General features: G+C 46.1%; 1 long non-coding RNA gene across 3 annotated transcripts; it reads left to right on the top strand.

Annotated features, from left to right (window-relative positions):
* The first annotated feature begins 27,388 nt into the window (after window positions 1-27,388).
* Window positions 27,389-54,765, top strand: LOC121823959 (uncharacterized). Of its 3 annotated transcripts, none has more exons than XR_013045963.1 (6): window positions 27,389-27,892; window positions 43,871-44,261; window positions 46,638-46,849; window positions 47,050-50,077; window positions 51,209-52,167; window positions 52,229-54,765. It is a non-coding gene; the product is annotated as an uncharacterized LOC121823959 (long non-coding RNA). The 3 variants fall into 3 exon arrangements; XR_013045961.1 differs by lacking the exon at window positions 43,871-44,261 and adding an exon at window positions 32,761-33,029; XR_013045962.1 differs by lacking the exon at window positions 43,871-44,261.
* The last annotated feature ends 17,324 nt before the right edge of the window (window positions 54,766-72,089 follow it).

Below are 72,089 nucleotides of genomic sequence, written 5' to 3'. Positions count from 1 at the left end.
AGGCCACAGACTTGGAACTGGAGTCACAGACAGTTGTGGACTACATGTGGATTCAGTGACTCAAACCCGGGTCCTCTGGAACAGCAGTCGGTGCTCTTAACCTGAGCCATCTCTCCAGCCCTCTTTTCATGTCTTTTTTGTAAACCTAAATTCCACAAATGGGAGCAATCATGAGATTTTTGTCTGTCTTTCTGACTTATTCATCCTCATGTTTCCCTGAAAACAACATGACCCCCTTCTTTATACAGAGTAATTCCATTGTATAATATGCCGCTTCTCTTTTTCTGAGAAATGCTCGCCCGTGGTAGTCCAGCTGTCTTCAACTCAAGACCTTCCCACTTCAGCGCTCTGAGGGCCGGACCTACAGTGTGTGCTGCCCTGGCCAGTCCGCCTACATGGCCCCTCGCTGGGCTACTGGGGATAGTGTTGAGGGCCGAATTCCCTGGCCACCAATGGACAAAGCCCCTGACAGCCTCGTTGAAGAGATTCCCATCCCAGGGCTCAAGGTGCGGCCTGAGAATCGTGGTTTCCCAAGGGCACACACTTATTATCTCAGCATGTCTTTCAAGGAAGTCTCTCTCTCTCTCTCTCTCTCTCTCTCTCTCTCTCTCTCTCTCTCTCTCTCTCTCTCTCTCTTTTCCCCTTTGGTTTTTCGAGACAGGGTTTCTTTGTGTAGCCTTGGCTGTCCTGGAACTAGGTCTGTAGACCAGGATGACCTCGAACTCACAGAGATCCACCTGCCTCTGCCTCCTGAGTTCTAGAATTAAAGGTGTACACCACCACTGCCCAGTTTCTTTTCTTTTCTTTTTTGTTGTTTGTTTGTTTTATTTTTGTGGAGTTTTTTTTCTTTTCTTTCTTTCTTTCTTTCTTTCTTTCTTTCTTTCTTTCTTTCTTTCTTTCTTTCTTTCTTTCTTTCTTTCTTTCTTTCTTTTTTTTTAGACAAAATTTCTCTGTGTAGCCCAGGCTATCCTGGAGCTAGCTCAGGAGATCAGGCTGGCCTTGAACTCTGAAATCTGCTTGCCTCTGCCTTCCGAGTACTGGGATTAAAGGCATGTGTCACCATTGACTACCAGAAATCTTTTAGTATTGGAGAAATATTAAGAGATCAAGGTCCCACTGCCAATGAGTGACAAGCTGGGATGTGAGCCTTGCTATATCCTTCCAACTCTATTCGGAAAGTGGAAAGAAAGAGGAAGTAAAAGGAATCAGACACACGTGCACACACATGCACACACATCAACATACACAGGTATCCATGCATGTATCCAATATCAAAGAGATTTCATTTTTCATCTCTTTTCAACAGTGTGTGTGGTCCTGTTTGTCGTTAGCACATCATCACCCTGAACTCTATCCACATGTATCGGAACATTTAAGAGGTTTGTGTATGGCCAGTTTGTTCATAACCAGAGACCTCTCCTTAGGCTCACCCAGGGACATGTTCCTCAACTCTGTGGTGATTGGAACATTGACATTACACTGGTTTCCATCCATCAATCCACCCCCAAGAGGACCTCACAGAAAAGCATTTTGTAATTAATTTGAAGGGAGGATCGTTCACGGTGACTCACTGCCACCTCACATAGAGAAACAGGATGTCAAGTCAATGAGAAAGGGGTGTGGCCTTGGCTCCTCCAAGGAGGTAGAAATCTACAGCAGCCTATAGGGCCTGTTTGGAAGACGTGTGGAATGTGAGAGGGAGCAACAGAAAGACACAAACAGAAAACATACGCACCTCAGTGGCAGCTAATGTGGATGGTGTTTGGGATCCTAGGGTTAGAACTTGAGTTTTAGACATGCTAAGCACACACTGCCCATCCTCCCTTGTACCCCTCTACAGATAATTACTAATGAGGGGTGGCCCTGTGAGAGGATAGTGGAAGCCACAGAACCAGAAGGAGGGGATCCTAGGAGCTGGTACACAAGTTAGGAGAGGAGGCATTTGAAGGAAAAGTGAGATTTGGAGATAACAATGGTCCAGGTAGAAAGCAGAGAACAGCCAGTCTTGGGGACGGGAAGTGAGCCAGGGTATTCTTGGAATGCATTAAGCTGGCTACACACAAGGCAGGACACCTGCAGAGTAGGAGGCCCGAGAACCCATGGTTCCTTGACAAGTCATGCCAAAAAGAGTAACAAAGTGTCATGGGCGAGGTGACAAGACAGAAACAGTACATGGGCTATGCAGGGTTGGAGAAAGAGGCTTAGGACCTTGCCTTCCCTGAGACATAGGTACAAGATAGGATAGGTCACACCTGTCTATACGTTCAGCAGTTGTTTGAGCATGCCTAGGACTTCTCACCGAATTTCCCCACAGGCCCTAATTGAAATTAATGTGTATATATGTATACAAACACGCACACAACTTTTATTTATTTATTTTGAGACAGGGTTTCTCTATGTAGCTCTGACTGACCTGGAACTCGTTCTTTAGACCAGGCTAGCTTCCAACTCACAGAGATCTGCCTGCCTCTGCCTCCCGAGTGCTGATATTAGAGGCGTGCGCCACCACACCCTATGGCACACACACTATTTTTAAAGAACTTGATGAGGGGGTGCTTGTGGCACTGAGGGGGAGAGAAGTGTTGAGCAGACAGCACCCACTCAGCAGTGACCCCCTAGTCACAATGTGGTGATTCAGATCCTGACCTGAGAGCCAGCCAAAGGGACTCAGGATCAGTTGCTCTCATTCAGCATCTCCCTGAAGGGAGCTAGTGGAAGAAGGTAAGCTGGTCTGGGCTTCTATTATTGCTGCTGTTTTTAATTCTGTCAGGCTCACTTAGAACTCACTCTGTTGCCTTGGTTGACCCCAAACACATGAAAATCCTCTTGCCAGCCTCCCAAGTGTCTCCTTCTGTCATGCCAGCCTCTAAGATCTTTTACAGGAGGAGGAACTCTCATCACAGCTGGGTCCTGGGTTTTTTCCGGAGGTCTTCTTAACATCGGGGACCAAGACATGAGGCCAAACAAGCCTGAGGGGGTGGACCCCAGGCTGACTCTCGAGGGTTTACTGCATTTTCCAGGCCACTGCTGTCCAGAAAGGAAGTCGGGGACGCGAGCAGCCACCAGGGACGCCAGCGAAGACTAGTCAGTTTGCCCTTCTGCTAACAGATTAGATGAACAAATAGACTTTGAGAACAATGAGCCCTGGAGAGTGCTGGCCGGGAGGACGTGAGTTCAGGTCCCTGATTCCTCAAGTATGAGGACCAGAGGCCACCCGGGTAAGAGGCTTGAGGCTGCTCCTGCCAGGACTCTTTCGAAGGTGGCTCCTGGCCTTCAGGCTCAGGGGACTTTGTCCTTCAAAGAGTCAGAAAGAAGCCAGACTCTGCTTGGAGAGCTAACTGTGCTATGTTGCCATCCAAACAGGGCAGTCTGCATAATTGCCCTATGTGTCATTGCAACAGTTCTGCCCTTTAGGTATTTTTCATTCCAATTCTACAGATGAATCCATTAAGGCTCAGAAAATTGACTCCAAGTCTCTGAGCCAGGATTCAGTCCTCAGTCTTGTTCATTCTCAGGCCCGTGTGTGTCTAAGGAGAAACAGTACAGCCTTCACCACCAGAGCCAATAAAAACAGCGTCCTCCTACTGAGCATCTGCGGTGTATAAGGCCATACAGGTGGTGTCCTCTCTCCCTCCCTCCCCCTCCCTCCCCCCTCCCTTCTTTCTTTGTGTTTGTTTGTTTGTTTGTTTGTTTGTTTGTTTGTTTGTTTGAGACACCATCTCTCCCATGTAGCCCAGGCTGGCCTCAAACTCATTTTGTAGCCAAGGTGACCTTGAACTAGTGACTGTCCTGCCTTCCCTTCCCAAGTGCAGGGTTTGCAAACATGCACCAGCACACACAGCTGAGTGATTGTCATAATCCTATAAGGTTTGTCTTCTTTTCAGAAAACTGAAATACAGGAGGAGCACATGTGCCCAGGACCACAGAGGATGGGTGCTAGAACCCATGAACCCATGAGCCTGACTCCAGAGCATGCGCTTGTGTTGGCTTTGTTTGCTTGTTTGTTGGCCGCAGGGTTTCACTATGTAGCCCTGGCTGGCCTGACACTCGCTGGCTTTAAACTCACAGAGCTCCATGTGCTGGGATTAAAGGTGTGAGCCACCACACTTGGCTTGTTTAAATTTTTAAGTTATCACACAAAGTAACGTGTTTCACTTCAGCAGCTTCATCTTCGTGAGTCATTTGTACTTGATTCTAATGTGTCGTCACCCCCCGCCCGCCCCACTACCCCCCATCCTGTGCCCTCTGCTGTCCAAACTCAATAAACCCAAGTTGTTTTCCCTCTTTTCTGTCTTGATCATCTTGGAAAATGAGACAAGTCAACCTGTCCTAGGGTCTGTCCATGGAGCATTAGCAACCAAATAAACCCAGTAATTCTCACCAAATAGCTTTGAGTCATTTTAGTTAAGACGTTTTCACACATTGGTAATCAAAGAGGAGGCAGCCTTACTTAAACTAAATTGACCTGTAATTATTGGTTTATTTTGTGTTATGGCTTGCTTGCTTGCTTTCTTGCTTGCTTGCTTGTTTTTTAGATGAGTCTCACTATATAGTCCCAGCTAGCCTAGAACTCAGTATATAGATCAGGCTGGTCTGGAACTCACAGATATCCAACTGCCTCTGTCTCTGGAGTGCTGGGATTAAAGGTGTGCGCCGCTCACTACACCTGACTACCAGTGATTATTCTATTCAAAATAACTTCAATTCATTAACAGAGTAATCATTTTTGAGAGCTTAAGACCCAGGTCTCCAGTGGGTCACGCTAAGACTAACTTTCTGCTCACATGCAGTTCCTCCTCTCAGAACATGGGAGCCACCCAGCCTAAAATCAGAAACTTTTGTGACTAGCCACAAACCTTCAGGAAAAGAAACTCATTACCAATGTATTTGTTAATTGTAAATCACCCTCATGAAAACCAATGACATTTAAATCTTTCAAGTGCTTAGAGCGTAAGGTTTGGAGTAGGGAACAGAAGAGGAGGTAGCATTCTTCAGGAGTGTGAGAGGGACTTTCATCTAATGGGAACATAAAACCTTAACTCTTAACAATCCATGGATACAATAGTAAAAACAGGTGCCAATTAATTATTATTATTATTATTATTAAAATGACCACTATGAACTTCTCATGAAAGGAAAGGAAAATAAACAGATTCACCCATCATTGGCTCAGACTCCCCGTACGGCCAATGGGAAATGCATTTCACAGTCCACATGACCCTGGCGGCATGATGAAGGCCCATGTTCGCCCCACAGCAGTTCTACAGCGTGGAAGTCCCTCTGATGACCCCAGCACTCACCCTCTGCACCTGCTACAAAGGATAAGAAGCCCCTGTCTGCCTCTCCAAGCTGCACCAGCAGCCTGGCTGTGTACACTCTCAGGCAGAGACCTTTCATCTAGAAGTGCTCAGCAGCCTTCCAGTGTCTCCCATCTCCCGCCAGAACTCAATGGCCTGATCCTGAAAAGGCCTTTGGCTGTTGCCTTAAGAAGTCCTTAGCACCTGGGAATTGCCAAGTGACACAAAAAGCCGCTGTTCTCTGTTGCCTGTGATACCACTGTTTACTCTGTGGTTCTCTGTGTCTATGAAATAAGACCCACCAGCCCAGAGCCACCACACTCAGTTTGCACAAAACCACACTGGCCAGGAAGGCTAGGAAACATTCCTAACCCTTCTCCTCCTCTCCCCTCCCCTCCCTTCCCCTTCTGTCCCCTCCCCTCCCCCCTTCCCCTCCCCTCTCTCCCTCCCCTCCCCCCCCACTCTCCTCTCTCTCTCTCTCTCTCTCTCTCTCTCTCTCTCTCTCTCTCTCTCTGCTCTCCAAAAGCAATGTTTTACAGAGTTCATCAACACATTGCTATGAGAGCTGGGATGTGGCTCAGTGGGCAGGGTGCTTGCCTGGCACAGGAGATGCCCACCGTTCAACACCCACACAGAATAGACTGGGAGCGAGGCCGCACTCCTGTAATTATGGCACTCGGAAAGTGGAAGCAAGAGACTCAGAAATGCAAAGTTATGCTCATATATACAGCAAGTTCAAAGTCGGCCTGGGCTACAGAAGACCCTGCTTCAACAAACTAACAACAAAAGATTGAAAGAGCAAATGCACCCTGTTAGGTGTCGCTCTGCTAAAACTATTACAAGGTGCTTGACGGCCAGTTTTATGCACATGTATGTGTGGGGCGGGGGGTATACACACATGTGGGTGGGCACATACATGGGTTTGAGTGGAAGGCAGAGATTGACCTTGGATGTCTTTCTCAATGTTTTTGAGACACAGTCTCTCTCTAAACCTGGAGCTTGCTGATTTACCTAGACCAACTGACCAGCAAAAGCCACACCTCCACATCCCCTAACCCACCCCAGAGGACCTCCTGTCTCTGCCTCTCTAGTACTAGAATTATAGACTTGTGCTACCTCGCCTGGCTGTCAAGTGGATGCTGGGATCCGACTCCAAACCTCTGCCAACACAATAAGCACTTTTCTAACCGGGCCATCCCAGCCCCTGCCTACTGACCTCACGTGCTATCCTCAGGGTGACAAGGGGAAAGCCAGGCACGGAAGAATATAATCCCAAAACTCAGGCAGCAGAATCACAAGTTCAAGACCAACCTGAGTTATATAATGAGTCTAAAGCTAGCCTGAGCTACACAGCAAGACTCTGTGTCAGAAAGAAAGTGTCGAAGTGAAAAGCCCTGAAGTATCTGTACCCGACCCAGGGCTGCAGACCCTTACCGGTCCTAAGGCAGGCCCTCACCGGTCCTGACATGCCTCTTCTGAAATGACTTGTTATCTTGCTGGGCTGAGGGCCTCTGTGCGATGTTACCGTCAGAGCAAAAGCCACAGTTTGTTCTTTACACTGCTTAGTCATTATTTTGCCTTTTCTTTCTTGTTTTTTTTTTCCCCCTTTTCTTTCTTTTCTCCTTTCTAGGGAGGGATTCAGTGTTTCATTCTTGGAGGCCTGATAACATTCATGTCACTACTGAACTAGCATATTTTCCTTCAAGGAGGAACCTTGTATTTTTTCGAATCCTTTCTCAAGTGATATGAATCCCTGGTAAATAATCACACCTCTTTGAGGAGTGGCCTTGGTTTTCTTGGGGCCTGATCACAAAGGGTGGAGCTGGCCAGGCTTGTCCAGCATTACCAAGATTCCTTCTATTCTTCCCAAATTCTCCCCCCCCTTTTTTTTTCTTTTTTACCCTCCATCCTTTTCCCCAGGTCAAATAAAACTGTATGCTCTCTAAAATAAAGCAGAAACCTGCTTTTTCTGTAGGTCTGTGAATACTTTCTGGTAGTCCCGTTAGGTCTCCGGGAGTGATATAAGCCTTTTGAAACATTCTTGCTCAGCATTCTTACTTTTCCTCGCCAAAGCTTGGCTTACTTTTTTAGCAGCTATTTTCTTGTGAAGTTTTACTAAAAAAAAACTGGTCTGAAAAGCAAAAACAAACAAACAAACAAAAAAGTATTTATGTGTTTATACTATCTCTGGAATGACATAATTACAAAGGTAACGTGTGTGTGTGTGTCTGTGTGTCTGTGTATCTGTGTGTGCTGAGGATTAAGGTAGAGTCTAACTACACAGTCTAGGCTGGCCTAGACTGCAGATCCCACGGTGTCTCCAACTCACGGTCTTCCAGCCTCTGCCTCCAGAGAACTGGGCCTGCAGCTGTGCACCGCTGTGCCCGGATGGGACCATAGGTTCTAGGTTAAATATTCACAGCTGGATGCACCCTTCAAGAGCTAGCTTTAATATTTTGTAGGTTCTATCACCGACCTATTGACCCAGATCTTGACGTGCCCACCACCCACCTGGCAAGACCAGCCTTCCCGCTGACAACTACCCAGCCAGCTGCCCCAACTCTGTCCCACATCAAGCAGCCTCCCTTCCCCCACTTTCCCAAACATCTCGGGCATCTCAAACAATCCAATTACACCCAGGTTGTTTAAACAAACAGCAGCACAGTTCCCCAGCCCAGATCCCCAGCTGAGGGATTCCCTGTGGGCAGCTCTCACCACCTCCCCCTCCCCCTCCTCTTCCCCCCACTGCCAGCCACTTCCAGAGAAGAGTGGCCCCAGCACAGACAATGGGGCTGTGAGTTAACAGTGGGCAGTTTTCCGTGTCTAAATGTTTGCAGACACTTGGTAAAGTGTCTCAGGCCAACTTTCCAAAGGACAACACCTCCACACCACAGAGCTTGTTTAAGTAGGCAATCCCAGATAAGAAGGGGCTGCCTTCTCTCCAAAAGCCAAGAATGCAACATGGGGGGTGGAAGTGATGGTGAACAATGTTTCAGCAAATTCCCCGGCAGAAGGACTCTCTAACGTTCTCTCAGCTGCCACCCTTCCTTAAAAGACTAGATCTGCCCTAAAGAGAAGGTGGAATCATCAGATTGCTGGGGAGTTCAGTATGTCCCAAAGACACAAGTGTGATGTTGAAGGGTGTGGCTTTTAATCTTATGGTTGAGCTGGATCAGTGACAAGCGCTCTTTCCCCACCTCCCTGGTGGGCGCCTCACCTCATTAATACACCCTACGTTATGAGGTGGCCATGGCCACCTCAGACCTCTCCAGACATTTCTCTGCAAGAGCAGTTGCCAAACCTATGAGAAACCCCCACTGTGTGATCCAGTACCATGACTCACCCAACAAATACTTGCAGATTACTTAGGTAAATTCCATTACAGTTCAGGAGCTGAGCATGGACGAAGTATAGACTCACACATACGAAAGAAAGTGGCAAGCATCTTAAGAGGGGACAAAGATACTGGGAGCTCAGAGACAAGATGGCTTCTCCACGTCAACCCTCTCAGCGCCGAAATCCGAGGAGGCAGAAGGACTTCAGTACTGGGCTTTGGATGCTTTGTGTTTCTTATTTCTTGCCTTTTCCTTCCTTTTTTTCCCTTTATTTATTTGTTTGTAACATCACTTGTGTAGCCCAGGCTGGCCTCTGATTTACAATGTAGCCAAGGATGACTGACTTTCCGAGCCTCCTGCCTCCACTCCCTAAGTGTTGGATTCAGGCAGAGACCACCATGCCTGTCTGTATACAGTGTTGGGGATCTAAGCCAAGGCTTCATGCATGTTAGGCAAGCATCCTGCCAACTGAGCTACATATCCCTGCCTCTGGATCCTTTAACCCTTAAACAGATATTCTCACGAGCTGTGCATCACAGTCTAAAGAGATGCTTTGTAGCCCAGGCTAGCCTCAAATTCACTATCGTCCTGCTTCAGCCTCCCAGGATTATAGGCATGTACCATCACATCGGGCCTCATTCCTATCCTTTAAAAAAAAGTTTTCTGCTGTGGGATGGTCTGTATGTCAAATTGCTCTGATTGGTCAATAAATAAAACATTGATTAGCCAGTGGCCAGGCAGGAAGTAGGTGGGACAAGGAGAGAAGAGAATTCTGGGAAGCGGAAGGCTGAGGCAGAGAGAAACTGCTAGCTGCCAGCATGACAAGCCCCATGGTAAAGACGCTGGTAAGCCACCAGCCACGTGGCAAGGTATAGATTTATAGAAATGGATTAATTTAAGATATAAGAACAGTTAGCAAGAAGCCTGCCATGGCCATACAGTTTGTAAGCAATAGAAGTCTCTGTGTTTACTTGGTTGGGTCTGAGCGGCTGTGGGACTGGTGGGTGACAAAGATTTGTCCTGACTGTGGGCCAGGCAGGAAAACTCTAGCTACAGTTTTCTTTCTTTTTATTTTACATATGTGAGTATTTGTCTCCATGTGTGTTTGTGCACCACATTCATGTCCTCATGCCCTCAGCAGACGAGGGCATCAGATTCTTTGGAACTGAAGATGCAGATGGCTGTGAGCTGCCCTGTAGGGTCTGGGTACTGAACGGGAACCTGGGTCCCCTGCAAGAGTAGCCAGGGCTCTTAACCACTGTGCCATCTCTCTGGCCCCTAGAGGGTTCCCTATATATTCTGGATACTACTCCTTCCTCATGTACAGTTTGCAAATCTGTTGTCTCAGTATACAGCTTGCTTTCTACCTTCTTTACTAGTCTTTCACAAAGTAAAAGTTTTTACTTAATTTAGTAAGTTATCAATTTATTTATGTGTTTTCTTGTTTCGTTTTGTTTTTGAGACAGGGTCTCACTATGTAGCTCTGGCTGGCTTGGAACTCACTATGTTGACCACACTAGCCTCAAACTACTGAGAATGCCTGCCTCTGCCTCCCAAGTGCTGGGATTTAAAAAGTGTAAATAATGGGCTGGAGAGATGGCTCAGCCGTTAAAGGCTAGGCTCACAACCAAAAATATAAAAGTGTGAATAAAATGCTAGCTGCTTCTTCTTCTTCTTCTTCTTCTTCTTCTTCTTCTTCTTCTTCTTCTTCTTCTTCTTCTTCTTCTTCTTCTTCTTCTTCTTCTTCTTCTTCTTCTTCTCCTAATACAAGGATTCACATAGCTTGAACTCACTATGTAGTGCAACCTGGTCTTGAATCCCTCAATAGTCTACCCTCTCAAGTGCCAGGACTCCAGGCATGCACCACCATGCCCAACCATTTTTTTTCCTCAGCTTCCTCCTCAGTGCTAGGATTCTGGATGCATCATCATGCCTGCCTTCAAACTTTTAGTTTTTTCTTCAACAGATCCTGCTTTTGGTGTCAAAATTGAGAAATCCTTGTCTACCTCAAGGTCTCAAAGGTTTTTCTCTTCATTTTTCCTAAAAATATTTATAATTTGAGTCTATGTTAAATTTTGGGTTAATTTTTAGGTAAGATATAAGACCTGACTCGAGTATTTGTTGGCTGTTTGGCTAGGGGGTCCTGACTGCTCACGCCCCCATTTTTTTTTTTTTTTTTTTTTCGAGACAGGGTTTCTCTGTGTAGCTTTGCGCCTCTCCTGGGACTCACTTGGTAGCTCAGGCTGGCCTCGAACTCACAGAGATCTGCCTGGCTCTGCCTCCCGAGTGCTGGGATTAAAGGCGTGCGCCACCACTGCCTGGCTAAAGTTTTTTTTTTTTTTTTTGATTAAAATGTGTAGCCCAGGCTGGCCTCGAACTCGTGATCCTCCTGCCTCCGCCTCCTTCAAATCCTACCGGCGTGCGCCACCATTTTAAGACATTTCCTCCACTGTGTTGTTTCTGCGCATGTCTAAAACTCAGTGGGACGCACCTGAGCCTGTTCCCAGATGTCCGCGGCCGTGAATCTACCCACCTACATCTCGCATGTCTAAAACTCAGTGGGACTCACCTGAGCTTGTTCCCAGATGTCCACGGCCGTGGATCTACCCACCTACATCTCGCATGTCTAAAACTCAGTGGGACTCACCTGAGCTTGTTCCCAGATGTCCACGGCCGTGGATCTACCCACCTACATCTCTGCCAACATCACAGGCAAAGGCCTGTCATGCTCTAGTCTTGCTTTTCAAATGGCTTCAATCATTTTAGTCCCTCACCTTTATAAAGTTTTTAATAACAAAATTTGTATTGGACTTTCCTACTTTACTTATCTTTCTTTTTTAATTTTTGTGCTTATTTGTGTGTGTGTGTGTGTGTGTGTGTGTGTGTGTGTGTGTGTGTGTGTGTGTTAATTTAATTGCAGGTGCCCAAGGAGACCAGAAGCATCAGCTCCCCCTAGAGCAGGAATTACAGCAGTTGTGAGCTACCTGATGTAAGTGCGTGGGTCCTTTGCAATAGTAGCACATGCTTTTAGCTGCTGAGCCATATCTCCAGCCCCTTTCTTCTTTGTGTGGTTTTGGAGATCAAAGTCTGTTTGCAAGCACCTTTCCTGAACCGTCTTGCTGGCCTCAGTCTTCCTCATTACACTTAGTTTCTGAGTGGTCAGAAATCACCGTTACCCTTCCCATACTGACTCCTAGTTTGATTCCATGGCAGCTATGCACACTGGTATGGTTTCAGTTCTTTTAATCATATTGTTACCTGCATCTCTATGAATGTTGTTAGATGCATATTTTTAAGACAGAGGCTTGCACAGGAACATAGTCTCAAACTTTAAACTCTCTGCTCAGCCTGGTGAGCTCTGACATCACAGGGATTTGTTACAGCTTCCATCTCATTAAATACAAATTTGCACGTATCTTTAAATGCATCAGTAATGTTGCATATATTTTGTAAATTGAGTTTACTTCAAAGTGATCTACACAATGAGGCAGGAGAGATAGCTCCGCAGTTAAGATCGCACACTGTTCTTCCAGAGGACCTGGGTTTGGTTCCCAGCACCCCTGTTGGACAGCTCACCACAACTTGTAACTCCAGCTTCAGGGAACCAATGCTACCTTCTGGTTTTCGTGGCTGCCCATGTGCATCACACACACACACACACACACACACACACACACACACACACACACACCATAAAAAATATTTAAACATATTTAGAAAGATAATCTACACTATTTCTGGGCCCCAGGTCTGGTTGATGGGTAGAGGCTATCCCCTTGGACCCTGTATTGATGCCCCAGGTCTGGTTGATGGGTAGAGGCTATCCCCTTGGATCCTGTATTAACGCCCCAGGTCTGGTTGATGGGTAGAGGCTACCCTCTTTGGACCCCATTTGTAAGAGGCCGCAGCTGAGCATTGGATGGAAAACCCCTTTTCATCTGCAAACCTGAATGAAGAACAACAAATGCCACTGAGTCTTCCCTTTTGGAGGGAAGGATGGGCTAGTTCTCATTACATAGCCCAGGCTGGCCTCCAACTCAACAGAGATACCTGCTCTGCCTCTGAGCGCTGGGATTAAAGGCGTGTGCCACCAAGCTCCACAGCTCTTCCTCTGATGGCCCTAAACTCCCCAAACGAGAAAGATGGGAGACGGCTGAGAGAGGCATCCTCTGGAGGGGATGACAGCCCTTACTGTGCTAAAGGTCAACAATGCAGGGTCACAACACAAAACCCCACATTCACCTCTCTGACATCTTAAACCAAGCAGAGGGGGATTAGTGTCAGTCTCCAAAGGCCCCCAGTTAGTAATCCCGAGGGAACTCTGGAAACCGATGGTTAAAGGAGAAAGAGACGGGGAGGGTTCCCATTCTGTTCACTGTCCTCGCCAGTGCTGACCACGGCAAGTTCCTACTGCTCATCGAGTAATTCACCCTAAGCCTTGGAGGTCCAGGTTCTGCAGCCCACATGTGCTGCTCCATACATCCCATAATCTGTATTTCCAAAGTAACTGGTTCATCAACTCTTGCAAAAAGCACAAGCTGCACCCATACCCTTGACTGGAGTACTCAGAGTACAGTTGGTGCCCGTCTGATCCCAAAGGCTCTGGTAAGCAGGCCAAGGCTGCTTTCCCATTGAGGACCCAATCCTCTTTATGAGGCCCTGCTGCTTTTCTCTCCAGAATAAACACAAAGCAGAGACCGAGCTCCCAGCAGGATGACCTGTAAGTGACCCTAGGGCTGACCTAACACTCTGGTCACTCTCACCGACAGGTTTGTTTATCTTGGAACCTCGGAGCCTCTGTATCCAAAAGCTCCAGCCCTGGACCCTAAGTCCTCCGGAGTGAGCTGTCAGTCTCCGCTTAAGTGCGTGTTGGATGGCTACATGATAGCCTGGGTTTATTTACCAAAACCTGATGTTTATGCTGTCCAGCAGTGAGCTGGGGCCATCGGTGCTGAATTTAGTAAGTGGGGAGCCAAGCAGACGTCTTCAGCAGGCGCTAGCTGTCACCCCACAGGATTATCAGCGGACCCCATAGAGCACCTCTCTGCCTGGGTCCTCAGAGATGAAAGGTCCTCTGTCAAATTGAAATTGACATCACCATCTTCAGACAAATGAGGAGTCTGTGGCCAAGCCACTTACCAAGAGCTCATTTTAATGCAAACAACACAGCTAAACCTGAGACAGAAGGAAGTTCTAACCAAAGGGTAAGTTACATTGCAAAGTGGTTCGTCCAACGGCACCACAGGCGAGGTTTGCAAACCACAGCAGTGTCATGTAAGTGACACAGAAGAAACACATATGCTGGGTGAAGTAATGACCAGCAAATCCCAAAAACGAAATAAGATTCATGAAGCTATGGTATGATTCAGTGGCAGAGCACATCCCTAGCATGTGTGAGGTCATGGGTTCAATCCCCAGCACCAACAAAGTTTAAGTCTGTATAATTAGCATATCCACCACCTCAAATATTTATTATTTTCTTGTGATAAGAATATTGGAAGTCCTGTGACCATAAGTGTTGTGAAATGTGCATGATTGCTATTGGGCTAACGTGGCTGGAACTTCAGGAGAGTGCGTTAAATGACGTGAGCCTTGCACAGAATGACAAGCACTTTTTTTTTTTTTAAGTTGATCTTACTTTTTCAGATGTAATCTCTTAAGGAAGCAACTTGTACTTCTGGTCAGTCTCAGAGGCAATCATAAAGAGACCAGGCCTATTCAGGAGCTTGAGTTCATCCTCCAGACCCACCCCAATGCATTTTCTTTAAAGATGCTTTTTTCAAATGCCTGAGGAAGGCAAACATGAACTTATAAATAAACCAGGCCAAATCAAGAAGAAGACAAAGTTGGTTACCAGCTTCGGCTCTTCTCTGCCTCCAAACAGATTTGAAGTAGCTCCCAATCGTCAAGGAATGCTTTTATTTGGTAGACAAGAGGAGTGTGAGAGGGGGCCCCTGCAGAGGGCCATACCGAAAGAGGACTCTCCTCCTCGATCCTATTAAGGTTCCGCTTGTCAGTGACTCCCAAGGCCCCCCATTATCAGCCTTGGCTTAAATAAACCTTCTGCTGATGCACCCACTGCCTGCCTCCAAGCTGCGGGCCCATCCATCAATGTCACCTTTGCAGAGTGGCTGCCATGACAGTTCATGATCATTAACCAGCTCTGGTGTGCTTTGTGTTAAAGTTAAGACACATCAAACACAGCGACTCCGTGGTGCCTTGAAGTTACAGGGGATGGGGATGCAGTAGGGTGAGCAGGCCAAACTCAAACAGCTTTGACAAAAGGTGAAAAGTGAACTCTGGCGGGGACAGGCTGGAGCCTCAGTTTCCCTCCCTGCTCAATCCACTCCACCCTTAGAGGCAGAAAGCAGGGAGAATGGGAATGCTGTGGGAATCTGAGCTAAAATGGAGCATCGAAAGACCCAGGACCAGGACTCCTTCCCGCCACCCTCCAACCGCTCCCCTGAAGTGGCTCCCCCAAGGCTGGCACACTCCACCCCAGCCTCGCCCGCCCGGGAAGGCTGCATCCACGGACTGGCTGGAATCTAGTCAACCGTCTCTCCGTGCTCTGCTGACTCGGCATTTCCAGATGCGCTCCTCCACCTTCCTCAGCTCAGATCCCTCAGAGCAGCGGAGCCTGAGCAGCTTCCCTTTGCATCTCTCCAGAGTTTATATGAAACAACGTGGAAAAGAGGCCGTGAATGGCGAGAGAGCGCAGGGCGGGAGCTGTGTGGACGGTTTGGAGGAAGGAAAGGGGAGAGATGATATCACTGTGTTATAATTTCAAAAAAATTGAAAAATACTACAATTTTTTAATTTAAATAACAAAAAGAAAGCTTAAGGTATCGGAACAAGAAGAATCGTGTACCTGGGCACTCACGTCCACACTCCAGGTTTCTCCCAGGCCACTGTTTAATAAAGACACGCGCTTTCCTTATCATGGCTCCCGCATAGGCTGACCCAGTTCAGGGAAACGGCCTTGAGAGGCTGGGGGGGGGGTGCTGGCTCCCTGTCACTATCAACAATTAAATAACAACAATAAAGAGAAGGAGCCTTGTTCTCACTGCCCTCGTCATCGAAAGAACTAGCCTGCATGCCGTTCTGGCCCTCTCTCCCTCAGATGGCAGGGACTGAGCAGTGCCGAGGCTGGGAAGGATGCACGAAATACCTACAGTAACCATAGACTTTGGGGATGCAAAGAATGGATGTGGGAGCCACAGAGGCTCCCCAGGGAAGGGTCCAATTGTCCCCATCTTGGAGGCTGAGCTAGAAGAAGGGTGGTAATTCCTGCAAAAGGGTAAAATTGAACCGCTAGCATTTATCAGGCGCGTGCTACAATCCAAGCAGGTACTGAGTGTGTCACACGAACGCGTGGGAGCCACCAGCCATGAAGTACTTGAAATGAGACCGGTGTGGTACGGGATGTGCCCCCAAAGAGTTAAGACAAGGAGTTTTGAGACTCCCTATGAAGGAAAGAATGTGAGCTAGTGCTGTAACAAATGTTTACACGGATTAAGTGTTGAATGATAATAGATTAGATGGAAGAGGTTAAATAAAACACAACATTTTATTAGCTTCACCTGCTCCTCTTCTCATCCAGCCTCTACTAGAAGGCTACGAGTTTGGCTCTGGCTGCTTTTCTCTTTTTTTTTAAATGACTTTTTTTTTTTTTTTTTTTTGGATCATGTGGGATGCAGTACCAATGGTGGCCAGAAGGTGGCGTTGAGTCCCCTGGAGCTGGAGCTACAGTGGCTATCAGCCACCATGTGGGTGCTGGGGACTGAACCCAGATCCTCGGGAAGAGCAGTCAGTGCTCTAACGGCTGAGGTGCTTCTTCAGCTCATTTTTCTCTTTTTATAACCAGATTCCCTTTAATCTTCTCAATAGCCGTACAAGTATTAGATCTTCGTTTTCATCAGCTAAGAGGGTGACCTGCTGCACATGGCAGGTCAGTTTCAGGGAGAGGCAGTTCTGGGGGGTTCTAAACATCACTAGAGCACCCATGTGGAGCATTGTGGTAGTTCAGCAATCAAGAGTTTGCTGCAACAAAGCAAGTTGGTTCAATATCTTTTTGTGTGGTGTTGCTTAAAATGCAAACCATCTCATCGTTTTTCCCTCGACTTCTGTTCTGTGGAGACAGTCTCCTGTGGCTCAGACTGGCCTTCAGCTTCAAGCAGTTCTCCTCCCACTGCCCCTGGCCACAGTCGTCCAGTAATCCTTCATCGAGGTTCACATCACTTTGGATTTCAGAGAGCTGTTCAAGCCATCATGATGCAGATATGGACCAGCTCCCCCTTACTGATGCCGTGCCTCCTTTTGTTTTTAATTTTTAAATTACATTTATTTATTTTCAGGGGCGGGGTGCACGTTCCACGGCACTGTGTGTGGAGGTCAAAGGACAACCTGTGGGAGTCAGTTTTCCAGAGACCTGACTCCTGATTGGCCTCAGGCACCCTACCTGCTGAGCCATCTTGAACTTCACCTCTCATTCGGTATTACCCAGGTATCGACATAGCTGGGCTGAGCACAGAAATGCACCTTGGTGTCCTTGCCCACAGGCAGGGGAGGAGGATCTTCCCTTCTTGGCCTGCCGTCTGACTGAAGATGTCATATGATTACGACATGGAAGGCTGTCAGCTGGAAACCAAACCTTGGAAGACCTGAATCCAGAAGGACAGTGTCTGTGTTCTGAACGAGAGATGGCCAGGCTCTTGTTGACCCTGGGACATTAGATTTTGGCTCCAGTGCATTACTACGCCATGCTTTCGAGTTTGAATTTATGGCTGTTTGCACCTTTTTCATAAATCCTAAATTAATGTCTCACTACTTGCCAGCAATCATGGCATGGTGGGACAGGCCCACCAGTTCACTGGCCTGGGGTGGTAGTGGCGGGGAGGAGACAAGGGCCCCTGCTAGCGTCCAAGCAAAAGCAGTGACCTCTGCCACTTAGCAAGCAGAGAAGACAAGGTAAGGGCCAGGAGGTGAGTGTTGCCTCCCTGCTGGCCCCTGGTCCAGGAACCACTCCCCACACTCTGACAACCTGGGGAAAGCAAAGGACACAAAGATGGTTTCCTGGTGTCCCCGATGCGACACCCTTTGAAACGCTGATGGTGAGCCTACCAACAGGTGTTTTTTAGGCAATCTGGCGATAACTGCCAAGTCATAAATACATTTCTGGTTTGTTTTTCTGTTCTGAGTCAGGGTTTTATATATCTCAGGCTGGTCTCAAACTCACAACCAACCTTGAACTTCTGTTCTTGCCTCCATGTCCTGAATCCTGGGGTTAGGGGTGTGAGCCACCGTGCTTGGCTGCAGATATGGGGCGCTTGTGATCAGCAAGCTTTCTGAAATGTACTGTACCAACATACTTTCTCCATAGAAAATATTCCCAGGAGCAGTCTAGGGTACCGTAACAGCTTTTTTTTTTTTTTTTTTAAATAAAAGAAGAACAATCTAAATGCTTATCACTAAAAGAGTTGTCAAATAAATAATGGCACAGATACCCCTGTACAGCCATCAAAGGGAGCAGAATAATTCTATGGGAAAAGACATGGAAAATTCAGCCCATTCTGAAAATACACATTCAAGAGGAATAAACCCTACACCAGTGTACTCCTGGGATAACACTGTAAGCATGCTAACAGCAGGTGAGGTAAGAGAAAATACATCTGGAGAAGCGGGTGTAGATGTCCTCAGGCCGACAAGAGAGGCTCCACTCAGGTGCACTGAAGGGAGCCCCATTCTGCAGACTCCTAAGCCAGGCTTGCTGAGTTGGTTTTGGGGAGTGACGGTAAGATGAGGTGATCCTGTAATTATGAATGAATCATGACTCTGTTCATACCACACCTTCCTCATCCCTAGCTGACCTGAGTTCACGATGTAGACCAGGTCTGCCCCAAACTCAGAGACCTGCCTGCTTCTGCCTGCTTCTGCCTGCTTCTGCCTGCCAGATTTGGGAATTAAAGGTGTGTACCACTACACTGAGACTCTTTTGGTTACACTTTTTAAATGTAAGAACTCGGGAACTCTTCACCCCAAATGAAAGTAAACACTGGGATGACAGTCTTCCCAAGATCAGATGCTGCCAAATGACCCGCCTCGTGACCCCCATCCCCTGTCCATCGCCCCTCGACGCTTCACTTTGCTCTTATGTGCTCGGGTTGGTTTTGGTTTTGGTTGGTGCTGGGGACTGAACGTTGTGCATGCTGAGCACAGGTTCTACTCCAAGCTGTCCCTCAGCTCTCCATCTATTAACAGAGGATGAATTACTAGGTAAGTAATGGAATCTATATGCATTTTTAAACAAAATATTCTATGTTGGTGTGTGTGTGTGTGTGTGTGTGTGTGTGTGTGTGTGTGTGTGTGTGTGAATGTGTGCTATTTGTGTCCTAGGGCCTGTGGAAGCCAGAAGAGGGCTTCAGGTCCCCTGGAACTGGGGTCAGGGCAGTTCCTAACTGTGAGCTGACGTGTGGGTGCTGGAAACTTAACTCAGGCCCTCTGAAGAGCAGCAAGTGCTCTTTACTTCTGACCCATCTCTTCAACGCCTACAAGTATTTCTTGAATGTATACTTTTATTTTAGTTTGTAAAAAAAAATTAATATAAGATTTTTAATTATTATTTTAAAATCTCCTTCACAATACCATATATTTTAATCACAAACCTCATCTCCCTCCAATTTTTTTCTAGGTCCCCCCTCAACTGTTTTTAATTTCTAAAAAAGGTATCATGTCATTTTAATATTTTAAGCCTTATTTCTTCACTTTATATATGGTAAAACTTAGGATGTTCTAAATTCATACTTTTAATATTTTTGTATAGTGGGGGCCTGCATGTGCTTCAGCACGGTGTGCAGGTCAGAGGGCTCCTCTGTAGAGTCAGTTGTCTCCTTCCGTCTTTACACAGGCTCTGGGCATTGGATTCAGGTCAGGGTGGCAAGACCCCTTCCCTGCCAAGCCTCCTCGCCAGCCTGTTGGTGCTTTGTGTGGTGTCTACTCATCCAGCTCTCTTGAGGTATCTCGTGCTTGCTCTTGTGAAAAGCCTCCTCTCCATCAGGAACCGATCTCAAGAAAAGCAGATATATGGCGTGTGTGTGTGTGTGTGTGTGTGTGTGTGTGTGTGTGTATGTGGTGTGTGTTTTAAAGAAAATAAACATTTCATTTTTGCAGTTACCACCAAATTGCCTACAAAACCGTTACACTTGTTTGTAGATCCGCCACCAATATATCAAAGCAGGTGCCCCTGGAAATGTCAGGAAGCCTTGTGCGTGTGTACATAGCCTACTTGTACTTATTTATGTATAGGCCTCTCTGAGTTGGCTTGCTCAGCCATGCGGTCTATAAATTTCTCTTTCAGGAAATAACACCAATCAGCTTTATTTGTATTTAATTGTTTGATTGTTTGTACGTTCTTTCCTTTTTGAGTCTTACTGTAGCTCTGGCAGACCTGACGCTGGCTGTGAAGCCCGAGCTGGCCTAGAATTCACAGCCTCCCAAGTGCTAAGGCCACATGTCTGAGCCAGCACCACATCGGTGGCTCAGGGAACATTAAACAAATTCATTTTCAAGTGCCAGGAACCGGCACCAGCTGGATTCAGCCTTCGGACAAGGTTGGCTTGGATGGCGGGAGCCCGGCAAACGGCGTCAGACACCAAGAGTCCGGCGGCGGGGCTGCGGGCTGGAGGTGGCCCAGCTCTGCCCTGTCTTCCCCGCGCCTGCCCCTTACCCTAGCGGCAGCCCATCCTGGGGCCTGTGCCAGGTACTTCCCTGAGCTTTCCGTAGACACTGCCAGCAGCCTTCAGCTCCCAGATCTGTGTGGCGTTGCTTTTGGTGAGACAACAACAGGTCCAGATTTCTCCCCAAATGATTTGGCAACCAGAGGGAGAACTCTGGCCCAGTCATTGGGAAACTCTGACTTTCTAGAGATTTCTGAGTCATGAGGGAAGACCAACAAACGCAGGTGCACATTTTCCTATTCACACACAGGAAACTGAAGGCTGGGGGCTTGGAGAAAACACATTTAAATCCAAAATGAGATAAATAGAAGTTCCTGAGATCGCCCACTTCCCATTCTGGCCCAGAACCAGCCTTTGTAACACTTTAACCACCCTGGCCATTTCTGCAGGGACACCCAGGACTGCCCCAGGAGTCCTCCACCCAAGTGTGACCTGACGCAACTTTCCTCTCCCTAGACCGTCTGTCACACTGGGCATGGCAGCTCACGCCTGCAGTCCCTGAACTTGGGAGGTGGAGGCCGGAGGATCAGGAGTTCAAGGCCATCCTCAGCCATGTGTCAAGTCTGAGGCCATCTTAGGCTATATAAGACCCTGTCAAAACAAAACAAAACAAAACAAAACAAAAACTGCTCAATCATATTAGTTTGTTTCTTTTGACCTTATAGGTCTTTTTCATGCCAATCCTGAGGACCCCATGCCTAGCCTGCCCTGTTCAGCAGCCTAGCCAGCGCAGGCCAGGGGAATTTGAGTCAATCTGTGCTGACTCCATTCCTGTGCAGTAGGTCAAAGTCCAGAAGGCTCGGTAGTCATCTAGAGAAGGGAGAGTGAGGCTCATTTTGATGAGGAGGTCTTGGTGCTTTCTAAATTTGAAATCATAAAAGGAAATGCTTTTCTAGTGCAGTACAGCATGAACGTGTGTGCATTTCCTACCAAGGTAAAGCATGCAGGAAACCACTTGCCTTTCGAATCACGGTGGCTGGACTTCAGAGGCACCTTGTGCATCACACGTGTGCGGCCATTTCCACCACCCTTCTCTGGAACATTCTCGTCCTCCCCAGCTGAAACACGCACCCCTGAAAGAACTCCACCCCAGTTTCCTCCTGCTTCCATCAGGCTCTGTCCTGTTGCAGCATGCAAGCTGTCTTACAGAAGATCGTACAGCAGCTGCTGTCTGTGTCTGGTTGTTTCACTCAGTAAAAAGATGTTTTCAGAATCACTCACATTATATGAAAATTTCATCCCCTTTTAAGTTAAATTACAGACTACCGAGTGTATAAACGTTTAGATCTGTTCATCTGTCTGGGGACGTTTACATTGTTTTCTCCTTTTGGTACCATAAAAATTCTTTTATGGATATGAGGGTATATGAATCTGGGTTTTGTTTGTGTGAGGGATTGTGTCATGACAGTGGTGGTGGTGGTGATATTTTTGTTGTTGTTGTTGTTGTTGTTGTTGTTGTTGTTAAGATCCTATATTGCCTGGGATGACCTTCAACTTACAGCTGAGGCTAACCTGGAACTCCTGATCCACCAGCCTCCACCTCCAAGTGCTGGGACTGCCCATCTCAACCATCTCAAGTATAGTGTGTGTGTGTGAACAGAGGACAGCTTTGGAGAGTCACTGCTCTCCTTTTTGGGGGAGGGGCTTGAGACAGAGTCTCACTATGTATCCTTGGCTGGCCTAGAATTTGCTATTTGGACTAGGTTGGCCTTGAACTCATAGAGATCCCCCTGCCTCTGCTGCCTGAGCTATGGGACTAAAGGTGTGTGTCACCATGGCTGGTGGTTCTTCTCCCCTTTGACAAAGGACCCAGGGATTGTCACCAGACTTATGTGGCAAGCACTTCTACCCACCAAGTGGTCTCTCCAGGCCAGTAATGTTTTTCAACATTTAAAATTTCCACAACCCACATACAAACTGTACTGTGCTTATCTTAAAGGCAAGTAAAACAAGCAGAACATACAGCTCAGTAGCCAAGTGCTTGACTAAGTGTGCAAGGCTCTAAGTCCCATGCTCACCAGCATCAAAAGCAAACAACCAAAGCAGAACAGGGCAAAGCTGCCTAGGTCATCCCATCAAAGAGCTCAATCAAAGATGAGAGGTTGGGTCTTGGAAGCCTCTCTGTGATTCTCAGCATTTAAGGTACACAAATGGAAATGGGGTGCTGAGGACAAGTGCACAGTAGGTATCACAGGGTAGACCCCAAAGAGTTCCACGGCCAGCCCCATCCCACCTTATCAATGCTCACCATAGCCTGGCCTTCTCACAGGGTTATTTATCCCTTATTTTGATAAGCCAAGCACTTCATAGCCAACAGGTCTTTCCACCATCAACAGTCATCACTGGGTATGTGGAAATGGAGTGTCTGGATAGTAAGCCAATTTTATGTGGCATGGATATGAAAATATGAAAGCAACCATAAGAGACCAAACTTACTTTGCTCTGGGGAAATAACAGTTAGCTAAGCAAGAGAGTTAAGCGGTTTTTTTCATAGCACTGTGGTAGCTGACCCCGGAATTAAGAGCTCACTGTCCCAGTGCTGGAGAGCTGGCTTCGTGGGTGAAGCACTTGTTGCTCTTACAGAGACCCCAGGTTCGTTCCCAGCACCCACATAGTGGTTCACAACCATCAGCAGCTCCAGTGTCAGGGAATCTGACGCCCTCTTCTGACCTCTGAGGGCACTGGGCATGCACATGGTGCACACGGGCAGGCAAACCCATCACACACACAAAACAGAAAAAACAATCCAAAAGCAAATCAAAAACAGAAGAAGAGCTCAGCATCCCAAAGGATGGCATTAAGCTGGGCATGTGTATTTTAAGGTTAAATTACTGTGCTTATGAGATCTATAAAAGAAAAACGCCTCTGACCTGTGAGCCCCACCTGCCCAAGGACAGATAACTTCCTGGAATTCTGGGGTTATTGTTCATGTAAGAGAACAAATCGAGTGTTTTCGCTTCTGTAAACAAGCTTGGTTGCCCCAACTGCACAGAATGTGCTCAATCACATGCAGATGGAAGGTAAGTAGACAGGAAGTGTGTCAGGATATGTGCTTTCCCCTGACTGGATGAAGGTAAGAAGTATGTAGCCTTGTGGGTTTTGCCTTTATAAGCCTCTAACTAACATAGTTCATTGCCGTTTTCTGGGAATCCTGAGAATGAACCTGGCCGGTGTCCATCATCCTGGCCAGTATTTAATAAAGCTTGCTTCAAATTTGGGGAAAAAAATTGTGGTAGTGGTCTTATTCTCCCCCACTGGGATTAACACGTGGTGACTCACACCTACAGATCCAGCACTCAGGAGACAGGGGCAGAATAGAGTGGAGACTAGCCTGGGCTATATAGTGATAGCCTGGGCTATATAGTGATAGCCTGTCTACACACACACACACACACACACACACACACACAGATAAACACATGCACACTCACACACATACACACACACACACATACACACACGCACACACACACAGACACACAGACACCCAGATAAACACATGCACACTCACACACAGACACTCACACACAGACACACACACTCACACACAGATACACACACACACACACAGACACCCAGATAAACACATGCACACTCACATACAGACACACTCACACACAGACACACTCACACACAGACACACAGACATACAGACACACACACACACATAGACACCCAGATAAACACATGCACACTCACACACAGACACACTCACACACAGACACACTCACACACATACACACACACAGATACACACACACACACACAGACACCCAGATAAACACATGCACACTCACACACAGACACACATACACACACACACAGACACACACACACACATAGACACACAGACACACAGACACACACACACACACACAGACACCCAGATAAACACATGCACACTCACACACAGACACACATACACACACACACACATAGACACACAGACACACAGACACACACACACACACACACACACACACACACACACACACACACACACGGCTTTAGTGCTATGAGCCTGCTCTTGCTCTCCACCTCCAGTGTCCTCCTGGTTTAGAGCTTGTTGTAACTGATTAGAGAAGTAGCAGGAAAGAGAACAACCCACAATAGCTGATCCCAAGACCATGAGTTCAGTAGGACAGCCGTGGAGCAACTGCCTCAATGGCTTCTTTGTTGTTTTTTTTTGTTGTTGTTTTTGGTTTTTTTTTTTTTTTTTTGGTTTTTTTTTCCCCAAAATAGGGTTTCTCTGTGTAGTTTTGGTACCTGTACTGGATCTCACTCTGTAGACCAGGCTGACCTCGAACTCACAGAGATCCGCCTGGCTCTGCCTCCTCAATGGCTTCTTAATACTACTCCTGATTAATACCACAACACCATTGAGGGGCAATGGGTGACTTCAAATCCACCCTGAACTTCCATTCTATACCTCCACTGGGGCCTGTGAGACTCCAGACTTAACCCAGCCTCATCTTCTAAAACAAGTGTGTTTTATATAGAACATGAGAGGTGTCTTGTTGGAGAGCATCTTACCCTATAAAAGCCATCACTGGAGTCTTATACCACATCTGTTCTGTGCTCTGAGCATGCAGAACATTCCAGAACAAACTTAAGAATTAGCTTACAAGCACTAGATATACTTGCTCTGTATGTCTCCATTGTCTGGCCATACTATTTCCATTGTGTATTTCCACATCATACAACGGGTATTCTTAGGAATTCTAGCTCCACATCTCCAATCTAAGGCGCAGGGCACCAGACAGTAACAAGCCAGTGCGGAAAGAACATTTACACAAGCTATGACATATTCTTACGTTACCATCTGAAATGTAAACCAATGACTGAGGATCTGTCTTCTGGCTTACAGGCTGGGTAACCAGATTTTAATAACTTCATTCAGTGTAGTTACTTTCCTTTGGCTTTCATTAAGTCGCTTTTTATTAACCCTTTCTGTGTGCATATAAGTGTTGTGCTGCACGAATGTGCACCCCTTGCCTGCCTGGTGCCTGTGGGGCCAGAAGAGGACAACAGATCTCCAGAGCTTAAGTTATAGATGGTTGTGACCAAGAATTGAATCTGGGTCCTATACAGAAGTGCTCTTAGCCACAGAGTCATGTGCCTACACTAAACATTTTAAAAAGATTTATTTATTTTTACTTATGTATATGTGTGAGTCTATCCCACATGTAAGATGGTACCATGTGGGGGGTGCCTTTGGGGTATGGGTGGGCTCAGAAGCCCTAAGAGGGCATTGATGCCTTGGAGTTGGGCTTCCAGGTGATTGTGACTCACCCAATAGGAATGCTGGGACCTGACCTCAGATTCCCTGAAAGAGCAGGGAGTGCTCTTCACTGCTGAGCCATCTCTCTAGTCCCAAATACATCCCCTCCCTCCCTCCTCTCTCCCAGACAGGCTCCCCGTGTAGCACAGGCTGGCCTCACCCTCACAATTCCCATGCCTCAGCCTTTTGAGTCCTGGGATTACAAGTGTGTACCACCACGCCTAGCCTTTGATACAAGGTCCAGAAGCCGGCAAGATGAATACAAACCCTTTCCAAAGGCCTGTCAAGGCTTTCAGCAATGACGTCATGCTGTGGAAGGGAGCGTTCTCCCGACAGACACAGCCAGGTCCCAGACCCCAAAGCTTAAGCCTGTGTGTCTGAGGAACTGTTCAGTGAGGACTGGAAGGGCATGCTGCGGTGACCAGCAGTGAAGATTTGTGAGCACTGTGTGCAGCTGAGGCTTTCTGTCATCATCATGTCCTTCCTTAGAATGTGCTCTAGGCATGGACACCTTCTCCTAGGCCCCACCCGATACCTCATGTGACAGACATGTGCCACCCAGTGAGGTCACTACCAGCTCCATGTGAGATTAAATGTACTTAAAACGTAACAGTTCAATAGAGAAGCATTTAAAACATAAAATTCATGTTGGATTTAAGAAACATTTTAAGTGTATGAAAAAAAAGCAAGAAATATTTGAAACAGAGTGCAGCAGGCCTCAATAATTTTTATATCAGCTACATGCCAAAATAATACCTTAGATACAGTGGGTAAGATAAAATAGTTTACAGTATTAAAATTGATTTTGTTTGCCTGGTGGCGGTAGCGCACACCTTTGATCCCAGCACTCATGAGCTAGAGGCAGGCAGATCTCTGTGAGTTCGAAGGCAGCCTGGTCTACAGAGCGAGTCCCAGGACAGCCAGGGCTACACAGAGAAACCCTGTTTCAAAAAATCAAAAAACAAAACAAAAATTGATTCAGTTTGTTACTTTTTATTTTTACAATATGACTACTGGAAATTTTGTGGGGTTTTTTTTGTTTGTTTGTTTTTTGGTTTGGTTTGGTTTGGTTTGGTTTGGTTGAAACAGAATCCCACTTTATAGTTCAGGCTGGCATGTAACTCACTATGTAGCTTAGGCTGAACTAGAATTCATGGACAGCCTTCTGCCTCAGGCTCCCAAATAGTGGGATTTCAGATATGAGTTACCATACCCAGCTCTACTGCACTCTCAAGACACTGGTTTGTCCAAGGCCACGAAGGAAGATGATCCAGATGTCAGGCACACTGCTGTTCAGTTTCAAATAAGACCTCTAAACACATCATTGCAATTCTCAGAGCCCCTGTGGGTGGAAAGTCCCCTTCCCTCAGAGCATTGGAGCCAATGCTAAAATGGTCCTGGAGAAAAGACAGGAAAGGGCAGAGGCCGACAGGGAGTGGCATGTGTCTCTAGCACCAGCCATGCATTCTTGGCACAGCTGATGGGAATCCACATGTCCTGCTGCATGCTTCTCACTCGAAGTTACCATATGCTTCAGGAATGTCTCACCCACGACACAGGCCAGCTTTGCATTATAACAGAGCCAGATCCAATTCATCCGTGCCTTCATTATCTATGCGTCTGGTTATCTTATAATGTCCCTGGCACAGAAGGAGATGTAACTTGTGACTGACCTGCTAACTTGCAGTCTAGCTGTGTGCCTCCCTCCACATCCCCTTCGTGAACACACATTCAGATGCCCATTAAAGTGGAGCTGACAGACACTAGCCAGGGTCTCAGTGTGTGGTCCAGGCTGGCCTTAAATGCACAGCCTTCCTGCTTCTGTCTCCTGAGTTCAGGGATTACAGATGTGCTCCACGATGGTGTGCTCTGTGCCTCTTGAATTCCTGAGGCTACACAGCTGACTGGTAGTTAGGGAATTCCAAGCCGGAAAGGGAAGAAGAGAAGCACACAGGAAGGAGAGGGTGGAGAAGGAGGGAGTGGGGAGAGCTAGAGACAGACAAGCAGAAGAATGTGAAAGTTAAGAGCTGAGTGCTTCTGCTGCGAGCTGTTGCTACGTGGGAGCGCCCTTCAGACTGGCTGGTTGAAACGCCCATCAGTTTTGCCTCGCGTTAGGCAGTGACCCTGGCAAGTCATTTCGTCTTGTGAGTTTCCACTTACTCTCCTGTAAGACTGAGAATGGTTTCCTGAAGAACTTTTTGTCAAGGATTGAATGAGAGGACATAGAAAATGATCTCCTTCCTACAGGTAAGAGCAATAAATTCTGATTTCCTTCTCTCTTTTCACTCCTACTGAGGCAGATAGATTCTTATTCATTTTGGTTTTCAAAACCATATTATTTTATGTGTGCTTGAGGAGCGTGTGGCTGTGGGCCTGGGCATGCCATGGCATACATGTGGAAGTCAGAGGGCAGAATTTGAGAGCTGGTTTTGGCTTTCCATTGTGGAAGTGTCTCTCCTGTTTCTGTCCCTTTGTGGAATCATGTACGGTTCAGAGAACATGCTTACAGCTAGTGAAAAGCTAAAAGTAGTGGACAGAATGGCATCAGAAATAATGTCATTGCTGTGTTCAAAAAAATGTAAATTGGTGATCTTTGTGACTGAGTGGCCGTCTAGAGGCCTGGGGATTTCTGTCAACACAGCCTAGAAGATGCAGCTCTAGAGTCTGTGGGCATTTTTCTTGGTTTTTGTTGTTGTTTTGGTTTTTTGTTATTCATTTGTTTGTTTGTTTTGAGGGTGGTAGACAGGGTCTCACTGTATACCCCGTGATGGCTTCAAACTCACAGAGATCCACCTACATCTGCTTCCCAATTGCTCAGATTAAAGGTGTGCACCCATCTCCCAACTTCTTCTTTTTTAATCCCCCCAATTTTATTTTTACAATGTCCTTGGTGACTAGAGTCTGTGAAGGTATAACACATTACAGTTTCCCTCTCTTCTTTGAGGAGTCGAGGACACTGAGGTGGGAAGCGAGAAGCCCTCTGCAGAGTGATGGTACAGACTCCTCCTCAGCTCTGTGGCCAAGAGCTATGGCTCAGAGCAAGGGGCAGACACTGGTCTGTCAGCCCATCCCTGGACCTAGGACCTAGATCCAAAGACATTGTCCTCTAAGAAACAGGAGACCATAAAGACACCTGCTTAAGCGTCTAAATCTCTCTCTCAATGTACTCTGTCCACTGACTCCTTGAATCATCAGAAAATGGCAAGGATACTATTTAATGGGCTCTTAACTTTGGGCCCTGATGCTAGCCCATGCGTTCACTTGCTCAGTCCTCTAAACACTCCTATGGAGTAGCTGCCCACTACACCAATGAGACTTCTAAATAAGACAGTGAAGTAGCCAGAGGCCATGTGGGGACTGAGTTCAAGTTGCTGTAGAGGACCACTTCCTAAGTAGAGACACCTCTTCAGCAGCCTACGATGTTGGACTTTACTGCTGCCGTTTTTCTTGGCGTCTCCTTCTCCTTCAGATAAGAAAACTTGCAGACTGGTCTCAAAGACATCTTGACCTGAACCCAAAATGACAGTGTCATTTTTACCTGAGAAACTTTGTCGATCTCAGTTCATTTTGCAAGCATTCTTGTAGATCCAACTTTTCTAATCTCACAAAAGGGCTTTTCATAGTACATATCCACTGATGTACTTGAGGATCATTGAAGATCTGCTCCAAGCTAGGCACAGTGTCTTTCTGCAGAAAGACAAATTTGGGGGCACCAATGAGGCGGCTCTGCTGTGGAATAATCCTTTTTGTATACTGTGAAAATGTGTTGCTCTTATTGTTAATAAAAAGCTGATTGGCCAATAGCTAGGCAGAATTTTCAGGGCAGAGAGAATGCTGGGAAGAAGTCTAAGAAGTCAGGAGCAGACACCAAGAGACTCCTCTTTCTCCACTCCCATGAGGTGTGTGCCCTTCGACCCCCCCTCCCCTTTCTCTCTCTCTCTCTCTGCCTCCCTCTTTCTGTCTCTCTGCCTCTTCATCTCTCTATTATAATAAACTCTTCACACAGATGTATCATCTGGGTTGTGTATCACTGGCCCTTTCTGCCACCACAGCCATGCTCTCATGAAGTGGGCCACCCGCCAGCCAGCCACTGCATCTGCCCAGCTGCACACACGGGATACCCACAGGGGCCCCTCACATAATAATTCATAACACCAATAGCTATGCAAAATTTTCAGGGCAGAGAGAATGCTGGGAAGATGTCTAAGGACTTGAGAGCAGACACAGAGAGAAGCAAAATGAATGTGCCCATGTTGAAAGAAGGTGATGCCAGGTGGCAGAGGGTAGATAAGAAATATGGGCTAATTTAAAATGTAAGAGTTAGATAGAGTCAGGCAGCAGTGGTGCACACCTTTAATTCCAGCACTCAGGAGGCAGAACCAGGCGGATCTCTGTTAGTTCAAGGCCAGCCTAGTCTACAGAGTGAGATCCAGGACAGGCCCCAAAACTACATGTAGAAACCCTGTCTCGAAAAACCAAAAAAAAAAAAAAAAAAAAAAAAGCAGAGTTAGCTAGTAACAAGCCTGAGCTATGGACTGATTATTTATGATGAATATTAAATCTCTGCATTTATTTGTGAGCAGCTGCCAAAACACAGAGAAACTCCACCTACATGGCTCAGTGTGAAAAGGCACCTTGCGCACTAAGCCTGACAACCTGAGTTCAGTCCCTGGAACCTACACAGTCGAAGGAAAACACCAAACTGACAAGATGTCCTTGGATTGCCATATGTATGCCATAGCACACACCCACATTTTTGTACCCCACATACATACACACACATTTAAAAAATAGATACACAAATATTTAAACTTATAAATAAGATAGACAAATATTAGTAAGCCCTCACCTTTAATGTGCTCCAAGGCTTGTGGGAAAGACTTGTGCATCAGACTTTGTTGGTTATTGCTAAGGCCATGTCTTCCTAGATAGTCCAGACTGGTTTCAGACTCACAGTCCTCCTGCCTCCAGTTCCTGCATGTTACAATCACAGGCAAGCACCAAAGAGATTGTTTTAGTGAAGTCTGAGGACCTTGGCATAATGCTATGGTCCTTTTGGAGAACACAAGGAGCCAGCAGTGGCCTCAGGAGGTATGGGGACCTAGCTAACATTTCGGTGGCTGGGCTCTTTGGTAAGAGCCCCAGTGAGGAGTGACAGGGCCTGGAATGTCTCAGGAACCTCTGTGTATTTGGACTATGGACAGTAGACACTCAGGCGATGAGAGAGACGTCAGGGGAGGAAGTCCAGGCCATACGAGGCAAGGCGGGCCTGCTGTCCTCAGGACCTTAGACTCCCCACGGGGAGCCAGGAGGTGCCAGGAGAGTCTCACTAGGGGGATGGAATGATTCAGACCAGTCCAACCATGAAGGATTTGGGAGCTGAGTTCAGGCTAACTATGAGGTGTCTCACTGAGGCCTGGTGGATGGTGACATTAAAGAAATGGGGTGTCCTATTGAAAGGGCAGGTATAGAGCATTAAGTAAAGAGGGTTGTTTTGTTTTTCTTTTGGGGACCAGGTCTCACACATCCCAGATTGGTCTCTAACTTGCTATGTAACTTAGGATGAATTTGAACTTTTGATCCTCCTGACTCCACTTCCTGATGCTACGATTATTAGCATGTGCCACTACACTGAATTCTATGTGGTGCCTGAGATTAAACCTAGAGTTTCATGTATGCTAGGCAAGCACTCTACCAACAGAGCTATGTCCTAACTACCAATGCTTGGGTCCTTGCTCTGGAGATTCTGAGGTAGTCTAAATGTTAACTTGTCTGAATATATTCTGGACATTAAGATTTCATTATATCTCTTTCCAAAGAGAAGTTAAGTTGACCAGCTTGGGTGATACGTAAGTCAGCAAGGTGCTTGCCCAGCAGTCAAAACAAACCCACATTAAAAAATCCAGGCATGGTGGTGCATGCTTATAATCCCAGAGCAGGGGAGGCAGAAACAGGTGGGTCTCTGGTGCTCACTGGCTAGCCAGGCTAGCCTATTTGGTGACTACCAGGTCAATGATCGACCTTCTCTCAAAAAAGTAAGGTGGATGATATCTGAGGAATAGCAGCCAAGCTTGTCCTCTGCTTCACATGAGCACACACATGAGGAATCCAGTTGACAGCCACTGTTTTCAGGGGACGGGACAGCACTGAACACAGAACAATTTAAAAAGGCTTGAAGAATAGCCCAAGTGTAGATAAATAGCATTAGGATTAGATTAATCATGTGACTCAGATCTCTGCCCAAAGTGTCAGGGGAGGTAGGAGTCATCCTCACAATGCTGGTGCATCGAATGTAGCCAGGCGCTTGGACAGAATGCGGACAGCAGAGCTGTGAGAGCTGCCGGGTGTGAATAATAGGCTGGAGGTATGGTTCAGAGCAAGCGCTTAGCATGGGCAAGACCCAGGGGTTCAATCCCCAGCACAAAAGTGTGTGTGTGTGTGTGTGTGTGTGTGTGTGTGTGTGTGAATGTGTATGTGTGTGTGTGGTGTGTATGTGTGTGTGTGTATGTGTGTGTATGTGTGTGTGGTGTGTATGTGTGTGTGTATGTGTGTGTGTATGTGTGTGTGTGTGGTGTGTATGTGTGTGTATGTGTGTGTGTGTGTGTGGTGTGTATGTGTGTGTGTGTATATGTGTGTGTGTGGTGTGTATGTGTGTGTGTGTATGTGTGTGTGTGTGTATGTGTGTGTGTGGTGTGTATGTGTGTGTGTGTGTGTAAGATGGAGGAGGGGAGGGGAAGGAGGGAAAGGGAGGGGGAGGAACACAGAGAAATTAAGAAAGAAAAGCATACAGTATGGGGCCAGAGAGTTGTCTGATTGGGTAAAGGTGCTTGTCGACAAGCCTAATAACCTGAGTTCAATCCCCAGGACCCACGCTGTGGAAGCTGAGAACCAACTCATCATGGCATGCTGTGTGCACACATTTTAAGTATTTAGTAGCTTGTAATTTGGGAAGGAGGCGTAGAATCAAAGCCACCCAGAACCTCTGGTAGATTCAGTACATTTTCAGCTTCTAAACTGCTTGCTGTAGATATGAGGTTGCTGGAAGAAATGGGGCTCTGGGAGAGAGGTCTCCGGAGGCTCAGGCAGACGGGAGAAATCTCTTGCTTTCTTTACAGCTCTTCTGACTGAAGCACTGAAACCAGGAGCCAGAAAGCAACTGGGACGTTAAAAGGAGGATTTGGGAAAGTGGCTGCTGGGAAGGGATTCACAGACGGCAGCTTTGTTAATCAGGCCCTAAGTACATGCCTACCAAGATCTTTGAGATGACCTTCCAGGTTGACCACTAGGTGGCACGCACACAGGACTGTTCTGTACAACCTCCAAAGACAGAAAGCGGAAGTGGCTGGTACCGAGTGCTTAGAATCCCAGCGCTTGGGAGACTGAGGTGAGAGGACTGTCACAGTTTGAGGCCAGCCTGGATGACATAGTGAGTTTCAGACCAGCCTGGGCTACAGAGTGAGATCCTGTCTTTCTGTTTTTGTTTTTGTTTTTTTCAAGACAGGGTTTCTCTGTGTTGTTTTGGTGCCTGTCCTGGATCTCGCTCTATAGACCAGGCTGGCCTCGAACTCACAGAGATCCACCTGGCTCTGAGTGCTGGGATTAAAGGTATGTGCCACTGCTGCCTGGCTCCTGTCATTTTTAAAAAATAACAAATTCTAACCCACAGAAGGCTAATGGAATCTGTAGCCTGTGTCTGAAAAGGCTACTTGTCATATCCTCTATGTTGTTACATGGGATTTGTGTGTCTGTGGTGCTGAGAAGGAAATCCAGCTACGGTCTACAGCTGAACTTCATCCTAGGCCACCACAGGATTTTAGAGGTCTAATACGTTATCCATTGCACCACAGAGCCACCTGCATTATAGGATTTAGACAGCACTGGGGAACGAACAATATTAATGTTCAAAATGTTCAGAACACAATGCAAAATTAATGAGCATGCTAAGAGCATGGAAAATTGAAACATACATACAAGATTTTACAGATGGAATTACCTGACAAGGGCTCAGATGAAGGCAAGGGCCGACTCCTGAGAATTACCCTCCGTCCTCCATGAGCACCCCTGCGGCACACACACCCTGCGGCACACGCACCCCTGCGGCACATGAACCATATACAATAACAGCAAATTACAACAAAGATAAAAGCTCCAAAGAGTGAGGCCAACGTTCAGTGAAAGAAGGTCTTAGTAAAGAGACAGGAAGCAAAAAGTGAAATAAAATGGAAGCTGAGTGGAAGGTTTGTTTGATCTTGTCATCATTTCGCCTGTCTCCATCTTTCTGGGTGTCCAGTTTGTTCCGGTTTGGTTCTGTGGCCTTGGAGTCTAATCTACGGCACCCTGCCACTGTCCTGTATCCTCAGCCCTTAACCGGGAGGGGTTTTGTTGTTTGTTTTTTAATGACACTATTTACTTATTTATTTATGTGGGGTGTGTGTGTGTGTGTGTGTGTGTGTGTGTGTGTGTGTGTGTGTACACTCATGCTCACACCATGGTAGTCAGAAGACAATTCTCAGGAGTTGGTTCTTTTCTTTCCCTGTGTGTCCTGGAGATCAGACTCAGGTTGTCTGGCTTGACTCACCCACTAAGCCATTTTGCCAGCCAAACTGGAAGTTTTAGAGCTGAAAAATACCATGGTTAATATATTGAAACTCAGTCGGGTGTGGTGGCGCACACCTTTAATCCCAGCACTCAGGAGGCAGAGGCAGGTGAATCTCTGTGAGTTTGAGGCCAGCCTGGTCTACAGAGTAAGATCCAGGACAGGCTCCAAAGCTACACAGAGAAACCCTGTCTCAAAAAAACAAGCAAATATATATACACACACACACAAACACATACTCACTGATAGTGGAGGAATGAATCAATGAGCTTGAAGATAGAAAAACAAGGTCTCCAGCTAAACAGCAATATATATATATTGTGGAGGTGGTGGGAAGACCAACAAGATTCTGGGACCCTGAAATGTACCACAAAAGTTTACCTTAATGAGTCTTTCTCTGTCCCACCAGCTCCCAAATAATGACATGGAGACAGAGTCCTCTCTGTCACAGAAGTCCCTCCTAGCCTCTTCCTGCCTAACTATTGGCCATACAGGTCTTTACTAAGCCAATCAGAAGGTGTCTTGGCAAAGTGTAAGCAAATATTCCACAACAGTCCACACTTGTCATCAGGGTGTGAGAGGTCAAGGGAAAAAGGATGCCATGAGGAAAAACCAATAGACAAAATAGTGACAGAAAACTATCTGATTCCAGTGAAACACAGAGGACCTACAGATTTGAGAAATTTAGCAAACCCCAAATAACATTAAATTCTTTTAGAGAAAATAATTAGAAAACACAGCACTTCAGACTAAAGATTTGACACCTTCCTTAGACCAATGTGAAGTGACCTAAATATCCCATCAGAAGCCACAACGGCTGGGAGGAACATGGACAAGCTGGGTGGGCGGGAACTGGTGAGCTTGTCTGGTGTTTAGACAAATGCACAGTGTACAAGACAGAGAGGACCCTGGGCCACAGTGAGGTTTCTACATCCTCCAGGCTCCATAAATCCTTGTGGGACAGAAAAGAGTGGTTTTTTAATGTTTAAGACAACCTCGAATAATAGTCTACAAGGAAATAAAATCATCACAGTAGGCTAAGGAGATGTCTCAGTGGGCAAAGTGCCTGCCTCAGCAGCATGAGTTTAGATCCCCAGAACCCACCTAAGCCAGACCCGTGACTGCAGAGATAGTTCAGCAGTTAAGAGCGCTTGCTGCTCTTACAGAGACCCTGGGTGTGGTTCCCAGCCCCCTCATGGTGGCTCACAATTCCAGTTATGGGGAATCTAATGCCCTCTCTGGCCCCCCTGAGCATCAGACCCACATTTGGTTTACATACATACATACATACAGGCAAAACACATATACATAAAGTAAAACATAAAAATAAATCTAAAATAATGTTTTAACCAGGCATGGTGGCCCATATGAAGCTCAGTGGCAGCCAGCCTCGCCCAGTGGAGGAGCTTTAGGCTCAGGGAGAGACCCTACCTCAAAAAGAAAAAAAAAATACTGGAGAGTCATCAAGGGGAGACACCTGAGATAGGCCCGTGGCCAACACACACACAGACAGACACACTCATACATGTGCATGCACACATGCTCACACTTACACATATACCACACATACACAACACAAGACACACACTGAATCAACCAATCAATGAGTAAATAAATAAGTAAAAAGAAAACCACAATAGATATAAAGCTTGGACATGAATGTTTACAGCAGTAGTATTCATGACAGCTTCAAACAGAAACTACCTAAATGTCTTTTAGCCAACTATACCTTAGGACACTAAAAGGAAATCAAGGAATGAACTACTGATAGATCCCAAGAGAATACTGCTGAATGAATAGAGCAGCCATACCCTGAGACTCTGCTCACACAGACGAATGACAGACAGTTAAAGGGGAGGAGAGGCAGTGGCCACAGCCGGAAAGAGCCACAGATTCTTCCTAACAGATGACCATGCATTAGGAAGATCTCACCAAGAAAGTACAAACACACACAACACACGCGAAAGGTCCATAGATTGAGACCGAGACAGTGTCAGTTCCTTGGCTGACACTGCTCTCTAATTATGCATGATGCCACCATCAAGGGGAGCTTCGTGAAGGCTTTTGTGTAAGGTTGCCAGGCCACCAAAACAAAGTGACACACCCACTGAGTGACTTAGACAATGGCAGTTTATCTCTCACTGTCCGGCATCTGGAAGCCCCAAGTCAAGGGCTTCAGAGAATTGACTAGTTCTGCCTGCCGTGGTGGAGATCTTGCCTCATTCCTCAGCCATCACCCTCCCCACACCACTGCTGCTCTAGGCCTGTCTCTGGGCCCAAGTTGCCCATGTTTAATATTTATTTATTTGTTGTATTTTGTATGGATTCGAGTACAGGCATGCATGTGCCATGGCACACATGTGTGGCAGTCAAGGGACAACCCTCAGGAGCTGGTTCTCTCCTGAAACCTTGCGGGTTCCAAGTCATCATTTAGCAGCAGCTCCTTGACCTGCTGAACCATTTCACCAGCCCCAAGTTTCCCATTTTTTGTAAGGACACGTGTCACTTTGGATAAGGAACTGTCGACTCTAAAGGCCAATCTCTCACATTCAAAGATAATGGGTAATAAGATTTAAATATGAACTTGGGAGGGACATAATTCCCCTATTAACAGGCAGGTGGAGCCGGGCGGTGGTGGCACACGCCTTTAATCCCAGCACTCGGGAGGCAGAGGCAGGCGGATCTCTGTGAGTTCGAGGCCAGCCTGGGCTACCAAGTGAGTTCCAGGAAAGGCGCAAAGCTACACAGAGAAACCCTGTCTCGAAAAACCAAAACAAAACAAAACAAAACAAAACAAAACAAAAAAAAAACAGGCAGGTGGATTCTTCATGCGCTATTGCATACAACTGCATGCAAATCTATAAAGAGCTCAAAATTAAATTTTAAAAAGATTTCTAAATATAGGGAAGAAAGAAAAGAGATGAGAAGAATTGAATCCATATAAAGCATTTTCTCTGATGATCATAGAATCAGATTAGAAAATATAACAGAAACATATCCAAGTACTTGAAAGTTATGAAACACACTACTGCATAAACAGGCACATAATGATGATATGACAAAAATAAAGCATATTATAATTAACACTCATTACTGTCTATATTTCTGTTTAATCCTCTGTGTGAGTATGCTCATTATCTTAACCTATTGTGCACTATTATAACAGAATACCTGAGACTATGTAATTTATAATAAGTAAAAATGTAATATTCACAGTTCTAGAGGCAGAAAAGGCCCAGGATCAAGGTGCTTTCATTTATCAAGGGCCATTTTGATATATCAGTCATTGAAGGTGGGAGTCAGGGGAGGGGACAGAGACAGACAGACAGACAGACGGGCAAGGTGCAGGAGAAGGAGGGAGAAGGGTGGTGGCCGCCATCGCCACCGCCCGGCTTTGTTTTTTAATTTATGTGTCTGACTGTCTTGCCTGTGTGTCTGTATGTGTAACACCTGTGTGCCTGATGTCAGTGGAGGCCAGAAGAGAGTGTTGTCCTCCGGGAGCTGAAGTTATAGACAGTTGGGAGCTGCCATTCGGGTGCTGGGAATCAGACCCTGGACCTCTGGAAGAGCAACCAGTGCCCTTAACTGCTGAGCCATCTCTCCAGCCCCTAAATAAAACAAAAATAATGATTAGTTAAAAGATGAAATGGCTGTGGTAGAATAGTGACCCCTGATGATTTGGACATTCTGGTTCCTGAAATCTGTGAATATGTTGCTTAACTGATCAAGGGCAGATGATTCTAAACCGGAAACATCCCAGATTATATGGGACTGATGGACTCACGGCGCCCTCTGCAGGATGAGTCCAGAGGGCAAAATCAGAAAAGGAGAAATGATGGAGAACAGAGATCCGAAATCCAAAACCAGCCACAGAGACAGAGAAAGGCCTGAAGATGCTGGACAGTCAGGGGCCCAGGAATGCAGATACCTTCTATAGTGCAGAGGCTGAGGAAGCAGAACGTGCCCCGAGCCTCTCTGGCCTCACCTTGTCTTAGGACTTAACATTTCCACATGATAGACTTGCAGTGCTCTCAACTACTGAGTTTATGACTTCCAATTTGCTGCAGAGGCAACAAGAAACTAATATAAATGTACTTCTCTCCCTAGAGTGGTGGTTCTCAACCTTCCTAACGCTGCAGCCCTTTAATACAGTTCCTCATGGTGTGGTGACCACAACCATAAAATTACTTTTGATGCTACACCATAACTGTAATTCTGCTGCTGTTATGAATCATAATGCAAATATCTAATATGCAGGATATCTGATGTGCAACTCCCGTGAAAGGGCCATTGGATCCTCAAATGGGTCGAGACCCCCATGTTGAGAACCATTGTCCAGAACATGTTGCAATCCATTAACCTCCCCGTGGGTGCTTTTACTCTGGGGAGACACAGTCACATGTCTGTGACTCCCTGGTAGGGGACATGAGCCACAGAGTGCAAAGCAGCATTGTGTCCTGAGTGTGGAAGATGTCAACGGCAAAGGAACCCCAGGCCTTCCTCGCACCTATTTCGGGGGAATGCTAGGCAAGGTGGCTCACATCTGTCATTGCAGCTGTGAAAAGACGAGGCAGGAGAATCACCATGAATTTGAGGGAGGCTAGACTGGTCTACATAGTAAGTTCCAAGCCAAACTGGGCTACAGAATGAGACAATGTCACCTGCAAGAAAATAAAATAAAAATAAATAAATAACAGTAAAATGCCAGTCTTCAGAGGTGATGCTGAGCCTGGGCTCTCGGGTACTTACATGTGACAGGCAGGCTTAGAACACTCTGTAAAAGTGCAGGGAACCATTGCCTTTCACAGATGAGGGGAGGCAGAATTCAAAGCCATTTTTATCCTCAGCAGTCATGGTATCACCTGTAAAGGGAAGAAGTTTAAAAATGGCCTCCCTTCTTTTCCCCTCCTGATCTGGTCCCCAGAGCTCAGCTGTAACTGGAAACACCTACCCATCTGCAGGCTGCTCATCAACTGACAGTCTGCGTACAGCTTTGCTTCACATCTGTCCTCTTCAGGACCCCACTGTGGCTCCCTGTGATGTGTGTAAGTTCACTTTCTGGAGTTAGTGCACAGGGATGAAAGGCCCAAGTGGCCTGGGTGGCAGGTCAACTGCTGGTGGCCTGTAAACGCTTTCCAGCTTCTCCTGACATCGGATGAACGAGGACACCACTGTTACCCTCACCACCTTCATAGAAAAGAGAGCTTGGGCTCCAGGCCAGCTATGACCTAAAACTCACTGAAGAAACAGTTGAAGAATGTGGATCCATGGCTAGGGCTAGCACCGAACACAGAAAGGGACTGTTTCGGGCAATAGCTGCTCTTTAAATGGGGTTTCTTTCACACGCATGCGTGCACACACACATCTTTTAGTGTGTGTTCATACCTCTGTGAGCAAGCACAGGTACACATTTTCCACAGTGCACACGTGGATGCAGTGACTGGTAGATTAGACTAAAGCAGCACAGGATGCTACAGACAGGTGCATCCCAACAGTACCTGCCCTCAGATTGCTCAGGTGTGTGACCGTGTGCAAGATCGGTAGAATGCTTGTCCAGCACACACAAAGCCCTGGTTTTCATCCCCAGCAACACATAGAAACAAGGTGTGTGGTACAGGCTTAGAATCATCAAACCTGGGAGTGAGGAAAATAGAAATTCAAGGTCATCCTCAGTTGTATTGTGAGTTTGAGGCTTGCCTCAGCTATATGAGACCTTACCTCGTGTGTGTGTGTGTGTGTGTGTGTGTGTGTGTGTGTGTGTGTGTGTGTAGGCTACCATTTTTTTATTGTAGTAAACTATACTGAACATGGAGCTGCTCAGTGGTTCAGAGTAAAGGACCCAGGTTCAGTTCCCAGCACCCATGTGGGGCAGTTCATAACCACCTGTAACACCAGCTCTAGGGAATCTGAGGCCCTCTTCTGACCTCCTCAGGCACCTGCATGTACTTGGTGCACATATGTACACTTGGACAGACACATATACATAAAATAAATAATAAAATAAATCTTTTTATTCATTTCAGGTGCATTTATTGAACATTAAATTCAGCAGTTTCTATCATTAGTATACAACCCAGGAGCATCAGTAATAGTCACATTGTGTGTGATCTTCATTATCAGTGAACGACAGTCATCATTCTCCAGAATTCTTCATAATATCAAACTGACACTATGTAGCCATTAAGTAATAATTTCCTCCAAGCTCCTGGGAAGCTAGGTTTACTTCCTGTCTCTGAATTTGCCTATTCAAGGTATCTCATATAAGTGAACTCAGAATAGTAGTTATTTTGTGGCTATTTCACTTGGCATAATGTTAGGGTTTTTATTTATGTACCAAAATTTCATTCCTTTGTAGTACTTAGTAATAGTCCATTACAAGTGTACATTTACACCTCGTAGATTCATTCATCTGTAGACGAATTTGGGTTGTTTCCATCTTTTGGTCATTGTAAGTGATGCTGCTTTTAAATGTGCCTCTTTCTTTCTTTCTCTTGCTTTCTTGCTTCCTTTCTTTCTCTTGCTTTCTTGCTTCCTTTCTTTTTTTAACTATTTTTGAGTATATACACAGATTGCTAGAACACATGCTGTTTCTGTTTAAATTGTTTGAGAAGTGGTCATACTGGTCTTCATAGTGTCTGCCACACTTCATACTCCCACTAGCAACTTCACGGCTTCTGATTCCTCTACGTCCTCTCCAGGATGTTTTTCCCATTGCTGTTTCTGCTGTTTGTCATAACTGTCCTAATAGATATGCAGTGACATCTACTTTGGTTATGATTTTCATTTCCCCAATGACCCTACGTCAATTCCTAACTATAATTGACTGACAATTAAAAAGAGTGAGATTAGCCTCTGCGACAATTTAGACAAGCAGGTTCAGAAAACGCCTGTCATTCCCCAGCCTTGAGACTAACATTTGCATCACATTCCTAAGTCCGGCGCATATTTGCATGCAATTGTTAATAAGGTTAAAGTTTGGGAGAGTGCATCAGGTTTGAATGAAGACAAAAGAGGGCGGCCCCAGGCCTGGCTATGAGCAGAATTTGAATCCAGGATGTGGGTCTAGAGCAGCACACCCAGCAGCTGAGCGAATTCAGACAATGGAAACATGCCGTGCGTAATCTGACCTGAACGGCCTATCTTCACTTTAAATTCTATGGTAAAAAGCGGCTCCTGAGGCACATCGGTGTCTCACCCTGCAAATCAGACAAGATTTCAGAGCAGACACAATGAATAATGGGAACCTCCCACATACTTGAGCAAGAAATTGATACTGAGAACAATGTTGGAGGAATGTGATCCCTGCAGCAGGTGGGTGTCCCAGGCTTGAGGTCAGAGAGGTTTGAGTTCTAACCTCCCCAAAGACACCCACTGTGACCTGAAGTCCTTTTCTTGGCCTCACTAAGCCTCCTCTTCTCCTCTATAAAACGGTTGTTATGTTTCACTCTTTCAAAAAATATTGACTGGGCACCTACTGTGTGCTAGGCACTGGTGTGGCTTCTAAACGGTGTGGATATGGTCTCTATCACGGGGTTAAAACTGAAGAGAGGATCCGTGAATTTATACGGTGTAAGGTAATTAAAACTTCCAGGCTGGGGCTGTAGCTCAGTTAGTATGCAGTGGAACGCATGAAAGAAACCCTGGGTTCTATAAGTCAAGCATACTGGTATGTGCCCATAATCCCAGTGCTCTGGAGATGACAGCAGGAGGACCAGACATGCAGGGCCATCCTCAGCTATGTAGCAAGTTCAAGGCCAGCCTGGACTACATGAATAAATATGTCTGAAAATAAATAAATAAATAAATAAATAAATAAATAAATAAATAAATAAATAAATAAATAAATATAAAGCTAGGGGGAGATGACCCGGTGCTTACTGTGAAAGTGAAAAGACCCAAGTTCAAATCCCCAGCTCCCACGTAGAAGCTGTGTGTGACCTTGTGTGCCTGCAACCCCTAGAATAAGGTAGAGCGTGATGGAGGAGATACAAACTGTACCCCGAGCAGTGAGTGGATAAATACACAAAGCTGAGGCTTTAGAGAAGTGTGGAGGAGGAGGGTAAAGGAGAGTGATGTGTTTGGAGCAGAGGCTGATGCAGCGGTAAGGCCTCAGCCACCGAGAGGGACTTCCCACGCGGGACCCAGCAGAGGGGCCTGAGAAACGCTTGCACAGTGAAGGATTGGGCGAGCGAGGGAGACAGGACCCACGACAGAGGTCAGTCCGCCCAACACTCCACTAAGGTGGAGAGTGGGGGTGGCTGTGCCCAGGCCCAGGATGAGGGCAGTTTCAGGGATGTGTGGGTGCAGAAGCAGTGCTCCTACCATCAGAGAAGCTCTCCGAGGGGGACTCACAGGTGCTCCCCCAGCCAGCAGGAGCAAGGAGAGGGGACAGGACCAAACCAAGCCAATAAACGCCAGCTGAGCTCCTCACCCTGGGAGATCAAGTGCTACTTGGTGGCCTAGGAGTTGCCGTTGAGATTTCCAGGATGTCAGTCAGATAGTTAGGGACTGAGAGTTTGTGTCCTGTGTCTCAGGTACAGACAAGGGTACAGAAAAAGGCACTGCCTTCTTCGTGTGTGTGTGTGTGTGTGTGTGTGTGTGTGTGTGTGTGTGTGTGTGTGTGGCCACGCACATGTGCACAGAGGTCAGAGGACAACCAACAACTTTCAGGAGTACAGAAATGAGGTCGGTGCAAACACCTTCACCAGCTTAAGCCACTCTCTGGGCCCAGGGACCCAGCAGCTGGGACTGCGTCTGGAACCCCAGCAGAGGTCGACTGAAGACAGAAATACAGTCCTGGGCAGCCCTTGTGGAGCCGCCTTGCCCTTCACCCCGCCAGAACATCCTGGTTTTCCAGGTGGAGGAAGTGGGGTGATGGGTGGCAAGCGGAGAGGAAGTGGGGTGATGGGTGGAAGCGGAGAGGAAAGGCGGCCGAAGGTCACAGAGCCGAGCACTTATCTGCGGTGGCTGAGGTGATCAACTTTTGACAACGCCATCCGTGTGTCACCTCCTTGCCAGCCTCTGTCCTCTCCTCTCACACCTTGAGGGGAGTGACAGCCCTGGGAAGCGGTGGGGACAGGGGACAAGCAAGAGCCTGGGGGAGCCCTAGAGTGCCCACAGCAAGGAGCCGGGGTGACAGTCACCCTGACCTTGGGGAGCCTCTAGAGGGGCACGGACAACCCCCTCTCCCAGGAGAAGGCCCTTTCAGACCCTGGAGCACAGAACCCGAGGCCTCGCGTTAGTCCAAGCCGGGCAGGCTTGCCCCCCCCCCCCAGCCCTTCTCCTCACACACTGGTCTATTGTTGATGAACAACTTGGCTGTTCTCTAAAGTGGCTAAAATCTGGCCCAGCTTCCAAGGCCTTTCCTGGTCAGATCAGGTGACCCATTCCCTGAGACGTTTGGAGCAAGAGAGGATTACCTGCCACCCGCTTCCCCCTTGGAGGCAGGTGAGACTAAATCCATTTAACTGACCGGCTGCTGCCAGTTTACAAATAAAACACAGGCAATGAAAGCCGCCTTTGTTCCACGGAGGCGGGCTTCCTGGCGCTGAGGTTAGATTAGCGATTTGTCCTTTGTGAAAGGATTACCTCATTGTTTTAATGTTTATTTATCAATTTGCATCTTCCAGCAGTTTCGACTCCGCTCCGGGGGCCCAGCCCTCCACGTCTCGCTGCTCATTTTACCACCCGTGCCAAGGACCTCAATAAAGGGAATTCGGAGCGCTCCTGGACCACGGGCAAACCCGCCCTTATTTTCTGTCTGCACAGGTTCAAACTTCTTTCCCTGGCTGAGGAATAGAAATGAAAGGCCTGTCCAGGGAGAGAAGACGTTCCGCCAGATAAAAGGAATCTTTTCTATCTGAGATTTCTAACATAAAACTCTGCACTTTTGTGAAATGGTCTTAGTTTGAAGCCAATCTGCCCCGGGGGCAGCTGCCAGGTCTCCAGAAGCCTGAAGCTCGCCTTCATACTGTGCATTGCTTGTGTGGCTCTGAGAAACACAAGGATGACTTCTTCAAGGTGACAAGGGGGCTGAGCAGGGCTCATCACTTCCTTCCCAAAAGAAAGTGATGTCTTAAGCACTTGGTTCTGTACAGGGGCAAGTGGAATCCCAACTCCTTCTTACCTGGGATATTTTTGCCTGAGGACAGTTTATAGACCTTTGATTTTAAAAATAAAATGGTGGGGCTTGGGGAGATGGTTCAAGGGGTAGGCACAAGGTCCTCTGCAAGCATAAGGACCTGAAATTGACTCTCCCAAGCCCACCAAAACAGCTGGGCATGGCTTCCTGTGTGCCTGTAACTCTGGCACTGAGGACCCCAAGAGCCCACACATCAGCCAACTTCAGGCTCAGGAAGAGATCCTCTCTCAGGCAAGAAGCCTCATGCATATTCATAGGCCCCCTCACCTACACACTCATGCATACACAACTCACACTAAACAAATAAAATGCTCCCCACCTCCGCCCCTCCCCCACAGGGTTTCTCTGTGCACCAGTGGCTGTCCTTGGACTTGCTCTACAGACAGAGCTAGCCTCGGACTCGGAGATCATCCTCTCTGTCTTCCAAGGGCTGGGACTAAGCCATGTGCCACTGTGCTTTGTTTTGTTTATGAGACAGTGTCTCAGATAGCCCAGGCTAGCCTGAAACTCTCAAGTATATGAGAATGATCTTGAACTCCTGATCCTTCTGCTTCTACCTCCCAAGTGCTGGGATTATGGGCACTCACTACCACCATGACAGGCCAAAAAGGCCAAAAAGAAACTTCAGGATTTGATTAGACTGTACACAGCTCAGTGGGAGGTCATCTGCCTAGCAGGGCGCAAAGCCCTGAGCACAACCTTTAGCGTAAAAGAAAAAGAATATAAAATTAGAAATCTTGGGCACTGGCTGTAGGTTGCCTAGTATGTGCAAGAGCCCAGTCTGATCTTCAAAACTAAACAAAACAAAAAATATTGAGGCTGGGTACAGTTGTGCATGCCTCCCAGCACTCAGGAGGCAGAGGCAGGCTAGTCTCTGAGTTCAAGGCCAGCCTGGTCTACAGAGTGAGTTCCAGGACAGCCAGGTCACACAGAGAAACTGCCTCAAAAGAAAAGAAAATAAATTAAAACCCAATTCCCACCGGTGTGCTGCTTGGTGCACAGCTGTAACCCAGCCTGTGGGAAGTAGAGGCAGGAGGATCCGAGGCTTAAGATCATCTCTGAAGTGAGTTCCAGACCAGTCTGGGACATATGAGCCCGGTCGTAAAAGTAAACAAAGAACAACTTTAAACAATCAATGTAGCTCATCTAAAACAAGTAGATCAGTGTGGCAGAGATCAGGATTGGGGGTGTCACAGGAAATGGGGGGCATAGGAAAACTCTGGTGCCTTTTTCTCAATCTTGCTATGAACTTCAAACTCTTGGGTCTTGAGGTGTGTGTGTGTGTGTGTGTGTGTGTGTGTGTGTGTGTGTCTGTTTCTGTCTGTGTGTCTGTTTCTGTCTGTGTGTCTGTCTGTCTGTGTGTCTGTGTGTGTGTCTGTGTGTGTCTGTGTGTCTGTCTGTCTGTGTGTCTGTGTGTGTGTCTCTGTGTGTGTGTGTGTGTGTGTGTGTGTCTGTGTGTCTGTGTGTGTCTGTGTGTGTGTATGCTGTTTTTCTTGGAGATCTGCTATCACCTAGCCTCAAACTCATTATGTAGCTGAGGATGATCCTGAACTCCTGATTCTTCTACCTCTCCATTTCTCAAGTACCAGGGTTACAGGTGTGTACCACCACGTGGGTCTGGCTCCCAAAACCACTCTTAAATATAAGTGATGAGGTTGAAGAGATGGCTCAGTGGCTCCGAGCACTGGCTCCTCACAGCCATAGAACAGTGACTAAGACACTGCTCTTTAGAGGATCAAGGTTTGGTTCCCAGCACTTGCATAGCAACTTACAGCAGTCTGTAACTCCAGTTCCAGAGGATCTGATGCCTCCTCTTCTGGTCTCATTGGGCATCAGGCAAATGTGTTGCTCAGGCATGCAAGTAGGCAAAACAAGTAACTGTATTAAGCAAACGGTTCTGCCATACTGGCCCCTCTAAGACCCCACAGCGGGCTCTCCTGTCCTGCACGGCACAGTGCACACACTGGATGAAATAAAGAAGAGATCCCCACATTTTCCTCCAGCTTGGTCTCCAAGGTAGGCTACCCCTTTGCCTATACATCCTCCAAATCCCAGGCATCTCAGCAGATACCACATCTCATCTTTCTAACTCCTGCCTTACATACGCTAACCCTCGCCAGATATTCTGGAAGGTCTGCTTTCGAAACAGATGCTTGGTGCCAAGACAAAGTCCTTCACCAGGTGGCCTCAATGGTATGTTTCAGTTTTAGCCTGCACTGAGACCTGAAGCAGTGTTTTTACTGTGTTGCCCATAGATGATGGCAAACCGTGAAGCTAAACACAAGGGAGGAAGCCAGCCTCCTCCTTCAAGCGGTGGCACACCACAAAGGGCCGCTGTCCGTCCAAACGTGACCCCACCAGGTTCATGGTAGCTGCTCAGCCCCTCTGACACTCTAAGTCCTTCAGCGAGCAAGAAGCTGAACCCACTACAACAATCTCCTAATTAGCTCACAGCGTGTTGTATCAGGTGAGTCTGCAGCCTCTCGATTCTGTTTATTTGTACTGTTTCGAGACAGGGTCTCATGTAACCCAGGCTAGCCTCAGAGTCACTATGTAGCTCGTGCTAACCTTGAGCTCTTAATCCCTATGCTTCTACCCCCTGAGTAAGTGCCTGCTGGGATTACAGTGGTGTGCCACCAAGCCTGTCTTTTTATTTTACTTTTTCAGTCTCCAGGCAACTTGATGGACCTGTTGTGGATGCAACTTGAAAATGAAAACATTGTTCCCACCAAGGCTCTTCTACCAATACCAGACAGCTTTGCCTTCCAGAGCCTTCTGGAAGCAGCCAACTATTCCCAAGACCTAGAAGGTTCTGCCACAGATGGCCACTTAATAGAAATTTCTATGAAATACTGGCAAAGTATTTTGTAAGGTATAATGGGAGAAAGGGGGTCAATATTCATAGGAAAAGGAATAGAAAAGCTAACTAGCAAAAACTTTTATCCTTTTTTTCTTTTTTAAATACTTTTGGAAAAGTTAATATTGTGGATGACATCCTTTGGGCACACACCCCCCCAGCACCCTTCATACCTTCTACCCCTCCCTTCCTCCCTCCCTCGCTCCTCCTTTTTATGGAAGAACATGTTGATATAAGACAACCCATTTGTGTACCAACGATGGCAGCCCGGGCTGGAATTCCAGCTCTGCTGCTTAGGGGAAAGATCTCAGAGTTACTGAATCTTGGGACTCTTTCTGTTGGGTTTGTTTTGCTCTGCTTTATTTAGAGACAATGTCTTCTTGATATATGGACTGGAACTTAAATGTAGCCCAGGCTGGCTCAAGCTCATGATTCTCCTGCCTCAGCCTCCTGAGCACTAGAATTGCAGCCATGAGCCACAATGTGCAGCCTGCTCTTTGTTGTTTTGTTTTGGTCCCGCTAAGGATTGAGTCCTTACCAATGGTGATGTAGCTGGAGAGAGACACACTGGCAGATGGGTAAAGAAAACCTGCAGAAGTTCATCTGCTGGGGCGTCTTTGAGTCAGAGACAGGATAGTAGTGGTGTCCCAGCTTTTCCGCTTCTATAAAGAACACCTTCAGGAGTATTTGCTTGCTTGTTTGTTTATTGAGATAAAACCTTGCTAGGTAGCACAAGCTGGCCTAGAATGTTCAGCAACTCTCATTCATCAGCCTCCTAAGTGCTGGGATTACAAGCTTGAGACACCAGCCCTGCCCCCAACCCAACTTGTAGCCACTGACCTCTGGCTTCTGTAGGAGCGTGTTGCATCATCCGATGGCTCACTGACTAAGCTGGAATTGAAAATTAGTTGGGCGTCATTTTCTTTAGTTTCACAAAGTTAGCATGAGGATCGGACTTCCTTGTCAAATGTGAGGTCTTTCTCTGCAAGGTTAGTGAGTACCTTTCCAGATACTCAGGCTTCCCTCCCCCGGGTTTCCTTTCTCTCCTTTGTGGTCTGGTCTGTACTGAAGATTCCAGAACACAGACCTCACTGCTCCTTGCTCTACTACTCAACGTTTAGTTACAATGTGATCAGCCTACAGCTGCCTGAGCCTGATGGGGCTTAGAAAGTCCCCGGTAACTTGATTTGAGATGCAGCAGTTTTTTCTGGTTGGCAGGTCTGAATCCATGAAGTGTTAGAAATTTAGACTGAGTGAACAAGCTATAAAACAGCAAAGTGTTACACATTCATTTCATGGTTTCTGGACCTTTCCTCAGTTAAGATGAAAAGAGAGAAGGGCCAATATTCAAACCCTAGTAACCTGGCCTCTAATCTTCTTTCTGTAATCAAGTATATAATCTTTGTGCTTTGTGTCTGAGTTGAGTTTTAGAATTTTCCAGAATGAGTCTGAATTCGGTTCTACAGATAAACTGCTTCCAGTAGCAATTCTTTCTACATTATAATAGAACCATGGTTTCTCTGTGGGAGTAAATTAGTCTTCCGGGACCCCCAGCACAGACCAGAAAGGCCTCCTCCCAAGCCCCACCCCCACACTGACCCCCAGTTTAATAACATGGCCAAGGGGTGGGGCAGAGGCCAAGTCTCAGGGTTTCCTGGAGGCCCAAGGCCTTGCTGAGGCTGCCCACAAGCATCTCTCTTCCTGCCACCAAGGCTGCCATGGTTTCACAGATCCACAGCTGACTCTGCTGCACACACTAATTTGTTTTTCCCGAATTCAGCTTGTCAAAATATTCTAGGGTCAGGATCCTCGCTATTTCCAAGCTAACCTCTCCCCTTTGTATTTTCCAGGGATCATTTTGAGAAAGTAACTCATTTGGCTAGTTTCAAACCAGCTGACTCAATGGAATTACAGCTGTGTGCATGTGCATGTGAGTTCGAGTGTAAGAGTGTGTGTGTGTGTGTGTGTGTGTGTGTGTGTGTGTGTGTTCTCACATGTGCTATGGCATGCATGTGGAAGTCAGAGGAGACTGTTCTCTGTCTCTACCATGTAGCACTCACGGATCCACTCAGGTCCTCTTGTTTGGTGGCAAGTGTCCTTACCTGCTGAGCTCTCCCTCTGGCCCCATGAGGATTCTAGAGTCTGGCTTTTTTCATCTATCATAAAGCATTTGAGATTCATTCATATTCCTGCTGGTGTCAGAAGTTCATCCCTTCTATTGCTAGGTGAGTTCCTCAGAATAAATATAGCATAGTTTGGATAACCATTGACCAGATTTGGGAACATCTGAGTTATTTCCAGCTTAGGCTAATCATAAATCGAGCTATCATAAACATTCTTATACAATTTTTATTTCACTTGGGTGACCATTTAGATGGGTAGCGGCTGATTGCCTGTTAAACAAAAGCATCGCTTTATAGAAACGGTGTGACTGACTTTGGAGGTCCCCTCCCTGAGCCGTGGATGAAAGCTCCCTCATCCTCACCAGAAACTGCCACTGTCTGGTTGTTTGGGTTGCTGACCGTGTGTCCCTTCTGTGAGTTGTGTGTCCCTTCTGTGAGTTGTGTGTCATTCAGAGCACACACAGTCAGAAGTTTCCTTGCAGACTTTTCCCTTCACAGAAATCTCCAGAAAGCAGGATAAAGAGTCTAGAAGGTGATATTAATGTTGTCGTTAGAACCACAAGGTCTGTTAGATAAACTGTTGCTTCCTGGTGTAGGCCCCTGTGAGATGATGCCCTCAGCACCTGCCTTTCTGCTGCCTATTTATTGCCAGCATCCCTGGTTCACTGTCAAGGTCACTTACCAGAAGCAGGGACTACTGACTGCAGTGACTAGGGTAAGAAATGTATTTTCTTTGTTTTTTGCAGACAGGTCTCACTATGTAGCTGCAACTAGCCTGGAACTCTCTGTAGACCAGGCTAGCCTCAAACTCACAGAGGTCTGCCTATGTCTGCCTCATAAATGCTGGGATTAAAAGTGTGCACCTCCACACCTGACTTAATAAATGTTTTTCTAAAGAGAGAATGCCCCTCTGTCATGCTAGTGGGGCAAATCAATACTGTATTGATCCAGTAAGTCATTATTCTGGGCAATGGTGGGGAGGAATCTAATGTCTGTCAGCAAAACTAAAAATTGAACAATCATATGACCCACGCACACCATTTCTGGGTGTATACCCTACATCCCTGTATATATCCTGTATCTTTGGATATATATTTTGATTTTATATGGATATATAAAATAGTTCTGTCTGTCTGTCTGTCTGTCTGTCTGTCTGTCTGTCTGTCTCTCTCTCTCTCTCTCTCTCTCTCTGTGAGATACAAAAGCAGAAAAGTGATTAGGGAAGGATGGAGTGAGGGTGAAGGGGAAGGAGACAGGGAGGGGGGAAGGAGACAGGGAGGGGGAAGGAGACAGGGAGGGAGAGGAAGATATAGAGATGAATAAGGTAGACTATATGATCTACGTTAAATCATTTTTGTGAAAGCAACACCACATACAATATTCACCACCAACAAAAAAGAAATATCAAAATATTTCTATGTCAATGACAGCTAATTGGCTCTCTCTCTCTCTCTCTCTCTCTCTCTCTCTCTCTCTCACACACACACACACACACACACATACACACACACACACACACGTATGTTTTAGAACTCAATGGCATGGGCTCAGTAACTCTTTTCTCTAGTAATCTCCAATAATTACTTTATTGATTTACTGAACCCAATAAATTTCCAGATTTTAGAGGTACAATTTTGAGAGAGGTAATGTTTGAAACAAAATCTTGTTACAATAAATTAGACAGTTTTGTATGTATTGATAACATAGATGGGCCTATATAGTGTTTTTGTTTTATATGTGTGTGCATCTGCATGTGCAGGTGTAGATGCATGTATTCATGTTGGGGGAAGCAGAAGTTGACATCGGTTGTCTTTCTCAATGGCTCTCCACTTTTATTTCATTAAAGAAATTTTATTGTAAAGATTACTGCAAAAGGAAAAAAAAAAGTCACACACTGAAATTAACCAGACTCAAAGACTATACACGTTAAAGGAGTCTCAGTAAAAGTCCAGTACTGATGACGTAGCAGGAGCTAGAGGCCTTGAACCAGACCAACTGACTGGTTGCAATGACTGTTTGCATGTAAAGCCGTTTGCAAAAGGGTACGCTGTGTGACACACGGCAGCTTCCAATGCCACTACAACAACCCAATTCGTGATGGAGAGGCAGGAAAGACAGAGGAGCGGAGCAGTGCATGCCCAGTGGAACAGCTGTGATGGGAAGGCTGCCGTTGTGGAGGAACCCAGTAGGGTCGGCAGGGTGGTGTGCAGCAGCCTGGAGCTTACTCGGACCAAACAAGCTGCCTAGCCCCATGGTTGCCCTGGGTCTGAACAGCAACAGGGTGTCTAAGATGAAGAATAGTCCATTTCCTGGCCTGGACTTCCTCGAAAGACCTCCATGGTCCGAGCTTCTCCTGGAGGCTGGTCCGTGGCTGGTGCTTCGTCAAAGGGCAGTGTTGATGCCTGCAGGCTGTACTACCTCGGAGCCGTGATCCTTAGTGCCTGCAGATGCTGGAGACCAATGGATGTACATGGTCTTTGCTGTTGCCAGAACCATGTGGAAGCCCAGGGTCTGTGCTTCTGCCTCCTGTGAAGGGCAAGGAAGCTCCTCTTGCAAAGTTGTAGATGACTGCAGACACACAGCTGAGAAAGAGGAACGTAAAAGCGTCTGTGACAACCCCCACCCCACTCCACCCAAAAAGGTGACAACCTAGAGAGGAAGCCACGAAGGAGAACGAAACAAAGAATGGTGATGTGGATGCTGAGGTGCGGCTCTCCGCAGCTGGCGGCTCCTGGCAGGGCCGAAAGCGGAGAAAGGAATTTGACCATGCTCCAGTGGATATATGGACAGCCCAAAATGCACTTGGTTTTTCTTTCTTCTTTTTCTTTCCCTTTCTTTTTTTGGGGAGGGGTGTCACAAGGGAGAGGGGTGGAGGACACTGGAAGACTGGGAGGGGAGCACAGGTGGGTGCATGATGTGAGATTCCCATAGAATCAATCAAAATGTTACGCTAAAAATACTTTTATGCACTTATCTACCACCAAAACCAAAACCAAACAAAATCTATGACAGAGTTAGAACTAGAAAAACAATCAGGCTTATATCCTCTTTCATGACTCACGTCCATTACCTGCATTTAGTCCTTCCTTATCCCGTAATTTTCAGTCTTGTTCTCTTTCTGTGTGTCGTACCTATATGTACATTTGTCAACATGTATATGAAGATTGTTGGCTACACTCTGCATATGAAGAATATATGGGCTTTTTCTTTCAGAGACTGTGACCTCAAATAATATTATCACTTTATTTTCATTAATTAATTAATTAAATTCTTTTTCCTGAGACACAGTTTCTCTGTGTAGCCCTAGGTGTTGTGGAACTCACTCTGTAGACCAGGCTGGCCTCGAACTCACAGAAATCCACCTGCCTCTGCCTCCCAAGTGCTGGGATTAAAGGTGGGCACCACCACCTAACTTAGTCTTTTTTATTTTTAATTTTATTGTTATTGATTCATTGGGAATTTCACATCATGCATCCCAGTCACTCTCACTTCCCAGTTCTTCCACATCTGCTTCCCCTCCCTTGTGACCCCCAAATTAATAAATAATAATAATAATAATAATAATAATAATAATAATAATAATAATGAAGTCCATCTGTGTTATCCATATACTCACTGGAGCACGGTCAAGTTCTCAGTGGCCTGTCCCTTAAGCAGAACTGAGTCATTCCCCTCCTGCACCCCCACCAGAAGCCATCAATTGTGGGGAGCCAACATACACATCTTTATCACATTTCCTAAGAGTTCTCTTTGACGGCTTCCTGTTTAGGCTGTTACCCTTTGCGGGGGTGTTGAGATGGGGGTAGTCACAGAAGCCCTCCATGTCCCTTCTGTCAATTGTGCATCTGCAGTTGGCAATGTCACTGCAGATGTGGCCTCCTCGCACTTCACAGTCAGCAGGAGCGTGACTCCACGTGCTGTCTAGGAACAGCACAGACCCCGCTGCAGCAGGACCACAGACCCAGACAAGGACCTTGGCAGCAGCCTGGACCCGTGGGCTCAGCTGGCAGTGTCAGCCACTCTCGTCAGCCCGGTCCTCACTGTCACCCCATCTCCAGTTCCGAGGTGGCAAATGAGCCTCTACACCTATTCTTTTTGTGTCTAGAATATCAGATTGCTATATATTCATTGAACTATTTTCTAAATTCTGAACATTTCAGCTGACCCCAGGACATTTATTGCAGTGTTATTTATATTCACAAAAATGGGAGAAAGCTAGCATGTGTCGGGAGAGGAATTAAATACAATCATAGAATATCCCCAGTACAGAAGATTATTTACTTAGAATAATAATGAATTCATTGATGCTGGAGAGATGAATCAGCAGTTAAAAGCACATGCTGCTCTTATGGAAGTAGCTTTGTAAATGAAGGTGCTTAATGCCAAGGCAAAAGACAAGACCTTGATTCCCGGGACCCACATGGTGGAAGGAGAGAACTGATTCCCACAGGTTGTCCTCTGTGTGTATATGGCACATCCACATCCCCACACACATACAGCCAACGTATTCTGGCCTCTCCATGTGCAGGTGGGATCAGGAGTCCTCTCCATCGCTCTGTCTATTTCTTTTGAAGCACAATCTGGTGCTAGGCTGGAGGCCAGAGAACCCCGTGGTCCTCCTGCTTCCCTCCTCAGGGCTCAGGGACGTCTAGCTTGTGTGTTATATGGGTGCTTGAGTTGGGACTTTTTCTGTCCCACCAGCCAGCTCCCAAATAACAACACAGAGACTTCTTAATTACGACAGCTCAGCCGACAGCTTAGGCATGTTTCTAACTAGCTCTTATAACTTAAATTAACCCATATTTTTTATTAATCTATGTTCTACCATGTGGCTTTTACCTCCTATTTTGTGAGTCTGACTCATTCCTTGTCCAGCTGGCTTCTTCCTCTGGCTGGCAACTCTGCCCTTCTTCCCAGCATTCTCTCTGCCCCCAAAATCCTGCCTAGCTATTGGCTATTAAGCTTTTTATTAAACCAGTCATAGTGACATATCTTCACTCAGTGTAAAGGAATATTTCACAACAGGTGCTGGGATCCCAACTCTGATCCTTATGATAAATAAGCAAATAATGACAAACTGGGAAAAAGTTAAAAATTAGTAATCCACAAAGGCTATATTAATGGCAAATTTTGTGTGTTTTTCATACACACACACACACACACACACACACACACACACACACACACACACCATACATGTGTACATCCTCATTTGTTACCAAGAAATCCAAATAAATATAAAAAGTTATATCTGGATCCCTCATCTCCAGAGCAACTGAGAACAACAACCAGACCTGCTGGATGTCAGGACAGCACAAGCCTGGTGCAGGATTCAGGCACTTTGGAGGTAAAGCAGGAAGACCCCAAAGTCCTGCTGATTAAAGCGTGCCTGGGTTCACAATGCCCCCCACTCTGTGTGTGTGTGTGTGTGTGTGTGTGTGTGTGTGTGTGTGTGTGTGTGTGTGTGATATTGTGTCCCTCAATATACTGTGCATCCTAATAAACTTATCTTGGGTCAGAGGACAAAACAGCCACTAGATAGACTTAGAGGTCAGAAAATGGTGGCACACACACACCTTTAATCCTAGCATCCCAGAGGCAGAGATCCATCTGGATCTCTGTGAGTTCAAAGCCACACTGGAAACAGCCAGGCATGGTGACTCACGCCTTTAATCCCAGGAAGTGATGGCAGAAAGGTATATAAGATGTAAGGACCAGGAACTAGAGCTGGTTAAGCTTTTAGGCTTTTGAGCAGCAGTTCAGCTGAGATCCATTTGGATGAGGACTCAGAGGTCTCCAGTCTGAGGAAACAGGATCAGCTGAGGAAGTGGCAAGGTGAGGAAGCTGTGGCTTGTTCTGCTTCTCTGATCTTCCAGCATTCACCCCAATAACTGGCCTTGGGTTTGATTTTATTAATAAGGCCTTCTAACAATTCATGCTGCTCTCTCTCTCCCCCCTCCCTCCCTCCCTCGCTCCCTCCTTCTCTACTTTCCTCTCTCTTTTCTTCCTCCACTTCCCCTCTCTTTCCAGCCTCCAAGGGCCAGAATCTGGGTGTCTAAGGAAGTGATCTCACCCAGTGTTGCTTATCTCCAAGGGTTTAAAGACCCCTGAAGTAGAGTTGCCCGGGGAGGGCCGGTCCTGGAAAAGGCCTCGCCAGCAGAAGTTCTGTGACGCCCACTTCACTCCCCACTGAAGCTCATTCCCTCCCCTGATGCTCACACGCAGGGACTTGGGCTGTTCATTCTACCCTGAGATACACACCAGAAAGAGCAGCTGCTGTCCTATGTGGAATGAATTCACTGGCACAAGTAACCAGACCCTCGAGTATGTCCCTTGAGAGAATGTCCCTTGCAGACAAACAGTAAACTCAAGATCAACACCATCCAAAGCAAAACTGAAGCGGATGGACCAAGAACTCTTAATGAACATCAACATGCACACAAGGAGATGGAGGTCCGCCCAAACCCAAAACCATAAATTAAAAACAATGCGGAAAGTGGAAAAGTTAAGTATGAAACATAAAAATTGAAATAAGGAATACAGTAGGTAGAAAATAATAAAAAGAAAACTAGCAGAATTCGATGAAGAAACACTCAGTAGGGAACAGGGAATGAAGCTACATTAAAGACATCTCTAAAAAGAAGGATTAAAGAGCAGAAAACATGTCAATGTCCAATAAGAGTCCCAATTTAAGACAAAAAAATAACAGAAAAGGGGAAAACAGTATATTGGTGTGGGGAGCAAAAAGAAGACAATATTCAAAGCTCTCCTCACCGAACAACACCATGTCAGGATGAACACAGCAGTAACTGATCAGACGCTGAAGAAATGCAGACAAATTAGCAGTTAAGGCTGGACATTTTAACAGTTTTATTCTGAAATCAATAGATGAAATACAAAGAAAATAAGAAGTGAAACTGGAACAACACAGATAGCAATCTAAATTGTTGAAAGTATACAGAATTCTATGCTCACCAAACATTCTCTTCAAGAACATGTGAGACCTTTACAAAGACCATTTTCACAGACAATGAACTTCAATAAATTCTGTCTCCAATTATAAAATAATGAATTCAGAAGCTAGAAATAAAAGTAGTTATTTGAAAATATCTGAAAGCATATAATGCAATATTGGAAGATTAAATAACATTTTAAAACAGTCCTAACTGGGAGTGGTGAGATGACTCAGCAGGTAAAGGCACTTGCTGCTAAGGCCGAATCCCTGACCCCCGATGATGGAAGGGAAGGACGGACCCCTGGGAGCTGTTTTCTGACATCATACACGCATCATGGGACAGGAGAACCAGCCCTTAAAAGTTGTTCTCTAGCTACACACATGCCTCCTTGCACCCCCCTCCACACTCACACAAGCACACTACACACACACACACACACACACACACACACACACACGCAATAGTAATAAGAATAGATTTTACAAGAAAACTGATGGATATTAAAGATGGACTATTAATGAAGTGCTACATATACAGATTAGTGTATCATTTAAGAATTGTTACACCAAGTGGTGATGGCACACACCTTTAATCCCAGCACTCGGGAGGCAGAGGCAGTCAGATTTCTGTGAGTTCGAGGCCAGCCTGGGCTACAGCATGAGTTCCAGGACAGCCAGGGCTACACAGAGAAACCCTGTCTCAAAAAAACCAAAAAAGAAAATAAAAGAAAAAAATTTTGGAAGGAAATTCATATTTTCAAGAAAAGTCATTAGAAAAAATTTTAATTTCATTTTATTTTTATTTCCACCCCCTTCCCTTTTGGGGCATCCTTCATTCTCTTGGCCAAAGTTTGTCGTGTTCTTCAGCCTCCTTCTCATTTTTCTTAGATTGTTTCTTCAGAGCATTTGTGTTTCAGGACAGCTGGAGTGTCGCTGAATCTTGGGGACGTTGGCCCTTTCCTACCTTCTTTGTTTAAGGGCTTTCTCACACACATTGGCAGACACGATCTTTAGAAAGACTGAAAAGTTTTCAGATTCTGCAAGCTCTTTGGGGCCAGAGCCACCAAGGCACAGCACACTCTGTCTGTCAGTCCAGGAGTGGCTTCTCTCCTTTTTATGGTAACCAGGGTGAGACCCCTGAGACCGGCATCCCGACTCATCCACGAACAGACACCCCCTCCATCCAGCTCTCCTTGGTCTCCAACAAGAATGTCCCCGACCCGACCACAGGCACACTTGGCACGGCTCGCTCGGGACTTCCACCGTGTTTGCCCTTGCTGCCACTGACTCAGCCCGCAGAGCCCTCCCACGCTTCCCCGCGGGGCGGAGCTCCTGCAGCCATGCGCGTCGGAGGAAATACGAAGTCTGCATCCATCGTCCTCTTCAATGAGTTTCTGACCACTGGCAGCTGGGACACACAGATGCTCAGCTTCATCTTGCCACAGTCCCATCTAGGGGTATTTTCTTTTGAGACTTGTTTCTTGCAAGGTTGATGAAAGAAAAAAGGGGAAATAGTCAAGTGAATAAAATATAGATTCCAAAGTGATAATATAAATATAATATAGATAATATAGATAATATACAAATACAATATATAAACATATAGATGCAATAGATTAGAAAATAATCATGGAGCCGGACGGTGGTGGCGCACACCTTTAATCCCAGCACTCGGGAGGCAGAGGCAGGTGGATCTCTGTGAGCTTGAGGCCAGCCTGGTCTACAAAGTGAGTTCCAGGAAAGGCGCAAAGCTACACAGAGAAACCCTGTCTCGAAAAACAAAAACAAAAACAAAACAAACAAAAAAAAAAAAAAAAGAAAAAGAAAAAGAAAATAATCATGGCATCATTAGTGGCTATACCTTAATAAACTTTATGGGCAAAATGAAATGGATAACTTTCTAGAAAAGAATTATAAAGTAAGTACAAGTAAAATTTGAAAATTTGAATAAGTCAATAAATATTAAAGAGATTTAAAGAATAATAAAAACTCAAACCAAAAATCTTGACTTTGGTTGATCTAGTCTACCAAATTTCAAAAGATATTTTCATAATTAATTGTTCTACAAGTTTTCCCAGATAATAGAAAAGAGGAGGGCCGCACTACAATCCTAGCACTGAGGGCTGGGCAGGATGATTATCATTTCGAGGCCGGCTTGAGCTGCACAGGCAGAGCTTGAACAACACAACCACAGAGAGAGCTCCCGGTTCATTTTATGAGACTGTGTCATCTTGATTCTGAGATCAGATAAGAACACGATAAGAAAAGAAAATTACAGGCCACTTTCACCCATGAATGTAGATGTAAAAATCTGAAAACAGTAACTGAATCCTGATCAAACAAGATTTATTTCAGAAAGCAAGAGTGGTTCAATATGTGATCATTAGACCAATTAATTCAACTCACTACTAGGCAAGAACACATCACCTCAAATGATGAAAAACACGTTTTGGATAACACCTTCCTCCCAAAATTTCTAGCAAAGAATAGAAGGAAAATGTCCTAAAATCACAAAGGTAATACTCCAGAACCTTCAAAACCATTACATTTAGAAAAGAAGCTTTAAGCTGGACAAGTAGCTCGTACTTATATTCCCTGGGGAGGCAAAGTCAAGAGGATCGTGTGCGAGACCATCCTGAGCTACACTGTCAGAAACAGGAAGGTAGAAGGGGATGGATTCCAGAGTTGTCCCGACCTTCATATGCATACTGCAATGCAGGTACCTCCACATACACACCATGCATGCATATACAAATACAGTAATAAAAAAAGGAAGAAAGGTGAGAATTAAAGGCACGGGCTGGAGAGACGGCTCAGAGGTTAAGAGCACTGGCTGCTCTTCCAGAGGTCCTGAGTTCAATTCTCAGCAACCACCCATAATGAGATCTGGTGCCCTCTTCTGGCCTATAGGCATATGTGCAGGCAGAACACTGTATACATAATAAATAAATCTTTTTTAAAAAAATAAAGAAGATAAAAAATTACATTTGCAGACTGTGTAAACATCTTTGTAGAAAAAGCAGCACAGTCAAGTAAACCACTAAAAATGAAAAAACCCAACAAAGTACTCAGTGAAGTCTCAGACTGAAAGAACAACTTATAAAATTAGTGTGGTTTTCCATAGGAGGAGTGAGGGAATGGGTCTTGAGCCAAGTCTTAAGTATGTTTTCATAAGTCCCACCAACCAGGAATGGTTTTGACCTTCATTAAAGGGTTGAGAAGGACTGAACGAAGGAGAGAGGAAGAACAGGAAAAGAGGGAACAGAAGGCTGGGGGGGGGACCTCCTGTGGTTGCAAGTTTTAATTGTTCAGTCTGGCCCCTCATACGAACAAGGGTCACAGTTTCTGCTCCAGAGCAACCACAGCCATCTAGAAAACACACTAGGAAACCAGGGTGCTCCTCACAATAGCAACAAAAGTATGAAATATCTAAGAAGTAGCTAAATGAAGAATTCATTAATTCAAAGGATGTTCAAAGCAAAGTTCAAGTTCAATAACTCTTTCCAATGAATCCAATAAGCTCATTCTAAGATTGATATACAAAACAGAAGCAGCTAATGGACTTTATAAAGGACTGAGAAAGGAGACTCACCTTAGTGACATATAGGAGATATATGTAAAAACAAGAACAATAAAAATGCCATGGTAGTGTATTCACAAACAGGCAAACTGACCATTGGGACAGAAAGGGACTTCACAGCTAGACCTCTGCAAATGCTAAGGCATTGACAGAAACAGAACCAGAGGGTTACTTAAAACAGACCTTTAAAAAAGACCAAACTCAATTTAATTACATTGAAATTAGCAATTTCTGTTCATCAAAGGATTAATTTAGACAAAGTTAAAAAAACAGAAGCTGGGAGACGATGTTTGCTGTATCTAAAACCACCAAGAGATTCTTACCTGCATATGTGAACATGAGAAGTGAGGCAGGGTGAGTGAGGAGAGCAGGATGGATGAGAAGAGTCCACCACTGCTGCTGCCAAGGCTGAGAACCAGGCACCACCCCTCTGCTGCTGAGGCTGAGAACCAGGCACCACCCCTCTGCTGCTGAGGCTGAGAACCAGGCACCACCCCCTCTGCTGCCGAGCTTTGCACGGGAAAATCCTCTCATCAAAGCTGGAACCATTCTTCCTTGCCCCCAACGAGTGGGGCAACGCTTTCCACTCACGTAACTTTAAAATCATTGTCATTGTATGTATACATGTACCTGCACACATCCGTGTGCATGTCTGGTGTCTGCAAAGGCCAGAAGAAGAACCAAGTCCCCAGGAACTGGAGTCCCAGGTAGTTGTGTGCCACCATTCAGGTGCTGAGGCCTCTAGAGGAGCTCTTAACCAATGAGCCATCTTTCTAGCTCCCAACATTTTGTTAGAGCTGTTGTTCAGGGTCTCATGAACTTTTGGTCCTCCTGCCTCTACCTCCTGAATGCTGGGCTTACACATGTGTGTCAGCACGCCTGGCTGATGTGGCTCCCATCCAAGGCTCTGTTCACGCCCAGCAAGCACTCTACCACATGCTACAGCCCCAGGCTCGCATGTAACATCTGCATTGCAGCTTTGCAAGTACGTTCAGGCTTACGTGGAGAGGTGTGGTTTACTTGTTTGTTTGTTTTTTTCTTTTCATTTATCAAAAGACTGGAATATGCTGAATTAGGTATTCCTAAAACTTTGATATTCAGAACCTAACTGGTATGAACTACTTCCTTCAGTGCACATGGCATTCTTCATCAAAAATGTTAGTGATGTGGCACTGGAGAGGTGGTTCAGTGGCTAAGAACATGCACTGCTCCTCCATAGGACCCGAGTTTGGTCCCCAGCATCCACATCCAGCGGTTCACAACCACCTGTAACTCCAGCTCCAGGACATCCGACGCCCCCTTCTGGACTCTATAGGTACTTACACTCACATGCACATACTACACAGAGACAAACATAAATACTAAAATTTAAAAATGATAAAAATAAATTTTTCTCTCATATCAATTAATTGTGCTACCCATGCTGGTCCTAAACTCCTGAGTTTGTGTGGTGCTCAGCCTCCCAAGTCACTGGGATTACAGGCATATACCACTGACTGCCCAGACGATGGCAGCTTCTTGTGGTGTGGTCTAAAACAAAAAAAGATTATCCCCTTGTTTAACCTGCAGAATTTTTTTCCAAGTTGTTGATACCCATTCTAATAATTTTATAAACTAGCACTTTCTTACTCATCCCAGAAGATACAGGCTTTTTTTTTTCAGGCAAATGGCCAACATACTATCTATCCTACAAACTGCTTGGCTCTTAAGTACGGTAAGGACACACTTTAGGCTGTAGGAGGGTTAAAGATGTACTGGTGGGCGGCTTCTTAAAACAGATGAAAATAAAATATTATAGTGTATTTTGTTGATGTTTTGTTTTGAGACAAGTTCTCCCATGCCCCAGGTTGGCCTTAACAACTTCTGATCCTCTTGCCTTTTCGTCCCAAGTGCTAGGATTACAGGCATGCTCTTCCACGACCAGTTTATGAGTTGTTAGGAGTCAAGCCCAGGACCTTGTGCTTGCTCAACAAGCATTTTACCAACTGAGCTACAACCTCAGTCCTAACTATTAATACATGGAAAATCTATTTTTACAATTATTTATTATGTATGTAAGCATGTTGGGAGGCACACACGTGTATACGTTAGAAGATGATGCATTTTTCTCCTATCGCGTGGGTTCTGCAGATCCATCTCAATTGTTTTCTCCTTCTCAGTGTGGGGTCTGAGGACTGAAGGTTCTGAATTTTGCCCTGAACAACAAGGTTGAAGCTCTTGTCAGACTTTGCATCTTTGACCCTGAGCCATCCTGCTGGCCCAACATTAATGTGTTTTAATGAACGAAATATGACCATACCTCAGCTTCCTCGGCTTCAAGGGCACAGCTTGGAGGCAGTTCTTGTCTTCCTGAGCGCTTTCCAGTAATGTGGGGCCCCAGCAGCCCACAACAGCACCAGCCTTCTCAAAAAATAACACATCCACAATTAGCTTTCTCCTCCTCTCCATTTCCTTTCTCCATTGTCTTACCGACGTTCTCAAATCCCCACCCTGGTGAACCATTTGTACTTCCGTCCTAGTGTCCGATTCTGGGAGAGCCACCTAGACGGTGAGCTCACTGTGTCCCAGGGCCTGGCAGCATTTGCCCATCATCTGTTCTTCCCCTGTGTGAAGCTCTTCCCTGGGGTCTGGACCTGGATGTTGCTCTCTGCTAACTTTCTTACCGGAAGCTCTCAGGCCTGCCTTCCTCTTCCCATTTCACCACTCTTCCTGCTCTCACGTGGTTCCTCTTCCCTTCTGGGTTGGACAGAATGAGGAGAAATTATCCATACTGAGCTTGGCCTCCTGTGGTAGAGAAGAAGTGTGTCCACACACGAAAAGAAAGCCATTAAGTGCAACTAAATAGTATTAAATGGACAGGTAATTTGATTTCCTGAAACTTAAATGTGATGATCAAGGCCGTCAGAGATGGTCAGGGTGGCTCATGAACTGGTAGAGACCACGTAGCCCACTGGCAAGGCGGATCCTTGACTGGCTAAGTGTCGTTATCAGAAGGTAGGAAAAGAGCTGTCAAGCCATGGAGGCTTTTGAACTGAAAGTCGGGAGGAGATCTTGTGACACTACAGGGCCTCTTGACCTGTTTTCTGTGACTGTGCCTTAGCCTCACGACAGAAAATATGCCGAGTAGCCACTGAGACACTTTACCAGGTGGAAGATGTAGGCCAGCACAGGCCTCGTGATAAAGCAGACACTCGGTCACTTAGAGGACCCGCAGGTCCTCGGCGTGGGCCTGCCTCACGGCCGCTATCTTCATTGCAGCTCTACTTGCATACACAAATACAGTCTCGTAAAGGAAACGTTTTTGTCCTAATAGAAGAGGGAATATATCAAACATGTTTAGTTAGAAGACTTTTATTAAAATTAAAGATGAAAGCAAACGTGTTTTTGTTCTAATGACTCAATAGCATAAAAGAACACAAAATTAAAAGCACACAACAGCTTATTGCTGTGCCTAAGCCGAGGGTAGGGTTGGCGCTGAGTTATTAAACAAGCAATTGTGATAACTCATGATGTTGAAGATAGAGCCGTGCTGCTCGTGAGGCCAGAGGCCTAGGCCCTGTCCCCAGAACTGCCAGGACTGTCCCAAGCCATGCTGCACCATAAATGGACTTGATCTCACTGACGGCTTGTCTGCATGTGCCATAGTTAACAAAATGTATTTATTCCAAAATTTTCTGTTTAAAACAAAATGAAAACAGACACCTTTGCATTTTACCCTGCCAGGGAATAGAGTTTTAGTGAACATGTGAAGCTCTAGGTGACATCTTTATCAGCCCTCATAAACCTTGATTGAATACACAGCGATAAGACCTGTTTAAACTGTCCTCTTCCCGATAACAGCCTTGGAGGCAGCGCCGGCCCTAGCAACAGCGGCGGCGGCGGCGGGAAAAGAGGCCTCTTCAAACCCTGAAGTGCAGGCCTGTTAGACTCCCTGCAAGTGCTGTACTGGGGACCTGGCTTCCTCGGGGCCTCTGGGAACACTCCAGGACCTCTGGGGGTACCTTGGGTGAGGAAATGACTGGAGGAAAAGATGCTTTAATCCTAGAGACCTTTAGCTCTGGCATCTGCAAGCACAGAGAACTCCAGAGGGGCCTTGTAAAGAATTTGGGGGTGGTGGGCTCTGGTTTTCTCTCTACCCTCATCATAAAGAGAATTGCAGGTCAGAGGGATATGTGGGATTTCTCCGTTCAGCTCAAGTCTGATCCCTCTGGCCGCTTTGCTTTTTGCTCTAGTTTCCTGTTTCCCATCACCACTGGCTACTTCAGATCCCTTGTGCTAGCATGCCTGACTGACCTGGAGCCCACAAAAGCTCCACTCCTCACAGGTTATAGGCATCTTTCTGTCCAGGCAGATCTCAGCAGTCACAGCCAGCAAAGACCAAGGTTCCTGGCTCTAGTCCTGGTCTTTCCCTACAGTCTACAACCCTTCAAATAAAAAAGGAGATAAGCGGATTTGATGGGTCTTCCAAGTCTTAAAAATGGTTTGGGGGTTTTGTTCTTCAGAGGAGTTGTTTTGTTTGTTTGTTTGTTTGTTTGGGGAGTTGTCTTAGGGTTTTATTGCTGTGAAGAGACATGATGATCACAGCACTCTTTTAAGAATTGATGGGATTTCTCCGCAATTGATGGGGCTTGCCTACAATTCAGAGGTTCAGCCCATTATCATCGTGGCAGACATGGCTGCGTGCAGGCAGATGTGGTGCTGGAGAAGGAGATGCTACATGTTGATATATGGGCAACAGGAAGTACTGAACACTTGGAGTAGCTTGAGCAAAGGAGACCTCAAAGTCCACCCACACAGTGACACACTTCCTCCAACAAGCCCACACCTATTCCAACAAGGCCACTCCTCCTAATAGTGCCAATTCCTTCGGGAGCCATTTTCTTTCAAACCACCACAGGAGTGGTTTATTTTTTTAATTTTTAAAATTTGTTTTACTTACTATTCGTGTGTATGTATGATGATGACATAACTGTGTATAATGAACACGTGAGCACGGATGCAAACATGTGCCACAGAGTGTCCAGAGGCCGCTCTGAGGAATCCATTCTCTCCTTCCATCTTGAGTTCTAGGGATGGAATGCAGTCTCAAGGTCTGCAGCTCTTTTTTTACTGATGACTGTCTTGCCAGTCCTGATTGTTGTTGTTGTTGTTTGGGATCTTGTATTTATTCGTTTGGTTTGGCTTGGGTTTTGGTTGCTTTTCTTTGGACCTTTTGAGAAAGGCTCCTGCTGTGTACCTCTGACAAGGTGGGTGCTGTGTACCTCTGTACCTCTGACAAGGCGGGTGCTGTGTAGCTCAGGCTGCCTTGAACTTGCAGCATTGCCTGTCTGAGTCCCGAATCCTAGAGTTACACTTGGCTACTAAATGATGCTTTAAAAAGTAACTTTGTCAGAGGACATATTAACCCACTTGGTTGTAGTAACCATGGAAACTAGATGCATATACATCAAGACACCCTCCCTCACGCTTAACCAGTGTATAATATTTTTAAAATTCAATTAATTCAAATGGAATTTGAATTCGATGGAAAAACAAAAGTCTTTGTGCCCCTAATATTTTCAAGTAAAGTTTTATTTACATGATGAGCTATCAGAACTAGGAATGCAGCATGTCATTTCCTACATCAATGAAAAGGTTTTCACGATCACCTCTGACAAGCAGATGACAACAAAATTTCCCTCCTGTGGCCCTCTCCCACTGGACATGCAGTGAGTGCCAAGGCTGAGCCCCAAGATGCCCTCCTGCAGAACACCCCTCAAGCTTTGGCAGAATAGTCATGGAGTTTTAGAGCTGGGGATTTCCATGGGAAACACCTGGCCTCTGGGATGTTGTGTGTTGTGTGGGGGTTGGGGGAGAGACCTATATTCTCAGACATGTTTGCAAACGAACTCATCGGCTCTTTCCACCCAGGAGGTAAATAGCAAGGCAAGTTCGCCTCTAAGAAATGAGTCTTTGTTTCTCTTTTTCTTTTTTTACAATTTCTTTTTTCAGTGTGCCTGTGTAAACGTGTACAGTTGCTGATGATGGTTGCATCCCCTGGTGTGGGTGCTGGGGACTGAAGCTGGCTCTTCTGGAAGAGCAGTAGAAATCTTAACCCTGAGCCATCTCTCCAGACCCTGGAATACTAATCTTTAGGATGGTGACTCCATATTTAAGCTGTCCTGTAAATTGCTCTCTAACTTACACATGCATGTGCCTCCCAACATGCATGCATACAAACATACACATATACACACATACACAATAAATAACTGTAAAAATAGGTTTTGCTGTATTTATATCTAGGACTGAGGTTGTAACCCAGTTGGTAGAGTGCTTGTCTAGCATGCATGAGGTCCTGGGCTCAACTAGCAACTTCTCTTGAACAGCCACACTGGAGGTGTGTAACATGTGAAGTGAATACTTCCCATCACTTCACTACACACCCTTATCTACGCACCACCATCACGCTCAACATTATTTGCTTTATATTTGGGTCCATTTTGTTTTTCAAGACAGGGCTCAGTGGAGTATTGAGTTTTCCCTATAGCTGAGGATGATCTTGAATTCCTGATTCTCTTGCTTCCATCTCCAAATGCCTGGATTACACTGTCTACTACGTCCAGCTTTGCTTTCCTCACCCTCCAGAAAGGATTTTGTAACCACAGCCTTCAGGAGACAAAGACAGGCAGATCACTACAATTAAGAGGGCAGCATGGTCTATACAGTAGCTCCAGGTCAGTCAAGGCTGTGTAGTAAGACCCTCTGTCAAGGAAAAAAAAAAGGAAATTGACATGCACAAAACAAGCCAAGTGATAAAATAAAATACTGAGGTAAGGTGATGATTCTAGGTTAGGAGATGTGACAGCCTTACACTCATCAATACACTGTGCAGTTTCAAAAGTGAAACCAGTACCTAAGATTCCAAGGCTGTGGTGGGCCTTGGAAAGACCTGAGAAAGAGCCCATGGCAGTCTCACGCATGGTGGTCTGAATGGGAAATGTCCCTCACAGGCTCATGTCCTTAAATACTTGGTCTTCATCTGGAGGTGCTGTTGGGAGGTTAGAACTCTTAGGAAATGCAGGTTTGCTGAAGGGAGACCTCCATTGGGGGTGGGCTTTGAAGATTTATAAGTTCACCCCACTTCCTGTTCTTTCTCTGTTTCCTGTGTGTGAATGAAAACGTGATAAATCAGCTTCTGGTTCCTGCCACTGTGCCATGCCCTCCCTGCTGTGATGAGCTCCAACCCCCACCAGCACCATAATGTAACACAAATCTTTCCTTCCTTAACTTGGTTTCATCAGGGTATTTTACCATAGCAACAAAAAAGTAACATACCACCAAACCTGTAAGAATCTTGGAAAGCTCCACGAAGAGAGAAGAGCCCTGGAACTCTTTCTACCAGGCAGGTCAGAGACCAAGTCCTCACACAGCCTTACTGATCAAAACAGCCATGCATCAGAGAAAGATGAGGTCCCCTAGGGAGTGCCAGTCTATCTGTCTCTATCCCCTGTGTTCCCCGCTGTGTTGAGGGCCTGCCTCCCTCCACATCAGCTCACACTACCTATCACACAAACTTCATCATCCAGACACAGCACACGGCAAGAGGACCCTCCATCATCACAGCCCATGCTCCACACAACTCAGCCTGGGTCCTTCTTCCTATTTGCCTCCTCTCTAGGGACGTGCAGTATGTCCAAGTCTGGGCTGTTGCCAGTTTGGTTTGCTCTTTCTGTCAGCTATTTACTGAGTGTTGTTGTAGCAGGCACCATGTTATCCACAGGCGTCCTTGAGGAGCCGGGTAGTGAGTGCCAAGCCCCACAGAAAGGGACTGGGCTCTTGCTTCACCCAGGCAGGGTAGTGGACACCTGCAATCCTGGCAATGGGGAGGTAGGGGCAGGAAGATGGTGAGCTTGAGGCCAGTCTGGGATACAGAGTAAGCTTCAGACCAGTGTGAGCTATACAGTGAGGCCTTATTGAAAGACAGAGGGAGGGGAGCAGAGGCCAGAGAAAGAAGGAATGCTGGCTTCAGCTTGAATACATCACTTATATTCTCCGATCTTCAACTTTCCCAGTCCGTCTAATGGGATAATAATATAGCACACAGCAGCGATGTATGAAATGACTTAGTAGAGTGCTTGGCACAAAAGACAGGCTGTGTTACGGTGGCACACACCTTTAATTCCAGCACTCAAGAGGCAGAGCAGGCAGATCTGAGTTCTAGGCCAGCCTTTGCCCACAGAGTGAGTTCTAGGACAGTCAGAACTACACAGAGAAACCCTGTCTTTTTGTTTTGTTTTGTTTTTTTGGTTTTTTTTTTTTTTTTTTTGAGACAAAGTTTCTCTATGTAACAGTCCTAGCTGTCCTGGAACTCACTCTGTAGACCAGGCTGGCTATGAACTCACAGAGATTCACCTACCTCTGCCTCTCGGATGCTGAGATTAAAGGCGTGGGCCACCACCGCCTGGCCTGAAACCCTGTCTTGAAAAACCTAAAAGAAAGACAGGAAGGAAGAAAACCTCCCATTTCCGGCTCAACTATTCCATGAGCAGTGATTTGTCTTCCTACAGCTATAGATCAGTTCGTAAAGCATCATTCGTTCAGCTCAAGGTAGCTGCTGACACAGACACCAGGGAAGGCAAACGAGGCTGTTTTAGTTAGAGGCTGTTTTGTGTAACTGTAGCAAAGCATTGGAAACAAAGAAAAGGCACAAAGCTACACAGAGAAACCCTGTCTCAAAAAACAAAACAAACAAACAAACAAACAAACAAAAAACAAAAAAAACAAAGACGTTATAAAGAGAAATGGTTTGGTTTTTGCCTCACAGATTTGAAAGTCTTTAGTCCGTGATCATTGTTTTGGGGTAAGATAGCACTTCATAGTTAGCGAATGGCAGAACAAAACTGTTCATCTTATAGCCAAGAAGCAAAAGACAGAATAAAGAACCCAGGGTCCAAGAGTTCACATCCTGATGACCTAAAGACCTCCCACTAACAAGCCGCAAGCCAAGAGAAAAAAAAGATCACAACGCACCCCAGTAGCACCCCCTAGAGGCCAAGCCTTGCACGTTGGCCTTGCAAACCTCGGCTTCTGGGGGTTTTACCAGGAATGGAAGAGGAACGATGCTCATAGCTGGAAATGAAAGAATCATCAGGACTTTGAAAAAATGAATGCGTGGTAATCCTGACACATATTACACACTAGAATTACAGATAGAATTTTTAAAAACTTGTTCGAGTTTCGCACTTGAGGGGGCAGTGGCAGTGGTGATTTGGGAATTTTGTTGTTGTCTTTTGCCCTTTGAGATAGCAACTCACTCAGTAGTTTAAGGCTAGCCTGGCACTGAGAGAAATCCTCTCATTTTAGCCTCCCGAGGACAGGGACGACAGGCTTGAGACATCACTCTCAGCGGAAACAGGTCTTGTTGGTTTGTTTGTTTGTTGTTTGTTTGTTTGTTTGTTTTAGGGCAGGGTCCCTTCTATGCTACCTAAATGACACTTTCTAGGGGTCCGGCACCGAGCGCCGACTGCAGATGTGGTCTTAGTGGTAGTGAATCATGTGTGAGTGTGGCATCCTTACCAGCCCTCGGTGCCAGAGCAGCAGCCATGCTTCTGCAGCATGTGTGTCCCGTGTGCCGCACATCATGCCAAGAGCCCTGTGGGTTGATTAGGCCCCAGCTGGATTCACGGAGGTAGAACTGGAGAGACCTCGAGAGGGCTGTGAAGGGTGTTAGGATTCAGCGCGCGAGAGAAGCAAGGTCTTCCATAACGCCTAGCAAAAATGGGAGTGTGGGGGAAAAGCAACCCCTTTGGACCAAGGCCAAATAGAATGAATAAAGTTAAATTTATTTATTTTTGTATAATAATAAATACATTTATGTATTTACTGTGGGGGTGTTATGAATTAATGCGAGGGGGGGGACGACCTGAGGGTATCCCAAGCATGCAAGGAAACATGCTGACATGCTGGGCAGATGCAGCAGTGGGCTGGAGGGGGACCCACTCCATGCAGGCATGGCAGCAGGGTGGCGGGTGGACATTCAGAACCCAGAGGCTGTGTCCAGCAGAAATGGTTTACTATAATAGAGAGACGAAGAGAAGATGGGGAGTGGAGGGGGGGGGAGAGATTCCCATGGAGACCTCCCACCATCCTCCTTGGATTCCCAGTCTGTAATGCCTTCCAGATTTCAGGGCTAGCCTATGACAGTTCTGACATATTTGCAGACCTGGTAAGTTATACCGTGCCTGTCAAGGCCTGCCTCCATTGAGATTTTCTCCGCGTCCTCAATGGGGGCAACAACAGAAGTGTCTTCTTTAGTCGACTGGCATGATTTCCTCTGCAGACTGCTCCATTACTCCAACCCTAACTCATTAATTCAAAAAGAAAGAAAGAAAACCAGGAAGTAGGGCTAAATGCATGGTTCAGCCAGGAAAGTGTTTGCTGTGCAAGGGTAATGGCCTGAGTTAAATCCCCAAAAACACCTGCAAAAGTTGGGCGTGGTGGAGCATGCTTGTATCCCAGCACTGGGAAGGCAGAGCCAGGCAGCTTCCTGGGGCTCCCTGGCCTACTTGGTGAGTTGTAAGTCAGTGAAAGAACCTGTATTCAAACAAGAAAGGGGACAGCACATGAGGAATGAAACCCAAGGTTGGCCTTTGGCCTTCATATAAACACACACACACACACACACACACACACACACACACACACACGCACACCAGAAACTATAAAGTGCCTGGCTGAGGTGTAAAACAATTCTATTTCTCCAACTTTGCAAGCACTGGCCTCTCCATGTAGTGAAGGAACAAGATATCTCAGTTTCCTACTCCAAGTTAACAAAGTCTAAGCTCTCGCCTCGGCATGTGTCCCCCTGGATTGTCACCTTCTGTTACCCACATAAGCACTAAGAACACCCCAGCCCAAAACACAGTTGTTGTGGTCACTGTGGACCTGGCCCATCAGAACTCTGGGACGCTCACACAGGGACACCTTTCCAGAAAGCTGGGGAAGAAAATGGCCCACATTCCTAGTTCTCTGTCCCCAGCCTGACTAGGGAAAGTATTTTACTTTGAGGGTCTTGGACATTTAGGAAATAAAAGATTTGTAATGATATAGTCAGAGATGAGTCAAATTCAAAAGGAATGTACCAGCAAAAACTGAACAGGTTCTAGGCTGTTTCTGCTGTCATAGGCATCTGGAGAAATCCTGTTCATCTTTCCATCACTGTGTTTTTTCTTGTGGAAAAAGTAAGCCGAGAGCCTAACTTTTCAGACAGGAAGTAACATCAACACACGGAGGCTGTGTGAGACTCCGAGGCTGGGGCAGGCCATGGTGGTAGTGTGCTGGCCTAGCATGTGAGAGGCCCTGGGTTCCATTCCCAGCACCGTGGTGGGCACAGTGGACAGAAATCGTAAATGATACTGTATGTGATTTATTCCTCAGAAAATACAGTTCCTCTGGCTAGTCAAATAGAAAACTTTGGCTGAGTGCTTTCAGGTTAGGTCAACACTTAGGCTTGGGTACATCAGAGGGGGGGGGGGGCGTAAACGGCAGGGGGAAAGGTGGGGGAAGGGCAGTGGGGTGGCACAGGAGACATCCCTGCGGGTTAGAAATCTTACACCCAAACATCCCATTTTCACAATGCATTTGGTTTTGCTTTTGTTTCTGACATATACAAACCAGTTGCAAACAGATAGAGACCCAACTTAGAATCTAGTTTATGATGGTTTAGAAGCTGAAACTATTTTTTTTTTCAATTTAATTTTGTGTGTGTGTGTGTGTGTGTGTGTGTGTGTGTGTGTGTGTGTGTGTGTGTGTGTGCCAGCCACAGTGCACATATGGTTGTGAGAAGACAGCCTCGGGAGAGGTGGATCTGCAGTCAGACCCACTCTCTAGACGCTGGGCAGCGGAGGCTGGTATCACATCTGCCTGTGACATGGAGAGACAGCTGTCACTCTCCAGTGTGCTCCCGCTGAGTTAGGATGTTGGGCAGGCCGGGAGCGGTCAAGGCATTTTCTACCCACAGTAGTTCTAAATTACAGTTGTTTACTCAGTTACCTGGTTTTGGATCTGGGTTTTGGTTTTTGGAGACAGAGCTCATATAAGCCCAGGTTGACCTTGAGGATAGCTGAGAATAACCTTGAACTAACACATCTACTGCCCAAGTGCTGGGATTACCGACCTATGCACTACAGTCAGTTTATGTGGTGCTGGGGA

The sequence above is a fragment of the Peromyscus maniculatus genome, chromosome 19, assembly GCF_049852395.1.
Source record: "Peromyscus maniculatus bairdii isolate BWxNUB_F1_BW_parent chromosome 19, HU_Pman_BW_mat_3.1, whole genome shotgun sequence".
NCBI classification, from domain to species: Eukaryota; Metazoa; Chordata; class Mammalia; order Rodentia; family Cricetidae; genus Peromyscus; species Peromyscus maniculatus.
This window is presented reverse-complemented; position numbering and strand designations above follow the sequence as displayed.